The sequence below is a fragment of the Patiria miniata genome, unplaced genomic scaffold, assembly GCF_015706575.1.
Source record: "Patiria miniata isolate m_02_andy unplaced genomic scaffold, ASM1570657v1 HiC_scaffold_19, whole genome shotgun sequence".
Lineage (NCBI taxonomy): Eukaryota > Metazoa > Echinodermata > Asteroidea > Valvatida > Asterinidae > Patiria > Patiria miniata.
The window spans coordinates 13,998,620-14,062,202 of NW_024037057.1; the positions used below are offsets into that span (position 1 = coordinate 13,998,620).

Here is a 63,583-nt window from a genome sequence, read left to right on the forward strand (position 1 = left end):
TCCACTAGGCTACTGTGTGGTAGCTCGACGACAACCGTTCTTTAAAATGCTTTAATATATTGTAACTAGTTGAGTAACTAACAACAATGCTGTTGATGTCATTGTCCGTTCTCATGGATAAACATGAATTATTCATGACATTGCCCCTAACCCTCCTAGGAATAAAAATTACGCGCGCAGCCACTGCGTGTAAATAGTACACATCCCCTGGTGTACGTGCGTCACACACAAGGAACGGTGCCCGTCAACCAGCGAAATGTCCCGCCCATGAGACGTTGTTGTTAGGTGAAAGGGCGCCCTCTTTTGGTAGCGCACGGAGCTCATACTTGCTTGTCACATCTCACCTTTCTTTTAAATTACAGGTGAGAAACCGCTGGGCGGCCGGGGACGTGGCGGGCGCTGAGCAGGCTTCACAGAGCGCTAAGAGATGGTCGCTGGCCGGCCTGATCACTGGCATATTATTGGAGGTCTCCGGTGTCGTCATCATTATCATCTACTACGTGGTCATCGTAGCCTCCTTTAGCTCCTATACCTATTACGGCTAACCCAGCGTGCCAAAAACACTGATCTCTATAACTATACTGACTGGATGGCGTGTAGACAAAATAGGTTGAAGTCGTTTGGACGCCATCTTGAGAGGCCTAATTTTGTGCGTTACTCTGTAGACATGTGGAACCTTTAATAGTGACTATGGAAAGCCGTGATGACAATTAATAATGCTGAGCATTATTCGAATTTGTGTGGGCGTTATATCAAATTGATGTGTACATTAAATCGATCAAATGTTCCCATTTATCTGCTTCGACCAGTAACTGAGTACATTGAAATCATTCAAATTAATGTGGACATTAGTTTGCGTTATGCCCTTCATAAATAAAGTCTCCTCTGTCCAGCACGGCTTCTTATAACGGACAGCCATTGGCGGCTCCACAAGACAAGTGACTCACGCGTAAAATGTTCCTTTCATCACCCACAGTGATGAGTGAGACAGCTATCTAGTCAGTATAATTATAAAGATCAGTGGCGCCAATAATGGGTGCAAACCAGTAAATATATCAGAAACCAGTTGAAAACCACTTCTAAAGATCGGGAAAAATACTCGAAACTCTGCAAGGTTTTCGAGACACACATCAAATTTAAAGCTTGATTTACCCTGTTTCACCTTCTGTTAAGCATTTTCTGGGGTTCATGGATGATTTTCGGCTAACAAATTTATCCTGAAGCCCATCGCCATTTCGAATAACGATCCCTTCAATGCATTGCAACGCAGAGCAAGTGCAACGTTTTGGTCTAATTTCATCCCAAATTTGGAAATATAGTAAAAGTTCAAAGACTGAATCAGAGCTGGGATCCGTCCTGGATACAAACCCTCCAGTGCAAGGGCCACAAAATGTTGTATTTGTAAGAGCAAATTGCCAATTAATCAACAAATCATGAATGTTGGTCGTCGTAGGCAAATTGGAGCATATTTACTGGTCTGCAACCCAATCACTATAAGAGCAGCTATCCGATGTTTTGATAGCTGTACACTTTTTTCTCAGCTGGTTTTGATAAGCATAGTAATGCTCTCACGAAAAACATATTTCCACAATTTTTGCTGAACAGCGAAAATAATTACTAAGTAGGTTATCAAAATACAATTGTGAGTTTTATTCATTGCGCATACATGGTTCCCAGTTATTTTTGCTGTTGATAATGTTTTGCTGAGAACATAACTTTGCCGTGCATTTTACTTTACTTATGGCAGATAATAATTATGTCGTCTTTTCTACTATTATATAGTACATTTTTACGATTACCTTTTTTTTTATCGTAAACAGGGAATAACACATACTTAATGGCAGCATCACGTGCGTCCAACATCATGAAAAGTGAACTCGCTACCCGACTAAAAGGACAGATTATAATCATTTGCTGTCGAAAGAAATTTAAGCACGACAATGTGTAAACTTTATTACAAAAATTGTATATATAGTCTCCGTGCAGTCGCAAGTATACAAGCCGCTTTTAACGTTTGCAGTGTTTTTGGCGCTTGACGTTTTTAATGATTACTTCTTTTTCCTGCCAAGTGGCTCCGGCAAACTCCTACTCGATTGCTCAAGCTATTAGGACGTCCTGGTTTCGAGTCTAACCCAAACATGACGTAATGAAGGTTGTTTCGACTCACAAGTTACCAGTGGTATAGCGAGACAGTTTTTTGACGCGGGGAGTTGTAGCCGGAGCGGAGACGAAGCCGGGGTCTGAGAAACGGTGCGAGCGGGTCGTGTGCAAAGGGCGCGTTTATTAGCGCGTTGGGCGGCTACTCCTCCCCCGTTACTGTAAATGAGGTACAAAACTACAAACCTCATTTTGTTGGCACATTAATAGTTGTTTCTGGCAAGGGTTAAGAAAATACCTCACGTTACACAGTTTAATTTCAAGTCTGTGGTCATTGTAACGTGCAAATATAGATCGTTTCACTGGCAAGGGTTTGTATGAAACCAAAAAAGAACACTAGACTGCTGCGTATCGTCTGGAGTTATTGTACAAATTGCCAATGTAGCATGACCAAACGTCTTCAGTTGAGCAAAATCTTTCTCAAAGGCAATTGAAAATAATTTTAAATGTTAGCCTAATTTGCGCCGAAAAAAAGCCACAATCTTTAATTCAAGAGAGGCTGTTTTTGCAGTTAGTTAAAATACGAAGAGTTGTTTTTCCTTATAACAAAGAGGTGTAACTTACAATAATGACGTTGGACACTTGCCTTTTTTAATAGAAACAGGTTACTTGTTTTAAAGTAACAGGCTGAAGTAGATTGTAAGTATTGACCTTTTTAAACAAGTATAAATTGCTGTCTATAATCAATATACAAAATGTAAATACACGATCGGAACATAATCTGTCATTGCAGAAAGTGACGAGATTTGTTTTTTACATTGATATCAAATGGTCATACTCGCTGAATATTTAGAAATTTCATATTTTTAACATTATTTTTAACAGTTTTCATCCGCTTTAAAATAGACGGATGGGATTTTTGTGTGTGGTTTCCCGTTTTGAATCTGTCACTGTTGTTTCGGAAACCATGATTTGTTTTACTAATTCGCTATATGCAGAACATGTCTTTCTAATCTCGTGCATTAAAGGGGCACTAGGTCCTGAAATCCCCGGAAATTTTATGTTTTGGATTGTTTACGTAGCCTATTTCAAACATCTGGTTGAAAGGAAACCAACCTAATGTCTTACCGTTCCCGAGGAAAGACGAAAAAAACGCTTGTTTACATCGGACATGACGGATTACTAATACGTTTTTCGTGTCGTTCTCAGTGTACGATATACACGTTGTGTCTCGGGAACAGCGGTGACCAATCACCATCATTGCCACAAAAATGGTTTCTTCAACGTCTGCAAAAGGCGAACACTTACGAATGAAATCACAACTAGCATCCAAACAGCTCGAATTTATGGTGTCGCAAAAGTGCACCCCGAAATTCGTTCTCGCACCCATAATACAGGAATAACACAGAAACGCCCAGTTTTGAAAGGATAGTTGTGTGGATGTTTATATCCTACTTTTAAATGTTATTTCCGATTATCATCATCTCGTTCAAAGCGCGTTTTGTAGACCAATTGGGCTGTGTCAGGACCTAGTGCCCCTTTAATTCAATTATTATTATCTACGTAAAGAGGGATTGCATGATGGGTACTGCAGTTTACCACAAGTCCATCACAAGTCCAGTCACAGTAAAATCACAGGTCCAGTCACAGGTAACAGTGTATGAACGAACAGTAACAAAGCTATGCCATTGTCAAAGCTTATTCGAATAGCTGAAGTGCTTGAATTGGGACTGGAGGACTTGAGATGGACTTGCAGGGACTTGTAATTAACTCAACTACATCCCTGGTACATTGTAAAACAATCTTACTATATGATTATAGGCAAACCTATAGCTGGTCCCAGATTTGGCCCATTCATTTGCCCTGCAGGGTTTACCTATACGATAGCACTGCCCTGCTCACGTGACAGTGTGTCAGCCAGTGTTGCTGTCAGTGAGCAAGTCAAGACTGTTGGCTCGCCTCACGGGGGCTAGCACAAAAAGGACCGAACAAAGTTTGAGGGATCATTCTATTCTGCAAGTAGCTTGTACATAATTACAAATGACACGTTGACGTCATACACCCAGGTGTGTTGTACTTTGCATGGGCGTCGTGTACACGTTCTCATTCAGCGGCGAGAAAAGGACAACCTCGTTTCCATGGGTACGAGGTCTTGCTCCGCCATGTTGTTTCCCATCATGCCTTGCGCGATCTCATAGGAACGCGCACGCGCCCATGGAGTCGAGGCTGAGAAAAGGCAACCTCGTGCCCCGTGGGTACGATCTTGCAGCGCCATGTTGTTTCCCATCATGCCTTGCGCGATCGTAACCCCTGGAATTGTGTAATTTAAATGTGCCAAAATACGGCACATTATAATTAGGGCTGCAGTTTATCCGTTTTACGTGCCGACGCCATCTTTAAAATGTTAAAAGTTGTGACTTTGAAGAATCAATCCTTTCAAACACAACGTTTGGACGTTGTGTTAATTAGCAAAGATTTGTATTAAATGTACGTACCCCTTTCGTGCCTTTACAACCACAGATACAGGGGTATTTTTAGCGAAAAACGCGGCTGACAAAATCCATATCGTACAGGCATCGCGACTTTTGAATCATAATTTGTTTTTTCGTACGTGACGTTACGTGCAAAGCACGCGAGCGCATTGTGAGCGCGCCCGGCGTGCAATCTTCGAAATGCAAGCCCAAACCCGCGTGAATCATTGGAAATTAAAGAAGGACGTTTAATCAATCCCGATTGTATATAATTGGTAAATATGACTGGTTTATCTGGTTCTTGGCAACTGAATGTAAACCATTGCTTTTAGCTGTAGATTGTCAAATCAATACAATTTGGACTATTTTGACTTTGACTTTTTATTTTGAATATTTTTTTCCAGTAGCCTAACACTCGAGTGACTGAATTTTATTTTTAGTTTCATATTATATTTTTATTTACACAGAAATGCAATAAAGAGTTGATAGTTCATCTGAATTTGAAAAGAAAAGTGTCGCCAGTTTGTAAACTTCATTTTTGCAGTTCACGAGTAGAGCCATTTATTAAAGGTATAGTCCATCATTTGTAATTTGTGCATTTTGTTCGTTTGAAGCAACAAAAGTGCTCAAAATCCAAAGAAAGGTGCTGAACAACTAACCTGATGAAGTTTCAGCTAAGCTTCAGCTGTATATTCCGAGAAAAATAACATAGAATCTCAATTTCAAATCAAAAGTTGCCGAATCATGTTTTGAATTGTAGTACCGGCAATATAAGGTTTGACCTCAAACAATAGGCAACATATTTTTTTCCACCACATTGCATTTCTGTAAGGTCCCTAAAATGACATACTAAAAGTTTTCAGAAATCCAGGTGGTGGAATTATGCCTAATTTGCATAAATCCAAAATGGCCGCGTAATGTCAGGACTTTAGCATTGATTTGGTCATATTTCTCATACTAGGTAGACTTTGGAGGTACTTTAAACGACAGTTTTAGTCATTTTACATTGATTTACTCATTATTTGTGAAACGCAGTGCAAATTTTGCGCATGGACACCGATGATTGAACTCACGATTATCAAGAAACTCGGGCATTTCTAACCACAAAAAGTACACACCATCACCAGTTCCAGTACTATTTCTCTTTGCCAGCGACTCTTTTAAATTCAGCAAAAATTGAAGCTCATTGACTCCAAAATTACACATTCGCGGCCATGGCCTATTACCGTTTTGCAACAGGCTGGTTGCGTGCAAACATTACGGTTGTGGTCCATAATTCACGAGGAGAGGCGGGATTCAGATCTACACACGTCATAATTATTATTGACGTACATTACCCGAAATTCCGGGCAATGTATGCCAGATTCACCGCTAGTTATACCGGATCCCATTTTTTTTTCAGTCCACAGGACAATGGGGTCAGGGAACCAGACTACGCTTAACCCTGAAGGGGCCGGGGGGCGGAATCCGCCCCCCCCCCCCTCAACATTTTCCGCGATAGCCTCTAAAAAAAAAAAGTTCGCGACCCGAGCTGTTATGACTTTTTAGCCTCGAGCTTTGCGCATTTTTTGATACCAAAAACATAAAAATCGGACCACGGGTTGGCACGTAGCGAAAAGTTTTCCGGCGCTACGCGCCGTATAAACTGAATTTTCCCATATACGTCGTGTACAGCGAGCAGAATTGCCATTCATACATATGAATAATTCATTAGCCATAATTCCAAAACCCTTTGACCTATAGTCATGAAATTATATATATAGTCACTCGATGGCCGAGATCTTAGGGGGGGGGGGGGCGGAATCCCCCCCCCCCGGCTGAGAGATGGTCAAAATAACCCGGCCCCTTTAGGGTTAAGCAAGTCTAATGCACCTATTTATGTCTCCTCTCCCCCCCCCCCCTCCCCCCTCCCCCCTTCGCTGCCCCAGGTCTGATGTCGGGATTTGGTCACGTTTTTTTTTCATGTCCGATGGTGGGGATTTTGGTAGTGTACTTTTTATGTGTAGTTTTTAGGCTATTCGAACAAAGCCGCAGTCAGTAAGTGAATCAATTAATCTGCCACTAAAAGATGCGCATTAAAGCTATAGTCCATCATTTGTAATTTGTGCATTTTGTTCGTTTGAAGCAACAAAAGGGTTCAAAATCTAATGAACGATACTGAACAACTAACCTGATATAGTTTCACCTAAGCTTCAGCTGTACATTCCGAGAAAAACAGCATTCTAAGATCTCAATTTCAAATCAAAAGTTACCGAATCATGTTTTGAATTGTTTTGAATTGCAGCTTTACGCGACGTACGCGTAGCGCACTGATCCGACGAATTATAACAACCGCGCGCGCGTGTGAGTCGTTCCAATTCTTGTGCGCGCTGCGCTAAATAACAAAACTAACTACTAATCTAAATTTTCCTACGGTGCTTCTTAAGAATCACCGTTGGAAATGCCTTCTTTCGTTGATTACTTCAAAATGACAGCTTCCCAGAAGGAATAATTGCACAGGGAGTTTAGTTCCCTTACTATCTTTCAACCAAGTTTGTTTTTTTCAACAATAATTACGCCAGTTACTTTTGGGATGGCTGCAAATGATGGACTATAGCTTTAAAGGAAACATGCAGTGGAAATTCAGCTCATCTTATTTTCATGCACATTACTATGTGTTGCAACAATACATACATGATCTTAATACATGTTTTAATTGGAAGTGACAAGAAAGTCGTTTTGTTTCCCTTCAAATATTAACAAACCCTTTCATCAATACATGTAAGAGGGCGCTATTTTGCTTTTGTCACACAAGGTACTCCTCGTCAAAAGTACTTAATTATGAACAGTACAAAAATTAGTGCTTCAAAATTGCCCACAAAAAAACTTTTAAAGAAAATATTGGCCACTTACTATTGTCCAAACAAGCTGTTTAACATGATAAACAAGTAAAAAGTGGAACTTACTCCAAGAAAATGAAGAAAAGTTTGATATAATTATTTGTATCACAGCTATAGAGACACTACTGCTCTGCCTTGAATGACATCACGTTTTGGCTCATAAAATTAATATGGTAATTTTCATAAGCATGAAAAGTAAAATGTTGAAATTTCTCACTTTAAAGTTACATGGCAAGAAAGCTGCTTTACATGCATCCAACTCATCATATTACATCACATGTTACCTTTAAAGGTTTAAGGTTATTGTGACATTATGGGTCTGTTACGAAAGAGGAACGAATGACAATGATGTTGTAACATGAATACACCTCGAATGGAGGCTTCACCTTTTGTTACGCGATCAATGGTAGCTTTTCATGATCATACCTTGACGTCATTTCGCGGCGGAGTTTTTGCGTAGTTTGGTCCCTCGTTTTCTATCACTTTTTGTATCGGGTGCAAGTACGGGCAGGTGCAGTGGTTTTACCCGTCGTGTTCCAGTTCCGCTTACAACAAACATCGTGAAGTGTTTTTGCAGAATACAGCAATATGGCTACAGGTACGTATCCAGCAGTCATAACGGTATATATCGATACATTTCCAAAAGTGTAAAAATACATTACTTCATGAGTTTCTGGATTTATTTTAATCCAATTGTCAACTGTACATGTACACACGACAGAAATCAGAGAAAGTTGTGACGGTACACAATGAAGTCCCATAGCGTTAGGGACACTGCTGAGTTTGAGCTATTCATTATGTACATAATGAATAGCTCAAGCTCAGTTAGCACAGTGTCCCTAACGCTGTGGGCCTTGGCAATGTTATTGATAGTTGTCGCAACTCTCAATATACTGCCCAGTGTCAGGATGTAATATTGAAACTTTTCCTCACAAAGTCTTCGAATAATTATGATTAACTATTTACTCGACTCGAGTCATAACAATCAGTGACTCGTTACAACTATATACAGTATTGGCCAATTATTTCGTTGTCTTTAAGGTAACGGATACCATTAGCAAACATTTAAAATGAAACTGCCAAAACATTATGTTACTTGAGTGTAAGTAACTGTAATAGCATTAAAGGGGCACTATAGGTCCTGGAATCCCCGAAAATGTCATGTTTTGGATTGTTTACTTATCCTATTTCTAACATCTGGTTCAGAGGAAACTTACCTAATGTCTGACAGTTCCAGAAAAAAAGACAAAAAAAAAAACTCGGTTGTTTACATCGGACACGACGGAGTACGAATACGTTTTTCATGTCATTGGTCAATGTACGATATACACGTTGTGTGTCTATACAGCATGCAGCACCGTGCTGGCGAACAGCGTTGACTAATCACCAATGCACAAAATGTGGTTTCTTACACGTCCGCAAAAGGCGAACACTTTAAAGATGATATCACAATAAGTATCCAAACAGCTCGATTTTTTTTTTTTTTGGTCGCAAAAGTGGACCCAAAAAGTCGTTCTCGCTCGCATAATACAGGAATAACACAAAAACGCCCAGTTTTAAAGGAAAGTTGGGGATGTGTATATCCTACTTTCAAATGTTTTCCCGATTAACATCATTTAATTCATTCAAGGCGCGTTTTGTAGCCCAATTGAGTTGTTCTAGGACGCAGTCCCTTTAAGCTAAAGTAAAATCAGTGTGCCTAGTACATGGTGCCATTTTCAAGAAAAAAAAGGATTGGTCATCATTTCCGCGAGATGGCTATATAGACTCAACCATCGCTAGAGAAAAAATAAAGGTTTTTTTTTTTCAAAAATACTGGCTGATATCAAGCCCCATTTGACTGAATCTAATTTAGTTAGCAAACCGGTTACATATCCGTCAATGGGAATGATTTCTCCCAAGTAACAAACTGGGGATCATTCCACAAGAGGGTGCACGTCACTTAAATGTATTAATGAACATTTTTGAAAGGGATTAAGAAAAGAGGCTTTCAAAGGAAATTTATTGCCACAAGATTAATAAAATTGCATTTTCACAGATTCCTCCCGCCCAAAAAAAGTATATCGACTGAGCTGGAATAAAAAAAAAATTGTTGGTTAATAGACATATTCATATTAAGTGTACCAAGTTTCCTTGAATCGGCAAAAACCACCCATTTTTGTGTGTGCGAAGAGTGTTCATTAGCGTCGATCTGGTTATCATCATTTGTTCCAGGCGACACCGATAGAGAAAACATGTACCTTAATACAGTCTTGGATTCGCCCTAGATTTCATTTCGTGCTGGTCAACAGTGTATGTTGTTTCCTAGCTCCGAAAGTTTCAACTAATGTGATTGAAACATAAATTATACGTAAAGCCTTATCATTAATTATTTGACACCCAGAAATTTGCCACCCAAATAATCCATCATGAAACAGGGTGACCGTTTTAGCCGATTTTCTGCTCACTTTGACCGAATTTTTGTTTTAAAAAAACGAGTTTGACAGAAAATTTGAAAGAATGGATTTTTGGCAGATTTCTGACAGAATTCTGCAAAAATGGTTATTTGACAGAAAAACAGCAAATTTGAAGAAAAAAAATGTACGTTTGTTTAAAAAAGCTTCAATCATGCAATCTTTTCAAGCAAAAACCCCTGCATAATGGGACAGGTTGGCTGGTCTATGTGCTGAGGTTCACTGGGAAACGGACCTCGTCGTGGCTGGATCCGCGTTTTGCCCAAAATTTACCAATACTTTCACAACATCTTTATGTAACTAGATTGTTTATTATGTAATTTGAATCTTAATCAAGGCAATACTACCAATCTGCATGTGATTTTAAGTGTTTATAGTGTATTTTGAGTAATTCTATGGAATTTGGCTAATTTTTGTTAAATCTGACAGATTTTGGATGTGCGTTTAGCAGAATTTGGCTCTGACCTTACGGTCACCCTGCACAGGAACGTTTACAAACTATAACATTTCTGAACAAGGCACAGATCCAGATTAACCCGTTGAATTATTCCATTTGTATAACTATTCAAGTTGCCAATTCGCAGGAAATTCAAAGATAAAAAAGTGGACTTTTTTCTTTCCTCGGAGCAATTTGTTTATACAGACGGTTTTGTATAGACCATTATAGTTTAAATAGTATGACTTGCCACCTGATTAACAGTTTATTCAAAAATTGATAAACAATGGTTTCATTTCAATTACTGCAAATGTTATTAAAGGGAATATACAACATTTGCAAACATCGAAAAATAAAATTACCAAGTTTTTGCGAAATACCTTAATAGGATATTGGTAAATGACAGTCTAAAGCATCCTGTAAAATTATGGCACCTGGTATACTGTCATTTTCAAGAAAAGTGGTATTTTTGTATCAATTTCCAACGCTGATCGGCCAATCAGCGGTGGAAACAACTGGCTTTTTTTCAAATACTGGCCCCAATTGACCATTGCACTTGTTTGCAATCGATTACAAACCTATGAACGGGTACGAGCCAGCTAGACTGATTCCCTGACCTTACAATTCCCCAATGTATGTAAACTGCTCTGTTTCTTCTTACATGGAGTCAGGGAACCAGACTACAGGAAAATGATAGTTTTTCTTGGTTTTTATAGCATTTTCGAACCCAAAACCTCCAAAAAGTCAGTGTAACTATATTTGCTTTATATTTCCAACCCCCCAATTCCATCCATTTCTGAAAATTACAGCAAAAGCAAATGATGTATATTCCCTTTAATTGATTGCTCCAATTGCAAATCAAAGACATGTACAAATTCAACTTAAATATGATTAACATGCTACAGTAAAGCGGAAGTAGAAACAAAAATTGAATCATAAAAAAAAAATCAAACCATGTTTTTCTCAAGAACGATTTATTATAAATGCCATCATATTAATACTATGAAAAAAAGAACCGTGCATTGATCTGAATTCGTGAAAACTGCATACATTTGAAAGTTTAAGTAAACTAAATCTTGTTGCATTTGGCCGGGAAAAGTAGGTGCACATTATAGATAGGCCTACCGTAGGCCCCTGTGCGTCTTTATTGTTCATACAGGCCCATATCATACTTCCATAAACAGTTACATGCTACTTGCATTTAATATAATTTTGTATTATGTCGACAGCCATTTTGTGCAGTTATTACGGCTCGTTGTGTGTGTCTGTAGATGCTGTTTGTTGGTGTTTCAGTGACTGACTCTTCTGAACGCCTGGTCGTTGTATGGAAAGTCCCGACCAGACTGCATTGAAAAAGTCCCTGTTCCAGTCATTGACCAAAATGAATTGCCGTATAGGCTTATAGCTCAAGGCGTCGCGGTACAGGCTGCTACATAACTGCGTAAATCGGCCCATCGACAGAGGGCGCCAATTTTGTTTACAAGAATGCATCCTCTCAATGCAGTATATGGGATCAAAATAGAATTCGCTTGGAATCGACTCCAGGCGCGCCGGGTATAACTCGAAAAGGAATCGATTAAATGTGGGAGTTGGGAGCTGGATGGAAACAGAAAACAAGCGACAACATTCTTTTGTTTTGACCGAGAGTTTAAAGTTACATTATTTTCTGTCATATGGCGCCTACTTGTATTCCCAGAAAGACGTTTGGATATAATAGTTTTAAACAATTATACCAGAACAGAAACGTTGACGACTAGTGACGAACCTATTCAAAATCGGTTTTTCTAAACTATTGTGATTTTTTGACAGTTAATTTTTGTCCTCTACATGTACACAATCTACCCAATTTCAAGACACATCCTTGAACCGTTTGTGTTTGTTAAAAAAAACGCTAATTACGTCGTATGGTGAACGTGTGGTAACTCAGTTTTTCATTGCAACAACATAACACTGAGATCTCGATTCGCTACTGTCGTCTATATTGATTTTATATATTTCTGTGTTCAATTAAGTATATATTCAGTAATTATTATCTCCTTAATGAAAACGAAGTCACTGCAGTTAAGCTATTTTATCAGAATGGAATATGGCATCAGTAATGCAGTTATTTTCTTTGGAGGGAGGGAAGAAATGTATAGACCTACTAAACCGCGATTTGAAAAATCGACATTTCAAAGGCATATAATTATAGGATCATTGGAATAAACCACAAAACGTAACCAAGCGAATTATATAATAAACAGGATTACTATAGGATTAAAGATTGTAGCGGTACTAAACACCCTGTAATACTAATCGTCAGGCCTGCTGTTCTTTAAACGCAATCAAGAACTGCATGTGATTTCAAACGATCAGCCAGTTGACTGATTTTTGGAATAAAGAGTGCCGTTGACGAAATCACGAACTGCATGAGATTTCAAACTATCAGCCAGTTGACTGATTTTTGGATTAAAGTGTGTCGTTGACGAAATCACGAACTGTATGCGATTTCAAACGATCAGCCAGTTTATTGATTTTTGGATTAAAGTGTGTCGTTGACGAAATCACGAACTGTATGCGATTTCAAACGATCAGCCAGTTGACTGATTTTTGGATTAAAGAGTGTCGTTGACGAAATCACGAACTGTATGCGATTTCAAACGATCAGCCAGTTGACTGATTTTTGGATTAAAGAGTGTCGTTGACGAAATCACGAACTGTATGCGATTTCAAACATCAGCTAGTTGACTGATTTTTGGCCTTAATGAATGCCGTTGACAAAAACAGGAACTGTATATTTGATTTCAAACGATTAGCCAGTTGACTGATTTTTTTATTAAAGAGTGAAGTTGACGAAATGAGGAACTGTATGTGATTTCAGACGATCAGCCAGTTGACTGTTTTTTTGCTTAAAGAGTGAAGTTGACCAACTCGTGATTCGTGATCACCAGGTTGCGCAAGTCAGGTTGTTCACCTATTTCTCGAAAAGCGTAATATCCACTGAGATGCAATTTCATAAGACTGGTCAGGTTTGGAACATTTTCTTTGCATTTTGAGTGGCGTTATTATTGGAAACAAACTATGCTTCAGAAGCACATGCCTTTAAAAACGTGATTTCAATCGTTGTTTTTCTCGCAGGTAAAGAATGCCGGGAAAATCCCCCTGCGTCCCCTGCGGGTGATGGGGAAATGAAGGACGATCCTCCTGCGTATTCACCCCCAGCGCAGCAGCAGGGCGATCCGCTGCAGCGAGCTTATCCTCTTCAGCAAATCTACCCACCCCAACTGGTGTACCCTACCCAGCAAATCTACCCTGGGCAACAGGTATACAAGGGCGTGAAGTTCCGTGGTGTATTTATTTATTTATTTATTTATGTAGTACTCCTCGGGAACGTTTAGTAACGCGCCTATCAACTCCCCCCCCCCCCCACCCTTATCCCCAACTTTCTCAGGCTGCCCCACCCACGACGTGGGGATTGTCACTTTTGAAGTGACAAAATCCCCACCCCTCGGGCAAATGTAAGTAACAATCCCCGCTCATGCACCGACATACATACGTGGGGCACACTAGTGATTGCCTTCACATGTAGTACGCCTATGTTAAAGGGAATATACAACATTTGAAAACATCGAAAAACAAAACTACTAAATTTTTACGAAAAACCTTACTAGGATGTAGGTAAATGACAGTCTAAAGCATCCTGTAAAATTATGGCACCTGGTGTGAAGTCATTTTCAAGAAAAGTGGTATTTTTGTATAAATTTCCAACGGTGGTCGGCCGACCATTGTTGAAAAAAACCCCGACTATTTGTCAACTACAGCTCCAAATTTACCATTTTTTCAGTCCAAATTTTGTTGCTATTGGATTCATGTTCATGAACGGGTGCAGGCCAGCTAGACTGGTTCCCTTACCTTACAATTTTTCCGGCATCCATAAATTGATCAAGTTTATTCTTAGTGGAGTCTGGGAACCAGACTACTTAACCATTTTTGTTTTTCTTGGTTTTCCAGCATTTTCGAAAACAAAACTTTAAACATGTCAGTGTGAAAATATTTGATCTATTATACTAACCCTCAAATACTTTATTTCTGAAAATTACAGCAAAAGCCAATGATGTACATTCCCTTTAATAATGTAATTTGAGTGACCAAAAATCCTCACCCTGGGGCCTGAAAAACTTGACCAAATCCCGACATCGGACTGGGGGGGGGGGGGTGGGGGAAACATTTGATAGGCGCATTATAGCAAACATTTCGATTGCATTTTACAATCAAATAAAGAGAAATAACGGGAAAACAGACATCTCACTTTGTCGTTAAATGTTCATAAAGGTGCGCATGCGAGAGTGTCACAATACATTTTAGAATCACAAACAATGCAATACATAGGACTTTTTGTACATCGATTGTACCGTTTTATCAAATTTTACAACGATATGATAAAATAACCGTTTACCAATCGTCTTTGTGTTATAACTTTTGTAACGGCACATTTGAAGAATTTAGTTGAGGGCGCTACAGTTTTTTGGCTGGTTATTAAGTATTATGCTAAATAAAACTATCTGGGGTAATCAAAAGGCACATTCATATTTAAGGTCTACGTAAAAGCAGGGTGGACAATTTGTCATTTGTCATAAACAAAGGAAAAGGGAACAGGAACAAAAGAAAATCCTCGATTTACACCATAAACAAACGTGCCAGCGTATGTGTTCTACATGACCCCCGGGGACCGACACACAAAGTAAAAAGAACAGATCATTTTAGTCCTCGGGAGTTGGGTCTTTTGTTGGAATCGGTCCTCTGCAGTAAGTTTGTGTGCTTAGTCTATGGGAGAGAGATATATTCCACGTACAAAAAGGAAACACAAAGCATTGTCCTCGAGAGTAAAGTAAAACAAGAGTGTGTGTTTAGTAGCGCCCATTGGCTAAGCCCGTAAACTTGTACTACTTCCGGTTCCAATGGTGCCAGGCTACACCGTGCAGTAAGTGTGGTATAAGTTGAATTGACGTCACATCTACGAATCAGGTAGTCCTTTCTCAGGGTACGCCATCTTGAAAGTCAAAGCGAGGCATACATGTACATTATTTAAAAGCAAGTAAACATGGCGGCGTAAATGTGTACGATAAACGAGTGACCGTTCGCAAAGTTACATTCAATTGACACTCTTATAAATAGATGGAAAGCTCAATTTCCCCGAAACATTTCAGGTAGGTCACCTTTCATTGTGTGATAAAGCCCCGAACTAGTGGCGGAGCTGAATTTCCTGTGTGAGAAAGTTTAACATATACATTTTGAGTTGAAATTGGACCTGTTGATGGTACTGTGGCGGAACCTATTGTGCTCTTGTCCGCCAAGTCGAGCAAAACGCAAGAAAAGGGGACACACAGGCGGGATATAGCGGACTCTTCGGGCATGCAACCAGCCCCACCTCTTACCATACCTGCCACTGGTCGTCTCCCACCATAGACAAGCACAGCTTTACAAAATGTATAACAATTACCCAGCCCTGGCATCTAGCCAAGCCCTACCCGCGTAAGTGAACAACAGAACCCCACTTAAACAACCGATTTATAGAACTTATTTCCGGAGCGCGCGCCAGCGCAGCCATACCCCCAAACCAGGTCAGCGCACCTGTGGCCAATGCGCCAACAATGCGCCGTCGGACCCCTCCGGCGGCGGCTATGAACCAAAGCCACAGCAAAAGTGCTACATAAACAAAGTACTTACATTTTAAAACAGTTTAAGACTATCCGTGAATTGTCATTCTCACTTGACCTGTCATTTCCCAGAAGTAAAGAGGAACTGGAGCCCGTACAAACAAATCAGCGAAAATTCGCTCTAGCAAGTTTCATGAAAACAAAAAGTCGCGTACCCCGACTCGTTTATGTGCCCTACGTCGAGACAATCACCGGCACCCGTCTACTCATCAAATGGGCAGGTATCTCGATGGGCTCGTCCATTATGCAAGGGGGGGGAAATGACTGGTCCTGTGCGACTTACTTTTCGCGGGTAACCTCCAAATGTAAGTGGCTACTAAACAGGTGCAACAGACACTAGAAATTGGGACAAGAGAAATTAGACATTCTTGACCTTTCTTTGCCGGTGGCTCTACGCGTATTAAACTAGCGATGACAAGGACTTTTCGTGACCTATCTAGAATGTTGCTTGATGTTTTCACAAAATTTGAGCTATCCATCCATTTACAATCTGCTGTGTATACTTTGCAAGAGACACTCGGCCACTCTACGCATTATTTACGCCGCCATGTTCGTTTGCATTCTATGCCTCGCTTTTAGTTTCAAAACCACGAACTACTAACGAAACTTTGCTTAATTTCATCTGCAGGTCGGGTATCCATCGCCAGTAGCTTACAACCAAGTAGCCTACAACCGCCAGCGAGGCGCCATAATCTTGGTAATTTCACCCTTAATTAAATCGTGTAGCAAAGCAAGTAAAGCTGGCCCTTTAACCGGCAAAATTCTTTGTTCAATTGTTGCAAAAGGCTTTTCAGTTGTGGAGGCCTTAACACAATGGGCCGGATTCAGCCCATTCATTGGCGTGACGGGGTAATCCTGTTGCAAACGTGTCAGCCAAGGTTAGACTTTCTAAAAGCAAGTCTTGGTCACAAATGACATTCACTTGAATCACTACAAGCATTTAATTACATAAACATGTGGTTCTTGTCAGAGGGGGCTGGTGTTTGGCTATGATTTTCATCTTTATGGAGCATATTATTATACTCTTGTATAAAATTAAGCGGAAAATGCCATTGAAATCCGTTCATGTAAACCAGAGATCTAAACGATTATAAAAGGCTATGGGTTTTCCCATATTCCAATGGGATGTGATTTACACAGTTAACTTAATTTATTTACATCAGAGTGAAAAGGCCCATGACAGTCAGTTGCACTGATATCACTAACTATGCAAATCCCACTGGAATGGGTGAAAAACCATAGCCTTTTACTCTGGTTTGCATGAATGGATTTCCATGGCAGTTTCACTGCGTATACGCAAGAACATAATTGTTATGCTCAATCAAGATTAAATAATCATGCTATCTAGTCTTTGAAAAATTAAATAATATCTGCTTGCACAACTTTTTTTGAGACACCATGTAGTTCAAACAACGCTAAAGGGGCACTCACGATGTTTTTTTGGCTATATGTTTGATGAGAATATCTTCATTTTAGAGCACAATGGCACAGCGTAAAATACGCACGGGAGCAACTGTCTTCCACCTCTCCCTCTTTGATCGTTGATGGCGTTGGTATACGCGTCCTTAACTACCACGCGTATCATTTGTTTTTAATTATCTTTGACCAGACGGCCTCAAGCCCAAATGTAATTGTGCGTAGCCATGTTACCAAGATGCCTAACAACTACATGGGGTTGTCCATCTTCGTCACCCTCTGCTGTTGTCTTCCGTTTGGGGTAGTTGCGATGATGAAGGCGTCTAAGGTAAGAGCGCCATCTGTCGTTTGTTGCCATGATCCAGTTCGGTATTCGAACTGCGCGTTTGCACATCAACACCGTTTTTATATGATTATATTTAAAAGGCCAGCTTAAGATGAGGGCGACGATAACCAAATCTTCTATGGCATTTGAAAATGTGCTTGCATAATTCATGAACAAAGTCAAACCTGAAGAGAATAAAACTGGGGTGGGGAAATGTCAATAATAATCAAATGTCAAACATAAAAAACCACAAACATCCACCAACGTCAGCCTGAAATATCTGATGTTTAGTCACAAAATACCAAAAGCGACTTTCAACGATTACCTTGAACTGTTGACTTCTTTATGTATACATACCAAAAGAAGGCTTGTGTTTAATCTCAAAGTACTTTGATAATTAAGAAAGCATGACTTGTCTCAACAATAGCCCGCACAAATGGGCTTTTAATATAAGTTAAACGCCCTCTGTAGGTGGCGGCAGTGCAAACAACTGACAAAATGTTAAAGATCACTTGGCCTTTTTGGAGCTAATTGATTGCAAATACAGTAAACCCTGAGCGCTATTTAAGACGTGGCTGGCAGCAGATCTTTGCCAAACGTTGCATATTAACACCCTCGTTGTGTAAGAAAGAGGCCTTTTATTAAGTCTTTGGTAGCGGTGGTTGATTATTTTGTATTTGCAACAATCCAATGATATATTTGGAAATATTCATAATTTACAACCCCTCATTAATTCCGCTTTATCTGATGGTGGGTCGTTGATCACAGTGTCGATGAATCATTCGTCCCAACCCACGGCCCAGCCGCACGGGTAAACATAGAATTTCTATTCCACGTTAAATAGAAGTTTCATTGCACGGTCATACGATTGGTGGCTCTGACCAATCAGATGGCGAGGATTGATTCAGGTTTGCTGTATAAAACAAATACAGAATGCATAACATTCGTGCAATGGAAAGAATAATTTCATTCGGTGACTGATGGAGTGTTCCATTCCACACGGTTCGTGAAAAAGGAACATTCAATCTGTCACTACTCATTATTTTTTTGCAACGTCGGCCTTTCATGCTTATACCCCTTGTTTATATATGCTATGTGGTGCGATCTCAGGCAATAGCTGAGTCTTTCAATCAGCTATCCTGAGCTACAAAATCAAACTGTGGGCTACACTTTATATTCAGGAACGAAAAAAAAACTGGGGGACAAACGATGTGATACCCCCACTTTAAAAAGTACTCTCAATGTCGTCTCCCCCCCCCCCCACCCCACCGATTGAAGCCCATGCCGGAGACGTGCATTCCTGACGTGCCATAGAAGTCTGGTTGCATTTTCCTGTAATGTACAGTATATTTTACAGGATAGGCCTCCTGTCGCTCGTTGCTACCTTTTTTGTCTCGTCGCGCGCACCATCTCTGTCTCGTCGCGCGCCCGCTGTCTCGTCGCTTTTTAATTTTAGTAAAAGTATGGCAGAATCCTAATAATAATTGTTGTCTTATGTGCAAAAAATGCTCTCCCTCTTTTCCCCTTCTCTTTTCTTAAAGGGAATGTACAACATTTGCAAACATCGTAAAACAGAACTAACATTTTTTTAACGAAATACCTTACAAGGATGTTGGTAAATGACAGTTTAAAGCATCTTGTAAAATTATGCCACCTGGTATGAAGTCATTTTCAAGAAAATGGTATTTTTGCGCACATTTCAAACGAGGGTCGGCTGACCACCTTTGGAAAAGCCTAACTATTTTTCAAGTACTACTCCGAATTTACCATTTTTTCCCAGTCCAAATTGTGTTCGCTATAAATTGATTACATGTTCATGAACGGGTGCAGGCCAGCAAGACTGCTTGTAATTGTACATTTGTCCATTTCACCTTTAGTGGAGTCAGGGAACCAGACTACTTGAAATTTTAGTTTTTCTTGGTTTTTCCAGTATTTTCCAACACAACACCCTAAAACATGTCAGTGTAACAAAATTTGATATATAATACAAATCCCTAAAATAGTTTATTTCTGAAACTCACAGCAAAAGCCAAATATGTACATTCCCTTCAAGTCTCTTTCCCTCCATATGTCTGGGAAGGGGCGTGCGCCCCCATGCTCCCCCTGAATCCGTCCCTGATGGGTGCACTAAACCAATTCAAACCCCGTTGAAAAGAGTGTAAAATCAACAAAGTTCAGGGCCAAATAACATGCAAGCCGACATCACTGGGTTTCCCAAACAAAAATTAAGTTACTGTCTTGTACTTCATCTTTTCATTTCTTTTCAATTTTGGGCAGACTAGCAGATTCATTTTTAAATATTCACACCATAACAAAATCACTATCCGAAAAGTGATAGTTCCCAAGCCTGCATGTAGCCGTTTTACAAGTGGCATCCTTCCACTTTCTCAGGCAAATAGGACCCATTTTCAACCGTAATTTTATCAAGCCTGCCCTCAGATGGAAGCCCAAAAACTAGGGAGTTGATCCTTGGCTACATTTACACAATTCCACGGTTTTTAAAGCCAAACGGTCTCCGTTTTCAAAAGAAACAGTGGTGTCACTTTTTATGCTAATCAGCTCGCGTCGAAATTCTCACTTGAATTAGTTCACTGCACCCTGATGAGAAACTACAGCCATCTTGAAAAGACTCCAAAATAGGCCTTTCTTTTGTTTGTAAACATTGGCGCCATTTTGTATGGGCTGCTGTAAGCGCATAATTTGAAGCCGTGGTTGGCAACATATTTTTCCAAAAAAGTCCACATAACGCCATCAACACATAGTAAAAATGCATATGTAGGAATTATTTTGTAGCTTTGTTGAAAAATGTTGTATTTTCAAGTATCAAATAATATTTTGGTGATCTGTAATAACTCTTCTTCATATTTGCAGTGTACAGTTGGACCTTCTATAGTTTTTCAGGCCGTGGTTGGCAAAAAATGCAGTTTGCCAACCAAGCGCAGAAAGGTCTCTACCCTAGTCCTAAATTGTGCTGTGTCTTGTCTACGCAGGTCAAGGCTCGCTGGGCTGAGGGAGATATCAGAGGCGCGCATTTGTCATCCAAGGATGCCAAGATGTGGTCCACGTCCGGTCTGGTTATTGGGGTCATCTGGATCATCGTCTGTACCTTCGTTGGTTTTTACTTCTATACAGTCATACCCGCATTGTCCGACTGATACCAGACCACAGTAGTGCCGTTGCGCGTGAAGCGCCCTCACCGAGGACGATAACGATATACGTAACTTCAACATTTATTTCATGTTGGTAAAAAATATACATTTGCAGCAATAACATGTAATATTCATAATAGTGTGTATTCAATTACAATTATTTGCACAAGTACTTAATTGATTAATTAATCGGCTAATTACCAACATGTGGGGATAACAATGAAGCAAAAGCTTTTAAGCTTAGCCTATTCCTAAACATACAAAAATAACATAAAACTACCAAACACGAGTACATTACCTGCACGGGACATAATTTTACGAAAATAATATATACAGACCGAGAAACAAATATCATTTGTTTTTCGTTCTATTGTTTGGGTCTGCATATATTATTTTCGTATTAAATTCATAAACGGCGCCTCACATTGAAGCAGCCATTGACAAGTTCATCTCTTATACTTTAACTTTAATAAGACAATAATAACGGGCCTATTATATTAAAGGTAAATATGTGGTGTTAATTTTTGAAACCTCGATCACAGTTTACCAAAAATGCATTTAGGCTTAATAAAGATTTGTTTGTATATCAACTCTTAACGTAATTTTTGTTATTCTCATAATTGCGATCAATTTCCATACAGTTGTAAATAATATCGTCTGTTTTGTGGTAAACGCTTAAAAGCTGCTTAAGTTTGCACTGCTAACCAATTTATGGAACTCCCTCTTAAGCAGAAAAAAATGCCCATCAACAGTGAGTTGAGAACCGGTATATTTAAACAAATATTCATAAATTATTCATAAATACCTAAGACAGTTTACCCATTTTTGTTGGTCGAGAGCCCGTCACGTTGCCGGTTGTAAACGGTGGATAAAGACAATGGGTTGATCTTTAACACTCTTGCAGTGTCACATGCAATTTAGACTCCATAGAAATCCGGTGCCAGCATCGTTTCATTGGTTGAACGTTCACAATCCTCACGTAGGCGTGCGCTATATTACCACTGAGTAGGTATTTTCAAAGCCCTCAATTCACACTACACCGGCACATCTGCGTTGTGCACCACATCACGCAGTGCGCGCGACGCTCGCGTAAATCTCCATATAAGGAGTTGATCACCAGAGGGTCTTACCATTGTATAGCTAGAGGGGCGTTTTGTCAATCGAAATTGTTGAACATTGATAATTTTTGATTTGTTTTGACCTTTGGACAGAAAAGTTGAGATTTTGTTTTGGACTCAAAGGTATTATGAATGGTATTTGTGAATGAGCCTTCAACTTGGGTAATTATCAGCATCCAGACATCAGCCGGTCACAAACAGAGTGTTTAACACATCCCAAGCAAACCTGTATTCCTTTATTCATTTTGGCATGACATTTTAGCTAGTAATCTATTATTGCCGTAATTTGTTTTTTTTTATAGCTATTCTGTTGTACGTGAGTTTGCACACTTAATGACATAAAAAAACTGGGTGGTGATAAAAATCTCCATGTGGGTCCACCGCGTAAATTTTTACTAGATCCCAAGTATTGACCCAAGAATAATAGATAACCGGATATAAACGGACATACAAATTCTAAGATAACATAAAATGACCATCTAAGTCTTGTCTGGAACTCAAATACACCATTTATGGGGATTAAAATTGCTTTGGGCTTGCAGGAGGGGGTTATTGACATAAAAAAAAACTGGGTGGTGGTGTAAATCTCCGTGTGGGTCCACCGCGAAACTTTTTTGGTCTCCCGGCTCTAAGGGTTAAACAAACCTACGAACACTTGTGTGGATCTTTGATTATTTGTTGTTTAACTTTTGTACACAGAGTTTGTATTATTGGTGAGTGTCATTTTAAGGGATGCAATATTATATTTTATATTTTGTGAATACAGAGTCTGCCAAGAAAGGGCAACATTCAGAAAACAAATAATTAAAACTATGTAATGTTTTTGTCTTCAATGAAATTATATATAATATTAAAACCTGACTATTTCTCTATCCACCCCTTTATACTCCATTCCATTTTGGTCCCTAAAATCCAGATTAAGTGAAATGGTGTAAATTTTACTTGGGCCACTCTCACCTGTGATGTCACCATGTTCAATGCCTATTCAATGCCTATATTTAATGCTTTATCCGAATTTAGCACGTCCAGGTGCATAAGTTAAACGCGGTAGTGGAAAAATGATGTGATACATATGTCAAAGGGATTAAATAAAAATAAAATATTTTTCTACTGAGCAAATGCCGTCTGTGTTTTTCTATTTTCCAGTTTTTCCATGAAAAGTATATTTCATTTTATTTGCTGTTTTTTTTTCTTCAGAACATTCAGTTTTTTTACTTATGAAAGAGATATCGAACTCAAAAATCGATCTATTTTTTAGTAACTGAAACATTACTTCATGCCCCCATTAGCCTTTTACCAAGGCCATCGTGACTTAATTTGCCCGCATTTGACAAAGCGGCGAAAAGAGCGAACCGACTGAAGATGGAGACCACACATGCGAGTGGCGAAGCCACAAGGGCCTTTTCTAACTTGTCGAAAAAATTCTTATGTTTTTCTGTATAATCTTGATTTTTGCTACCCAAAATGGGAAGCAAAATTCCAACCAATCATCAGCCTTTTAGTGCGTGCGTGGCTACTACCCGGACGCGTCGACGCGCCCGGATGCTTGCACAAAATTTAAAAACAAAAAAGGCAAGCTTTCCACGAGATCGTGACCGCGTAATTGTTCTTACATGATATTATTTTAATTTTACTTATAAAAGTATTTCAAGAAATTATTTGAGTGTATGAACTTATTTTCATTTAAACTTACAGTTATTTGCTCTTACGTTTTCCTTACTCACCCTTCTTTTAAAAATGGAAGCGACCAGGCAAAATCCGCGTTGTGATTGGTTAACCTTCAGCACTCTTCTTATTTGCATAAAAACTATGACTAATTCAACAAAATCAAGTTGGGAAAGGCCTCGTGGCTTTGCCACTCGTGCGTGCTGACTTAATATTTGCTCCTAAGTCGCTTCGGGTCTTCGCAACTCCGCCGTACCTAAGCCACGATGGGCTTGGCGAAAGGCTATGCCCCATCAGCAGCGATAATGTAGGGACGGGGAACAAGCCCACTTGCAACCCTGATCTGTTCGTGCGCAAAACTAAACTGAAATACTTTATTGTTTGTTTTTCTTTCAAGGGAATACAGACGCCCGAAAAGGAACAGAGTTGGGTTATTTGGTCAAAATAAACATGACGCTGAGTACCTCGCCAATCCAAAGAAGAAGAGGTCATGCAATTCAGGAAGTTATTGAATTTACAAACAGATTGTAATCTCTGATTGTGGAGTCTAAGTATTTGCTCTCAATATACACAGATTCACAAAAGAGCGCCCTGACGTGTTCGCCTCGTAGGTACTTCTTTGTAACTACTTTAGTTTTTTTAATGGGGAGGGGGCACAAGTGGAGGGTGGGGAATCAAAGGCCTCGTTCGGGGTGGGGCATAGCCCCCTCCCCCTTTAACGCAGCTGGAACTAACGATTTAAACGGTAGCGGACAATATATGTATTAAAGGACAGGCCCTATCAAAGTTCTGATGGACGGTTCTGAAGCATGGTTCGGTTACATAATGGAACTAAAAGATCTGTAATGACTTTAATGACTTTAATGACAATTATATTGCCATAGGTTTAAAGGTAGAGTGCATCATTTGCAGCTATCCAATGGAGTAACTGACCAAATTATTGGTAAATTATTGTTATTGTGAAATTATTCCTTCTGGCATGCTGTCCTTTTGAAGGAAACACTAAAAGAAGGTCGTTTTCAAAGATGTGTCAAGTGACAATTATTTGGAAAGAAACGTTTGCTTGTAACTGGGCGATGCCGTGAATGGGTGCGCGCAAACAAACGTTGACCCGACGCACACGCGCGCGCGGTTGCTATTATTCTCCGGTTCAGTGCGTGACAGCGTGTAGTTGCAATCGGCTGAATGAGGACGTGTCCCAGATGCTGATTTCGGACGGGTTTTTAAATATGACTCGGCAACTTTTGAATTGAAATCGAGATCCGAGAATATTGTTTTCTCGGAATACGCATCATTCACATAGCTAACACTTTATTAGATTTTGAGGAATTTTGTAGATTAAAAAAAAATAACAATGCAATATGATCTACGCTATCTTTAAGCACATTCGTGTCTGCAAATTTGCCGAATGGATGTGTAAGCTCAGTGTTTCATCCGTTTGCTAAAACCTATACAAATCACGGGGGAAACGAAGAAATATACATGTCAATTACATGTCTATTTCTGAATGAGGTAAATTCGGGGTTTGAAAAAAAATACTGACATCGAATCTTCGGAGTGAAGTCGAACAGCAAACGGGGAGGTTGCGCCGTTTGTCAAGATTGATTTTACGGTGTGTGAATTCGAGGCGCACGGCCAAGTTCCCGCAGCACGTAGCACAGACAACCGAATGCGTATATTTTACGTAAAATGGGATGAATAGGGGTACTATGGCATTATCCTATCTTTAGTTCTGACGATACCAGCTATACTTGAACCCATTTCCAAATAGTTAGGGCATAACACGAGGATTTCCCTCCGATGGTATAGAGCTCAAATCTGTTATCGATCTACAGTGTACACTGTTCAAAGTCCATACAATTTATTTCTTCAATAATGCAGTAATTTGCAACCAATAACCTCTGACCTCAGACAACAGACAATGCAGGTATTTCTACTGAAGTTATCGAATGCGCTGACGTCAATGCCCAGTATCGGTCTCATTATCAATGTTAAGTGTTTCTTTTTTGTGGCATTTTCATCACATGATTCTGACCAAGTCCTCCATGTAGGCCTGCAGTTCCTTAACAGACTTACAAAGGGATTCCTGTTCATTGAAAGAGATTGCTGGCAGACGGGTGTTATTGTCAAAAGGTGGGTTTTATGATGTATGGTTTTACATAATTTTGGTTTAGGTGTCGCCATTAAGGTTGGGGTTGGGACAACGGACAATTCACTGCAATGATCGCCCGGTATTACAGGCTTGTATCAGTTTTCGTCGCCGCACTGGCCGCTTCATGACAGTTGTCGTTGGTTGCAATGGTTTCAACATGAACACTGTGTGGAAGCAATGATGATTGCTTAACGTTAGTTTCCACGAGGTTTATGTGTTTTCAAATCCCAGCAGAGTTCATTGATACATTATGCCAGGGTAACTTTGTATTCAAGTGTTTTTGTTGTTGCTAAGTCCTGACGATGTTTTTGTTTTAAGGACTGTTTATATCATAAATTTCAGATAATTGTATTGGCTCTACTCTGTTCGTCAGGTTTTCGGTGAATTGCATCAATAACACAAAAGAAGTCTTGCTAAAAAAAAAAACAGTTCTGAAGACAATCCATATAAGGGCTCGAACCCCTTCCGCACAAGCATTCAAACACTTTTCTTCTTGATTCCGATGTCGAAGGTGCCAACGCTCACCGGTATGGACGGCCAAGGTATAGCTCCCCCACCGTACGACGATGTTGTAAGCACACCCACAGCGGCCGATCCCTCGGCTGGATTCGAGTCGAAGGGTGACTCCCCATCACAAGGAGGCGCCTACGTCCCACAAGGAGGCGCCTACTCGCCCCAAGGTGGCACAAACGTTCCTCAAGGCGGCTATGCACAGCAAGTGGGCACCTACGCACCGCAGGGTGGGGGCTATGCACCTCAAGGCGGCGCCTACGCACCACAAGGAGTCTACACAGTTCAAGCAGGTGGATACCAGCAAAGCGGTCTCACTCAGATGGGATGTCCACAACAGGTTTGGATTTTGTATTTCTGGATTGTCGGGGTGAGACTTTGTGTTGTATCTTATTCTTTATTTATTTTTTAAAGGGGATAAAGCCAGCTGTGTGTAAAACCCTATATAATTGATACACGTGTATTTCTGTCTTCTTTGTTAACTGCATGCCACACAGATCATACGAACTGCGGGTAATGTCCCACCTCCGGATTACATGATGTTTGCACTGATGGTCACACTCTTCTGTTTCCTCCCCTTGGGACTTATCGGCATGATGAAAGCTATGGAGGTGAGTGTAGAGGCGCGTCTGCAATACCAGTCCGATGATAGACAATTTTGTCAATAGCGCCCCCGCTCAAGCTGAGGACAGTTGTTTTTGTTGTCCTCAGTGAAGGCACTCATAAGGAGTCAATCCACGAGGTTAACCCCCCGTTCAACATAGGCACTGTATCTGCAGTCCGTTTTTTGTATTTTTTTTCACAGCGGTGTGAAACACGGCTTGAGCTGCTTATGGTGGGTGGGGTGGTTGGGTGGTTGGTGGGTGGGGGGTTGGGTGGGTGGGTTGGGTGGGTGGGTTGGGTGGGTGGGTTGGTTGGTTGGTTTGTGGGCACTTTACTCGGCCATATATTGTATTCATACAACTCAAGTATTACAGCTTTGCAAGTATTACAGCTTTGCATTTGAAGACCGGTTTTGCAAACACTGTTGCGCATGCGTCTAATTTGAATACTGTTTGCATATAAGATCCCCCCGTTCCTTTCCCAGTATGATATTTAATCCAAGTAGGTTTTATACGGTAGCATAGTTTTGGACAAATGAAAATGATCAAAATATTATTCCTTTAAAGCAGGCGGTTGTGGGTTTGAGTCCCACCAGTTACTTTTTCCTCACATTCACTCGGGCCAACAATGAGACTGTATATTTCAAAATACGTCGGTGAAGGGTGAAGACCAGTTTTGAATTTAAATCAGGTTATTATGCATGTAACTGTTGTTCCTTTCACCTGTTTATAGGCCAGGAATCGTTGGCAGGTGGGGGACGGCGTCGGGGCTCATCAGTCGGCCCAGGAGGCTCGACGTTGGTCCATCGCAGGGCTGGCCATCGGTATCCCCATTATAATAGCGCTGGTCGTCATACTCATAATCCTTGTAATCTAAACAGAGATATTTCAGTGGGCTTTGCTTTGTTTTCCAGTTGGCACCGTACGGTGATTAGTCATGTCCGTTAACAGAACGGTTTTTGACCCCCCCCCCCCTCCAAAAAAAAAAATCGAAGTGGAGTCTGGCCGACTTATCTGGACACTTCATTCTCAATCAATACACCGAAACTCCAGCTGTGTTTGCGCACGTGCAAACAAGCATTACGAATCAAAGAACAGAATGCTATGAGAATGGTACCGCCCTCATTGTCCAGAGTGTTGTGGAAGGCACTGTTCATTCGAGAACAATCAATATTGATCATATCCAGATATGCCTATAGTCAGTGACGATGTCCTCCTTGATGCTCTTAATAAGTGGCTACTACGGTGTCATCGGTTTTATTCTCGAAATACTCATTTTGACGTCGAAATCCCATAATCCATTTATTCGCATACCAATGGGCGTCATGCACGCACAAAGTTACCCCGTTATTTTGCAGTGATGTGCCTCTTTTAAATCCTAAGACGATGACACAGTGGTTTCTTGATGACAAATAATTTATCACAGAATATTTTGATACTTGTTATTTCTGAAAATAATTACACAAATAACCCCTGTATTGCAATCAGTGGTGAATAAGGCCGATATAACAGTGACTCGTTTTTAGTATAATAATATAGGTATTTTGGCTGAGAGGGTTGTGGATATTTTGCAATCGTCATCAATGTTCAATCATCGCGATTCAATTAATATGCAAACTCATTATTATTGTTCCACTCATCATTACTGGTGAGAGTTTGATTTGTTGAAATCTACGTCAGTGATGCTCATACTTCTTAAGATTTAAAGAATATTGTAAATATCGATTGTTGTACCCACACTAAACTGGAATGGGCTGTCTCACATAAGATGGCATTTCAACTTTTGGCTTTATTTTGCAACCAGCGGTTGAAGCATATGTTTGGTCGGAGCTGTACAGGGCGAGTCCAACAGAAAGTGATCGAGTTAGAAAACGAATTCTTAAAAATATGTGGCTTGCTCCATTTAATACAAAATAACATATGAATAAGGAATATGTTATTGACTAGTTACTGTCAAAATGTCAGTTAATTTGCGTCTTTTATTCACAATTTATATCTATTTGAATACCAGTGTAACAAAACTCAGCCGTCCACCACTGATCATTTACCGATACGCACTTGGTGAATAACTTTTAAAAACAATGAACCAGGAAGACATACTTACCTCTATGAATGAACGAAAAATTGCAAAGTAAAATAAAAACCAAAAATCACCATCATCGTTTCAGAGAAAAACAAATATTTGTTCCTCATATACAAAACACAAAATCTGACGGTGAAAATCATGTTTCACTCTTGACTCAAATTTAGTAAAATCCCATTTGTATTTGAATGCCTGTGTGTGATCTCTGGTTTTCACTCAGCTGAAAAGCTTCATAATGGCATTCCATGTACAGCTGTAAAAATGGGTTTTTTGTTTTTTTTAAATGCAGATTCTGATAGCATTAATTAGTTTCAGTAATTCGTTTTCCCACTGAGTGGAAGAACATACTCGTTTACGCTTCCTTGGTGTGTCAACTTTAAACGCTTTGTAAGGGGATAGGCATTAATCCATGTTATTTTCATTTTGATTCACCTGTATAGGAGTTACAATTGTTTGACAAAAAGATAATAATGTGAGACCCTTTTTTTTTTTTTTACATTTATAGAGACAAATGTTTGTTATTGAAATTTTGACTTATGTGTTCAACATGAATCGATTCTGCGTATGACCGGTATTGTGAGGGAGTTGATAATTATGACTTCATTGTATTTAATTTGACCATTAACCAAACTGTACATTTTTATCTACAATTATTTTAACTAATGTTGCGAGTCAGAGTTTGTATTTATAATGGCATAACAACATTTACATAAAATCTACAAAATACCGATGACTGAATTAAAGCTGCACTGACAAAAAAATCGTACTTGTACGACAGACAATATGTATAAAGTATAATAAACATGTACCATACTAATAATAAACATTTACTCTTTGTTTTTTCTCTTCATAGCAATTGCTATAAAAGCTGCTCTCGGCAAAGGCTTCGAAAGAAGAAAAAAATGATGAAAAGAAAAACATTAAAGCTGTAGGTAGGAATTGATATTCCTCTTACAAGAGGCTATATCATAGAATGGAGGGACAACTCACCTCAGTCTTGTTTTGTTTTTTTAAATATGCAATAAATAGTATTAATTTAGAGTGATCTGATTTCCTGGGAGAATTGGTTAATCGATTATCATGTGTCTGTGTATTCAGTGATCATTATACTGTTACAAGTAGTTCTTTGTTCCGTAACCGCGTCACTGATTTGTAGGCAACCTTTCGGCTTGACATTTTAAGATAAGAAGAAAAAAAAAAGAATGCTGACGGTCATCACGAAGTAAGAAAAGTCGTCGATTCCATCACAAGGACGCCCCCTACACAATTGTAATAAGGTCACAATTATATATGTCAATAAATATATCAGTTTTTGCCTGAAGTAACCCAACAATGAGATAACTTCCTACCAATGTTGGGCCAAATAGCATTGCCCAACAATCCACCCCCCCCCCCCCCCCCTCGGCAAGGCAAGGCAAGGCAAAGGCCGGTTCAACTTTTGCGAATTAACAGTGCGATAGCTTGTGATGACGTCATACATTCGTGTTCGCGTTTGCGTTTGCGCCGAGCATGAACCGGCCGTTGGAGGACGAACAATAATAATTGTTTGTCCTTTTCAAAGTAAGTTCATCTTGAATAGCTTGTGACTTGGCTTGAGACGGAAGGACTTGTGACTGAACTTTGCGACGAACTTGTAATGGACTTGCGAGGACCTAACTACAACTCCAGCCAATGACTACACTCTAAAACGTCCCTGGTAGATTTGACCAGGAGTCCGTGTCCTACGGGGCCTGACACTTTTCCGGGTAAAAGTGACAATTTTCCAGGTCAGGTGGATACTTTTTCGGGTCAACGTGACCCGGAAAATGACTCAAAGAGGTGTCATTTTGGCTCGGAAAAGTGTCAGGCCCCACAGGACCCGGATGACGACCAATGACGTTTCAAAGTGTGGACGTCGGACGGAAGGACTTGTGATTCACCTGCGTCTGACACGTGATTGACTTGCGAGGACTTAAAAATTCAGTTCTGTCCACTATGCAGAACAAACATGATAGACTTTTGGATACGCTGCGATAAATGAACTACAGGCGCATATACGTGACCAATATTATAGCATGTGTAGACCATGTAAAAGCTTTTGGTTAATAATTCCGTAACTTGTCAGCGCACAACTACCAGCGATTAAATTCGTACTTTGAACTTGATTCTGTCAGATGGGAAATGAGTATCCCTCATTCAAACAGGTGGCATCGCGTAAATGATGGATTTGGGTTGGATGACGGAAGTGTGGACTTTGGCCAGAGAAACAAAAAAAACAGTTTTGGTTCCGGAAAGAAAACATGAAAGCGTCTATGATGCTGTAGCAGTTGGCTTCTCCTACCGAGAGGGAACGGACGAGTTGCTGAACATACCAAGAAAATAGATCGCATCTGTTACCAAGTCACATCGCCTTGCAGAGTGAGAACCTTTTTATACTACTTTTCTTATTTGACATAATGTGTTTATGTACGATGACAGTCTTCTTGTTTTATTTTAGTAGATTTTGTTAAGTTCTTGGAATTGTCATTGTGTTCGTTTATTTCAAATATGTCTGGCTGATAACGGTTGTTATGAATTGCGGTGGGGATCAGAAAGTTTTGAACACACATAAGAGAAGGCGATGACAAAAGAGTCAAGTGTCTAATGAATGGTTAAGTTTGAGATGAAAAAAAAAATCAGTGTAGATAAAGACAATTCCACTTTTTTTTTAAACTAGTGGCTTGGGTGCAGAATGAGATCTTAATAGAACAGAAACTGTTGGTACCCGCTTGGTCATCTGTAGAGTCGCCTGCATTCCGACATCGCTATTATGCACGCTTGTTTGCACTTGTTGCTACTCGTGTGCGTCACAATACAAATGGTGGGTTGGGGTCACATTATTATGTGGTGACACAAGTTGAACTTGAACCGTCTGTTACTTTAAACAGCAGGCCGTTTAAAGGAAGCCAGTTGGTTCTGAGAATGCAAATTCGGAGATTTTACATTGAAACGAAAGTGTAATTTAATATAGCTTTTGGTGGACGCGAAACTTGGTTGTTACTGTCATTGCTATTAGGATATTGATAGGATTTTGTTTTTTAAGCTATTTTCTCTCTTACAAAGAAACGCGTAAAATTCCACTTTTGCAGTGCAACATCTCAAAATCGGGAGGAATACTCTATAAGAATTTTGGATTTTCAAATTTTAAAAGATTTATGAATAGTTCGACGGCAATGTATTATATCATGTGTTCTGTTCCCTGAAAATTAATGATTATTATTATTTTGTAGGCGTGGGTTAGGGAGAGGCAGGTACAGGTCGTGATAAACTCATCATGCAGGCTTGTTTCTCTTATACATACAAAATGCAAAAAGTTAATAACGTAAAAAACTCAACTAAAAACTGGAAACTAATTCCATTCCATTCGTTAATTTGTTTTAAAGTTTAAAACAGATAAAACGAATGTAATGTCTCATCAGCAGCCCCTCAGCTCCTGAATTAAAAATGGCCGCGATGTTGACTGATACAGGTCCACTATCCTATTTTATTTTATGTTTAAAATAAAACAGTATTCAAACGCTAAAGTCGCAAAATGTAATTCTGTAACAGTACACGTTTGTACTTGTGTCCGTATTTTTTTCAAAGACCCGACCTCGTGATGGCTAGCGAAAAAGCGGATGTACCCCCGACAGAGCCCACATGCCCCCCACTGGATGACCTTCCTCCGCAGTACACCCCCGCAGTGCCCCAACAACCCGGCACCGATTTCAACAAAGATCCTAGCGGTGAGATCCCGACCCAGAGTGTCAATTACGTACCCTAGCAGGGAGTCAACCCCACCCCTGAACAGGGGTTCAACCCCCTACCTCAACAGGGGGTGGCTTTCGCACCCCAGGGGGTCACTTACGTACCCCAGGCGGGACCCTACTCTGCCATGGAAGGGGCATATGCTCCGCAGGGTGGCGTCTACCCATATGGTGGTCCTCAGGTAATATAAACTAATGTAGCCTATGTTTAAAATAAGTTATACAATTAATAGTGTGCATTCAAAACGTGCCTGGTCATGCAGGTTCACCCAGAATACGGGTTCTGTTTCTCCTGACGCGTTTCAGAGTGAACGTTTTCCGGGTCAAAATAACACTTGTTTGACTCATTTCCCGGGTTATTTTGCCTATGCGGAAACTTTGGCAAAAGTGTCATTTTGACCCAGAAACGCATCACTTTCGACCCTGACAAGTGTCAGGCCAAATAGCCTGACACGGACTCTGGGTCAAATCTGAACCAATACTTTTATTATAGTGTGGTTGCGTCTGAGAGGATGGTTAATTATCAGCTGCCCATGTATACTTCAATCACAAGCTAAAACTTTATTTTTTTTCCCGGCCAGATGAGGTTGAATTCAGGGGTGAGATAAGACGCAATAAATGTTGCCAAAATTGCCGGGAAAAGGTCGAATATCTCCACACTGCCCAAAGCGACAGTGCATTCTCTGGACGGCCCATGCAAGCAGGCCAACCACTGATCTATACATACAAATCTGGATAGTCCTATTATCATTGGCCGTTAAAAGCAAAGTTACAATCCACCATATTAAGACTCCAAGAACAACGCATTTGTAAAGAAAGATGTATCTAATCAAATTGACATGCACACTTTGTTACCCAAGGAATTATTCATTTTTAAAAATCAAAATGGAAATGGAATTATGATTCTTATAAAGTATCTGTTTTGACAAAAACAAAGTTTCGTATATTTTCATACGACTCTTTTAAATATTTTGAACAATGGGAGTGGTTGAGACTGGTTCTCTCCCAAAATCGAATGGGGGGATTGGGAACCAGCGCGTATTTTGCAGTGCAACTCGGAACGGCCAAAGAGCTATCCACAAAGGGGTCAGCGGAAATCACCCACAAAACCGTGTCCAATTTCAAAACCCTCCAACATGCAGGTAGTAACCCCAGCCACGCAGATGATACCAGGACCGACGGTGCCCCTCCCCCAGACAACATGGTCTTTGCCATCATTGTTGCCGCCTTCTGCTGCTTCATCCTCGGTATCCTAGCCATCGTAAAATCCATGGACGTAAGTGTCCCGCCAGCCGTGTTTTCTTGTCCTCTGAGGACCGAAGCAGTTTTGGCGGTTCTCCCAAAAATTTCCATGAAAAAAAATTAGTATTAGTTGACTGTGTAAAGTTGGCTTTTCATTCAATGTCTTTCTTGGGGGCACTTTATTTCTGTTTGGGAGACTCCTCAATTTGTGAGTTCACCAAATTGAATCATGTTGCTTAAACCTGCAAAGTTTTACTTAAATCGGTAAAAAAAAAAAACCGGTTCGATAGAAAGTTTTAGTTTCAATCTTCCCTCCTAATTTGGTCGGTGGTAATCCCGTATCATCAAACTTTCTGACAATTTAGTTCCATTCTCGCTCATCATATAGTTACTCGCGGCTTCCATTTCTCTCTCAACCAAAAATTCCGTACCGCCTTTTCCTCTTTCCATTTGCCTCATTCTGATCTGCCGTCCGTAACCCTACCCCTGAAAACCACGCCCCTACTAATTGTTTCGCCTCCCCTTCTTTGGCTTAATGCAGTCTAGAAAGCTCTGGCAGCTCGGAGACGCGGCGGGAGCCAGACAAGCCGCAGAGCAATCCAGGAGGCTGTCTATCATTGGTCTGGTCGTCGGTCTCATCTTAGAAGTGACTCTCGTCGTCCTCATCATCATCCTGGTTGTGGTCGGGATTTAAAATGGACACAGGCAGGGGACGCATGATACAGTGCGCCCTCCAGCGTTTGCCTCTCAGTGGCTGCATTTCAAATTCATGGTTGACATTATGTGTATATAGCATATACATTTTCCTGCTGTCCATAGTCTGCCCTTTGTTAATGTGCCGTACCACACACCACTAAATAACGAGGTTCCAATAACGAAGAAAAACAAACGAATTTTCGTCACCTGCTGCTAAATGGGCATGACCGGACGTAAATTTAACTCACTCCATACACTGCAAACAAAATGTGGCGTCCCTTACATAAATGTCCCATGGCGATTTCCCATGGGATCGCCATGGCGATTTTCCATGGTGCTTTCATGGTGGTTTATGAGACTTCATGGTGTCCCCATGGGACACCATGGCGTTTCTTTAGCTGACATGTGCATGGTGTTTCCATGGGAACCCATGGTGTTTTAAGATACCGCCATGGTGTTTTAAGAGACCACCATGAGAATCCTTATAATTCCCATGTGCTTCCCATGGGAATCCCATGGCATCGTCATGGGACATTGTTGTAAGGGGTCACCTTCAAGGCTTCTTGGTGGCGCTCTGTACTGTAAATAAGTGTACACAGCAAACAAAAGTGCCACTTTTTACGGAATACTTATTTTATAATTGGGGCGATTCACAATGCAGTGCGCCACCAAGAGTTTGCCACAGAGAGTTTATTTTTACCAGTGAATTGTGGGATCATAGTCGACAAAATTGCAGCGCGGGACGTTTGGAATTGTTCGTTTTTCCGGTCAGAAGTTTTGTAAGCGTGAAATACAAGTATATGTTTGCCCTTTTCTGTTCTTTTTATCAATAAGGTGATTTTTGGTAAGGCGGCAGAACGCTATGCCTCAATCTATAACAAATTAGTCCAATTAAGTTGTCTACTGACACTCATTCAAATGGGCCATGTTTTGTCGACCGTAAACTTGAAAAGTGAGCTCTCCATGGCAAACTCTTGGTGGCGCACTGCATTGTGAATCGCCCGAATTGGAAATGAACTGCCAGGCCCACCCACAGGTGGATAGGTTTTCAATATTGTTGGTCTTCATATCAAGTACATTTTCAACATTATTTTGCTTTTGCTCCTTGATTGTTCTGGTATTTGTATAACATGCAATCCATGGTTAGATCAGCCCAGTGTAGCCCAGCGAAGCCCACGAACCAAGTTAAAAGAAAAAGGCAAAACTAACTTGCCGAATTATTATCAACAAGCGTACTTTGATTGAAGATCGTACTGGTTGTTAACATCCTGTGAAATTATATTGTCTGGCTTGCTGCCATTTAGAAGAAATCAAGACATTTCAAACATCGGTCAATATTTTACTGACTTTTAGAAATAAAGAGTGCTATAGACGGATTCGTGTTTCGTGATCACAAGTTTTTATGAATGGTATCTGTAGTACTGTTTTCTCAAACGTGCACCATCCATACTCGCACCTTTGTACTCGGACTCGTCCCCCGAGTTCGGAATGTTGTACTCGGTACTCGACTCCCGTAGGCCTACTCGTTAAAAAATATCGATTATTTTCTGTTTTCGATAACATCGGCACTGAAGGTTGTTTGTGCACGCTATTATCCATTTACATATCATTTGTATCGATTCTCTGACAATCAAGTCTTCGCGATCGTGAATGGACCGCTCAAGATATGACATCGCTGGTGTACATATTCGACTACCAAAGGTAGCAGACCAGTAAATAAACTTCCATAGACCCCAATGGTAAATGCTTCCACTTCAGAAATTCGGAAAAATACTCACAACTCTCCAAGGTGTTCGAGACACACATCAAATTAAAGCTTATTTCATCATCTTTCATTTTCTCTTCAATTTTTGGGGGTCAACTGATGCTTTTTGGAGAAATTTCCATCTGAAGATGATCACCCCTGAAAATAGTCCTGAAGCCCATCGCCATTTTGAAAAACGATGCATACACTCCATTGCAAAATAGAGCGCTTTTAGGGTCCAAATTACATCCAAATTACACAGAACTGCAAGCTCCCAGTCCTGTGCACGGCTTCCACCCATATTTTTTACAAACCCTCAAGTTCATGGCCCACAGCATGCTCAAATACTGAAGATTTTGAGGACATGCAAATCGTGATTTGGCCGGCGTAGGCAATTTCGGACCGATTTACTGGTCTGCACCACCAAGTTCTAATGCATGGACACCAGCGAAGCAAGTTGTACGTGCGCGCACAGACATACTGCGGCGTGTTGTTGATCTGCTAGAGTCCGGCCGGCCGTCATCAACGTGTACAACTAAAATCCAAAATGTTTGCTTCATCGGAACTCATAAAGTGGGATTTTCGGGATCACAAAGGGATACACAAGGAATGTATTAAAATAATAGTGGTAACATCATTTCTATAAATGTTTCATTGTGTATACAATGTACTTGTACTTGGCCCGTACTCAGACCCTGACAAACTTGGACTCGGATGTTTGGCCCGGACAGGAATCGATGACAAAGTTCTCGGACTCGGCTCGTACTTGGCACTAAACGAACTGGGAAAACGTGGTACTTTTGGTACTAGGATTTTGGTACTCGACTCCAACTTTTCTACAGTTATGTGCCGAACATGGACGTCATAGTGACGTCATCAAGATTCACGTCACTTTAAAGGTGCATATGTTGAAGGCCTATCTACAGAACTACAGGTTCGATTGGGTTGAAAGGTGGTGTGTATACCTAGACCAGGATGTGTTATAGATGAATATTGAACTGATGCCGTATTGGTGTCACTTTGTGTGTGATCCTCGGTCGTAAAGCCATGTAAGAGCACAGAGTAAAGCCGACGTTGTCGGTGTTTGCAACTGCCACACTGCCTTCAATTCATCATCTAGCATGAACTACTATGCAGCCTGGCAAAAGGCAAAAAAAGGACGGTAACCGTCGTCATTCATGCTGTCTTACAGTTTTAATAACCATATAATCCATCAACCAATAAAAGGAATACATATTATAAGCTAGAACAGAAACGTCCATAAGCTCTGAATTTCTAAATGCCAATTGAAATAAATACACCCACACCGAGTTTACCCAAAATTGTATTTAAAGGGAAGATACAACATTTGCAAACATCAAAAAACGAAATGATCAAATTATCACGAAATAGGTTACTGAATTGTTAGGGACAGACAGTCTAAAGCATCCTTTAAAATCGTGGCTCCTGGTGTGCTGACATTTTAAAGAAAAACTGTATTTTTTCCAACGCTGGTCGGCCGACCAGCGTTGGAGAAAACTGGCTGTTTTCCAACAACTGTTCCTAATTTTTCAATTTTAGTTATTCTGACTTTTCTTTGCAATTAATTACAGGCCTATGAAGGGGTACAAGCCTGCTAGACTGATTCTCTGACCTTACAATTCCCCAAAGTGAAGTAATTGCTCCGTTTCATCTTAAGTGGGGTCAGGGAACCAGACTACAAGAACATGACAGGTTTTCTTGGTTTTTCCAGCATTTACAAGCCCAAAACGTGAAACAAGTCAGTTTAACAATATTTTCTCTAACATACTAATCCTCCAAATCTATTTGTTTCTGAAAATTCCAGCAAAAGCAAATGTTGCACATTCCCTTTAAACAAATAATTATGTTAACCATAACCATGTATACTATAGTGAATATGTTAACGCTCATTTCTAGTTAACCAACAAGCGCATGTCACAATAACAATTTCACAAAACACACTTACGGACACTCCATTTTCAGTTTTCTGCGAGCACACATCGCAATTCTTCAAATTGTTAATTTTGAAAGGCTATTCATAAATACCTAAGACAGTTTACGCATTCCTATTGGTCGAGAGCCCGTCACGTGGCCGGTCTTAAACGGACGATACAGACATGGCTAGCTGGTCTTAAACACTTTTCCAGTGTCACATGAAATTTGGACTCCCATGAAATCCGGTGCATTTTAACGCTTCATTGGTTGAACGTTCACATTCCTCACGTATGCACGCGCAATACTACCAGTGAATCAGTATTTCATGGTCCGAAATTCACACTACACCAGCCCAGCTGCGTTTTGCACGACATCGCGCAGTATGTGCGACGCGCACGCCAATGTCCTTATAAGGTAATGAGTTGTGGAGGGACATTCTATATTATGGTCAGAGGGGTGTTTCGTAAAACATGAAGTAAAATTGTTGAAAAAAAATGGTTGGCAACGTCTAGTTTTTGACTTGTTTTGATTTCGGACCGAAAAGATTTGGGTTTTTTTTACCGAAAAGGTATTTGTGAATGGAATAAATATGTGTTCGGTCGGTATTAAACACTTTGTTCAAAACCGGTTGGAGTCTGGATGGGTGATAACTACCCTCGGCTTCGCCTCGGGTAATTATCACCCATCCAGACTCCCACCGGTCTTAACATTTATTCCCTTATTATTTGCCGTGGAGCTAACGTTCTTATATTTTCAACCAAACATTTGCGAAATAACAAGGAAACATAATTTAATGAAAGGTACAATAATGATATAGAAATTGTGATTGCTAGCTGGATGTAGTTATTTTGATTCCGAAAGAACATTAGGTTTTTACTGATATAAACTCACACCTAAATGACTATTTCAACATTTACGTACGGACAGTAATTTTTATGCAATCTGAGAACTACACTGGGATTAAGTTACATGTGCTAATAACATTAACTTTCCATTCCCCAAATAAACACACGCATATAATGTGTGTTTGGGAGGTATTAAAAACTCTGTTGAAGACTGGTTGGAGTCTGGATGGGTGATAAGGTTATTATCAGCACTCCAGACTCCAACTGATCCTAAACAGAGTGTTTAATATCAACCAAGCACATATTTATTCCATTTCATGAACATTGTTCGGTAAAAAAAATATATATTTTCAGTCCAAAAATCAAAACAAGTTAAAAACAAGACGTTACCAACCATTTTGTTCAACAATTTTACTTCATGATTAATGAAACACCCTTCTGACTATAGTTTGGAATGTCCCTCTACATTTCTTTACCTTATAAGGAGATTTGCGTGCTCATCGCGCGTACTGCACGATGTCCCGCAAAACGCAGCTGGGCCAGTGTAGTGTGAATTTCGGACTAAATACGGATTCACTGGTAGTATTGCGATCCCCTGTCTTTTATACTTTCAAACTGGCCCTCAGGCTGGAGCCATGTTCATAAAACCTTACTAAGCCTAGTTGGTTATTAAGAAGGCAAGTAAGCCTAATTGGTAACTTATCGGTATTCAATTGGTAACTAATCGGTATTCATGAAACATTTAGCGTTAGTTATATTCCAAGTTTCTTACTAAAGTTAGTGTTGATCCAGGGTAACTCTAAGTTACTCTAAGTTACTAGTTAGTTTTGCTGTGCCAGACTAACAGTTGGCTCTTTAGGTGGTTCCCCGTTGCCTTCTTGGACTTTCCATGCTTGACAGCCATTCTTTTGACTCAGATTTAAATTGGGATGATCTAATTTTGAAATCAACAAATGATTTTTCAACCTGAGCTGTGGAAATCTTGATGGTGTTGGCTGAGAATAGCTGCCCGTGCCGCTAAGTAAGTACGGATTCATGAATATGGCCGCAGAAAACCACCAAAACATTTCTGACAAAGACAAGCCCATAAAAGTAAAAATGTTCAAATGTAGTGGTAATGCTAGAGCTCAAAACCCTTCACCTGTTCATTAATGTGTCAAAACCGGAGTCAGAATGCGGTCAAATGTGTGCCAATTGACGTTCGTTTTTAACTCCGCCTCACAGGGTTGATGAAATCACTCGGTTGCTTTTGCGTAGGGAGTGTTGTCGATGCCGATGCCCCACACAGACAGTGCCATGGTATCGAGCTGAACCAACTTCCCAGGAATTGTCTTCCAGGCGGTGCCAAATGGTCTCTGCGGGGTCACTCCAAAACGGTACACGACATCGTTGTTAGCTTTGATGGCGTAGACAGTATTACCAGAACTGATGTCCTTCATGGGAAAACGTCCAATGCTTCTATAGGCGATCTTGGCTGGCAGGTCTTCAGGGTCGCCGTAGGTATGGCCTCGGAAGAACACCCGACCGTTCTTGGTGATAAGCCAAACGCCGCTCTTACCAGCCGAGATTTTCACAAATGGGGATTTGTAGTTTATCGACTCCGCAATAAACTTAAACCTCTTGACACAGCTGTTTGCCCCTCCCATGCGAACGACCTTGTTATTGGCACTAATCAACCAGACGTGTCCCTTCGGGCTTACGCTGAGGTATCTAAACCTCGCTGTTTTGGAGACAAGCACCCACTTGTCTCCTGTATGATTAGTCTCGGATATGCCCTGCCGAAAAATCAACCTACCCCCTTTACCCAAGGCAAAGACCTGGTTATAGCCGCCCACTTCCACTTGCTTGAACCCATTACCAACTGGCCTCCAAGAATCCCCTTTATTTTGGTCGTTACCGTAGGTATTTTCTCTGTACAGTACTTGGTAGGCGTTTTTTTTAATACCCCACACACCAGCTGGGCCTACCGAGATTTGGGCCATTTTCTTCCCTCCGATGTTTCTCCAAGACTTTGGTCCATCAATCCAATCGCAGCTATTGCCCAGCACCACCGGTACGACGCACAGAACCAAAATAGACCTACAGAACAAAACGAAGAATTCACATTTTGTGGGAATATGCTTTCGGAATACGTCAGATGTGATGCTTTTTCCTCGAGTTCAAGGCAGGTTTATACTTCAACCAAGTTTGACTGGCTGCTGAGAGAATTCCGTGAACGTACATTAGCGAGTCATAAGTGCATTTCGCAGTGTTGACGTGATTAAATTTGCTTCGTGTTTGATTAATCTACGTGAAAGTTTACGCGAAAGTGAACACAACAGCAATTTTGTGTTGTGCATAAAAGTGGTACTGCTAGCCTTGGTCAAGGCGCTAGTTGCTATTCATCCGGCCGTTACGCGAAACGATATTTTCGCTAGCGCTATGCATGCAGTCATATGTCTATGCATGCAGTGCATTCAAAAAAAAGCGCGAACAGCGACCTCACGCGGCCACTATTTGTATGCAAATCAGTTGGACCCAATCTAGCGCCTTGGTTCAATCGTCCATGTGAGGTTTTGGGGGTGGGGCTCATTACGTTAATAGCCTTAGCTGACATTAAATGTCGTTTTCTTATTGGTCGATCGTTGCATGGAAACTTGCATAGTGAAACGTGGCACCGTACACAATCCATACCGTACACGTTGTGTGTCTCTGCACACGGCACCAATGTACTGTCACGTCCGCAAAAGGCGAATAGCTGCAAATAATTTGATGACGTCCGGATTTACCAAGGTGTGATTGGACACTCCACATATTAGCCCCGCCTACACTTATGTATTCGCATATGAGGTCGTGCGCTAGAAATCCAGCGCAAAATAAAGAAAAACATAAGCTTTTGCCGACGATTGAACCAAGGCGCTAGATTGGGTCGAACTGATTTGCATAGAAATGGTGGCCGCGTGAGGTCGCTGTTCGCGCTGTACTTAGCACCGCATGCATAGCGCTAGCGAGGATATCGTTTACCGCGCTACGGCCGGGATGAATATGTGCAAATGGCCATTGCTGTCACTGCCGGGTCTTCCTTTAGCCCCCTTTTTAATGCGAGCACGTGGCTAAACTTGAACCAAGACATTGTTTACTTTTTTGCCTGGATTATTCTCAGTATGTCTCTGCTCAGTCCGCTGTACTCATGGGCGTCGCCAGGATTTTTTTCTAGAGGGGGGCAAAACATATTTTTCCCAAAAAATCTTGTATTTCTCTCGATTTATCAGTTGTAGAGGGGGGCAGGGACATTTTGCCCCCCCCCCCCCCTCATTAAATTTACACCACTATGACTTCGCATCCCTTTTTCTTTTCTTTTCTTTTTCTTTTTTCCCTTCCTTTTTTTTGGCTTTTCCGGGGGGGGGCAAGCGCTCCCCCTTGACCCCCCCTCTCGCGACGCCCATTGCTGTACTATTTGTGTATTCATTTTGCTCCTTCTCCCTATTTGATCGAAAGTACAACATTAAACCTTATCAACGAGGAGACCCCTGCATGTTTGCAATCAATTGCAAACTATTAAATAGGATGGTACTATACTAGTTATATTGCGTTCCGAGCCGCACTGTCGTATTTTCTTTTTAAATGGGTCTTCGAACTTTAGGGTTTGTTTATTAGTGTTCATTCGTTTTGAACGTACGCAGAACGGGCATTTAAGTCTAGCTCAGCCAATGAAAAGCTTTGCTTGCCACGCTCCACCCACAGTTACCGCCCACCATGACCGTCTACTGCCTTACTTTTATTATTCAAATTGTTCGCTGCTTGTATTAATCATGATAACGATGCAAGACGATTCCAACTCGTTGAGCGATACAAATATCAAAATAACAAAAGAACATTCTAAGTGGCAGGATTGGGAACAATAAAGTGGAGTTGTATAGTGTTGTACCTATAGGCGACATATGACGTGATGAAGAAATGCACTGACAATGTTGAACATGTACGTGTATCATACATGTATAGAACACTGTAGTGCACAACTCAAACTCATGTTGAAATCTTTCGACAACATTTGTCAACCAATTATCCAATCAATTATCACATGTTTTATAAATAAATAATTATAAATAAAAATTATAAAGACTTGCCGAAACTTGGGTCAGCTAAGTTTGTTGATCAGTAGTTTCATGTCAATGTACTCCTTAAACAGTTTGCAGCAGTTTTATTCGTTTTTAGTTATAAAAAGAATATGATAAAAATACGGTACATACAAATATCTCTTTTTATTGGAGATTAAGTTAAGGTTAATTTTAAACGTTATGAGCCAAACTTTTTTCTCAGCGTCCTTAAACATTGGTAATTTACTCTATAAACGTATAATTTACTCCATAAACCTCTTCTCTGTTTATAAACTTATGGCGATATGCATACAAGTGCCCTCTCCTCATCATTGATATATTCACACGGGCACATATTTTGTCGAACGTTCCCCAGGCCATTTCGTGCATCACTTTCGTCTTGCGAGTAACAGTACCCGACGGTGTCTTTTAGCTTTTATAGGCATACAATGTATATGTCTTGTTAATCTGAATACTGACTGTACCCCGTTTCTATCAAGTTGTTCTTCTAAGTAGCACTCATACCCTGCCTTAGCCTTATTATTTCCTTGCGTTCCGAGTGTATTGTTAATCTGAATACTGACTGTTCCCTAGGTAAGCCTTTTTAATCCTACATACAGTGGCGTAGCCACCGGGGGGCGTGGCCCCCCCCCATGAAACCTTGTCGCCCCCCCCCCCCCCCCCAGTCGCCCCCCCCCCACCCACTGAGATTTTGAGTTTCTAAAAAAATTATCATTGATCTACATGACGCCCCCCCCCCATGAAATGTTCCAGCCCCCCCCCCCAGCGCCCCCCCCCCCCCCCCCCCCCCACTGAAAAATTCCTGGCTACGCCACTGCCTACATAGTTTCTATTGTAGAGCTCGTACCCTGCCTTAGTCATATTCTCTCCTTACGTTCCAAGTGTATTGTTAATCTGAATACCGACTGTACCCTACGTAAGCCTTTATAATAGTGTCTATAGCCTTATTCTTTCCTTACGTTCCAAGTGTATTGTTAATCTGAATACCGACTGTATGCTGTACCCTACGTAAGCCTTCAGAATAGTTTCTATTGTAGCGCAATCTTGGCAAAGGTGTAGGCAAACAAAACATGCCCGCGCTGAGAAAACCCATAAACAGAGTGTTGAAATAATTCAAAAGAAACGCCAGCTCTTCGTCGAGAAAAAAATCAACAGGGGTACACTTATCAATAACATTAATTAATAACATACAGAAAGGAATATGGTTGTAGCCACGGGATCCATGACTAAAGGCAGTATGTACAGGGCGTAAATGCTGAGAGGACTCTCTGCAGTTTGAATTCATATACCTGCACTGAACTAATTACGTGCGTATTCTGTTTGCTTTACCGACTAGATTTTTTTTCTTCTAAAACACATCATGTACAATGTACATGTACTTGCAAAATTGATTCGATAGAGAGAGTCAGCAGGCATTGTGCCAGACAGCTTTAATTGTAAGAGATCCTCTTTTGTTGTTTAGATTGTTTTACCGCTCAACGAGTTGGAATCCACTTGCATTGTTATCATAATTAATACAAGCAGCGAACAATTTGAATAATAAAGGTAAGGCAGTAGACGGTCACGGCGGGCGGTAACTGTGGGTGGAGCGTGGCAAGCAAGGCTTTTCATTGGCTGAGTCGTAAATGCCCGTTCTGCGTACGTTCAAAACGAATGAACACTACTACAACTAATTCATTTCTCAAGAGCAGACGGATATGAATTTGTAATTAACTTTATTTCAATGCTTTAATTTAGTTTCGCTAGTTTCAATAATAAAGAGTGTTGTACATGTACCTTGCTTTCAATTTCATGTGGCCGACTCGTGAGTAAGACATATCAACTTACCAATGCAAGGAAAACATGATTGGATGACGAATCCACAGTTCGTTTCACTTCAACAATACGGTAACACCCAAAAGCGTAGGAATAGTAATACGTTCCTGTGAGAGGGCAGAAAACAACAAAAAAACGTGTCCGTAAGTTCACAAGGAAGACTTGTTAGTGTGACCAATATATGATTAAGTTATGCACTGTTAAAAATTATTATATCAAGAGAAAGGGCAACCCCGTGACCATTGATCTATATAAATGGCCGCTATTCCTTAACTTCCGCTTCATTTTAACGCCGATTCTACTAATTACCACAAAGATCTTGTAGACTATCGATAGGAATATACAATCAAATATTTTCAACATGCTCCCCAATTTTGAGGAATCTGCCTCTGAAAAAGTGGTTAAGTTTTGGACCACTCTGAAGTATTCCTTTAATCCTTTAATCCACTTCCTTTAATCCTTTAATCTACTTCCTTTAATGCACTTACTTTCTACAGTAATGTTTTGTTTTCTTTTGTTGATGTGCGATTGACTGATATTCATTTTACGGGAAATCATCGGGATTTGCACTCTATTATTCTCAATCGCACTCTTTCTAGACTTCCAGCGGTTGAACTTGGCACATTGATTTGTATACCGTCCATAAATAATATGCTGTCGATTTATGCATATTTTGTAATAAAATATGAAGACAATAGTTTCAATGCTGCCATATGGCGCAACAAAACCATAATTCGATCACTATCCATTAACCCTGGGCGGAGTGACCTGATGTGCCTGGGGCATCAACAAACCCAATTTTTTGAATACATTTTTTTTTAGGGCCAATAACGTTCACCTCCTATCTAATCCTCATTCAACCCTTGCCAAATCAGCTGGTTCAATGAACTTTGCAGCCAGGGCTACACCTAGGCCGTGTCAACAAACTTTCGACCAGGCCTCCTGCCAAGTCTCATTGAAACATCAACAAGGCCTGTAACTTGACACAGTCATCTCCCTTCATAACTGCATACCACAGCCGCCAGTCAATTATCTTTCCAGCGCACTGTCCGGCAACTGTCTGGACACTGTCTGACACGTGGCTTTTTGTTGTATTGCTATGAATAGGGTCTTGCGTTGTGCGGGAAAGTACCTCTGGGCAGCAGTTGACGAGTTGTTGTAAAGTTTTTTTTGTAAACGCTGCGCAGGTTGATAGCCCTATCCAAAGTCCTGAAAGTGTTAGCGCATGGTTGGTCTCACTTATAATCTCCCCTCACATTAGGCAGTACAAGTTCCAAAACATGTCACAACTTACCTAGAACGTTTTGCTATACAACTGGTAGTCCGATAACCAACTCCGCAATGTCTCTCTTCATCGATGAAATCGCTCAAATGGTGACTTGGTAGATCTGATTAGGATCCCGTCACTTACACCAGCTTTTATAGAATAAAAGGGTAAAGGCCTTGTACAGATGGCGTACGCTGGCCAACAGTGTGTGGGAGGACAGAACCGGACCAGCCGCATTGGTGCGAAAACCGCCCTATACGAGCCAATCAGGTTTTGAATAGGTCGTTTTGTGTGGGTTGTCATGAATATGCATAGTAGCCAGGGCAAAAATCTGAAAGAGAAGCCAAAAAATGTTTGGATGGGATTCACTTGAGGGGCATATTAGTATGGCCCGATCGTTTCTGTCGACCAGATCACCGATTGTGAAGAAAATACCCCGTTTCGCGTTCAACGGCGCGGTGGGGCACTATCATTCACCGTGGTTGTACTTCGCACATCCGTTGTACAAATCAACATATTTAGACCGGAAGCTAGAAAGAACACCGAGTCCTGCAGATACAGTTTTTGTCTGGATTTTGTGTGCACCCTTTAAATAAAGCTCTGCCCCACAGAGGGCAAATTGCAAAGTAGATCCCTCTTTGTAAAACTTTGTTCAACCCATTTAAATTCAACCAGACCAGCCAATTTCCAAGGTTTTGCCACGAAAATGCACGATATTTGTCACAGTTGGATCAAACCACTCGTATTCGCCAGCCCTTTACATATTTGGCCACGCCCACAAAGTATGACGTTAGTAATATGCTAGAATGTTTATATGTCATGTCCAAGTTTTAGTTTACGGCATGGAAAAAGAAGGAAAATGAAAGTCTAATACGGTTCTTCTGAGTTTTTTATTTCTTTCATCCCCTTCCTATAAATCAAGCTCAGCCCCCAAATAGGCAAGATTGAATGTGGGTCCACCTCTTAGAATGATTTTCAGACCACTTTTGCTCTGCGTTCCCAATATCATGCTCTTGTCACACATTAAGGGCACTGTTTGGGTAAAAAATAAGGGGCCTAAGCAGCTTCACTTTTGACCAGGATACATACGTGTACATTGGTATAGGCCTACATTATATATCTGAAATATATCTAAATACAATCTTTAAATCATTGTAATGTAACTTTATCCGACTTGTTTTGTTCTTAAGCAGCATTTTTGGTATGACCGGGTCAATCTCAACACTTTAATCCAAAAGCGGCACTTGGGCGCAACATGTTAATTAAACTCAAAATTTTGGACGGTTGACCTTGGTCCCGTGACCCCATCCAACCTAGAGCAACTTAAACATGGCCATTTCAGAACTACCCCCCCCCCCCGACGGCCAATGGCTTGAAACCATCAAACCCTTTGTGTTCAATTGTTAATTAATCTCCACCTAGCTCCCAGTCTAATTGAACTTCGAGTAAAAAAAGGCAGAGTTACTCTGAAACCATACTTCATATAAAAGTGTGTTGTTTGAGGAGAAAACAATTACCTTTATCTGAACTTCCAGATCGTGGCAAACAAAGACGACACAACCCCTCCCCCCCCCCCCCCCCTCCGGCGCAGTCGATCGTCGGTATTGACGGACGGATACCAGGCAGTCAGTCAGTCAGTCAGTAGTCCCCAGGAAAAGAGGCTGAAAACGCTTTAGTTTTCGAGATAGGCGATATGGTTCACCAAACTTTCCAGAGTTATAAATTATGGTGTACTCTATCGAACAAAAAAAATGTCCCTGCTTCCACAGTTTGATTGGCAATGAGAAAATCTGGAATAAAAACGCCGACAATTCTTCATGAAAAAAATAAATATAGGAAACAGCGCACTCTATTGACATAGCTAGAAACCTTTCACACGCAATTAGTGCAGGCTAGATGATACTTCTTTCGTGTTATATTCTAGCTTTTTTGTCTTTATTTCGCATCAGGATACCAACATTCTTTATTACAGGTTTGTCAAATTTGAAATGATCACGTTTAAGATCTCAGATTAGTTATTAGCTACAGAAAACTCGATCGGAATGTAAAACACTAGAGCAGAAAAATTTGTGAACTCTCTTATCTCAGGGTTACACAGTCAGTTCTGTCCCCCCTATTTTGTTTAGAAAAGAAAATGTTGAAAAAACCTTGCCGTCTAATAAGGTTATTTACAGTACCCATTTCCAACATAGGCGAGGAGGAATTTAACAAAGGAATATGGCTATTACGTTGAAACGTCTGATTACTTAAAAGGGACAGTTCTCAAGTTCTCATACGTGTATTGATTCTTAATTCTTTAAAAAAATCTGCAAAAAGAAAACTGAGCCATTCAACTTGATGAGAATGTCGACATGTACAATATAAATGAAATCAGCCTTGATGTACAGGCGCTCAGAAAAGTTGTTTCTTGTTAGTTGAAATATAGAGAGTAAAGATTTCATAGATCATTTCACAGATTGACCATATCAATTCATCTATCAATACCATTCTTGGTGTGTGGGTAAAAACCGTGTTTTTAATGTATTTTGCTAGCTTACATGTCCCTCGTCGGTTAATATCATGTAGTGTAAATTGCCCAAGTTGGCTTCGTGCGAGTTGTAATTTGACATGACGACTTTGAACTATTCGACATGCTGGACAGCAGCGGATGCGACAAAAAGGTGATTCAACCCTTGTTTATCAACTTGTGTGATGATCATCATAGTCCCAAAAACACAAGCAACTATGCAACTATGCGGAAAAGCCAAACATCCTTACGAAAAGGAGAGCTGCCTCGTTTGTGTATCCGAAACAGCTAACTACAATAAGTGTACTCATACAACCTCGTCCAATTTGTTTTGTAACATACGTACTTTGCGTGAATGTGAGGCGATGTGAATTAATGTGTTATATCACCATGATAAAATATCATGTTTTATAATTACTGTTTAAGTTGTATACGTTGACCTTCAAGGAACAGGACCACTTCCTGGTAATGAGACACATTCTAGGGAATGGCCAGTTTAGCCACAAGGTCCGCGTGGGTGGTGGATGCTGGGCTGCACCGGAAGGCCACAGTGATTCAGCCCACAGACTTATAAGGAAATCCGATTGTTCTATTAATTTGCCTAGCCCTGCCCCCCAGATACAAGTTGACCAAACACCTTCAATTCTGTATTATTAATATTCCATAGTTAGTGAACGATTCCTAATAAGGCAAGAAACCTGTAAGATAGCTGTAAGATTGGAATGTTCATTTACTGTATAAAAACCCAGTAGAATCTAGAAATCAGACAGAGAGCGTCACAGCCAACCGAATAAACCACATCATCCCAAGTACCACTTCGTCTCTTACTGTCTTACTTTGTCTATATAACCTCACGGGTTATATTTAACACAGCCAAGAGTAAAATATGGATGTCACTTGATCGTGAAGACGTGCCCCGATTTGCTTGTTGAAAACAAATATGATTACATACACAGACGGATTATCTTACATAATTGCCATGGGTAACTATATTGGTTTTACCGGCTTTTTGAAACCTTTTTCCCCCTTTCCTTTTCACCATTTTTAAAATTAAAATTCATCCAAAAAATTTCAGGTGCTGTTGTCTGAATAAATTTTGTCATTTTACATTGGGTTTCAAAGTTTGGTCAACCTTTTGAAGCACTATGGTCAAGAATACTCTTGGTATTTTTTAGATTCGGACAAAATAAGTGTATTGCTCTTCTATTACGTTACTAACACAGCAATTAATTGATGGGAATTGGTATGCATACACGCCTAGTCAAGGTGCCGTGGACACGAGGATCGGAAGGGTATTTGCACACGTATATTGCTTACGATATGCAAATCTAAGCGATTTCTTTTTTAACAAGATCACACAAAGTATTCAATACTAATACTCTATTTTTTTTCTGATTTCTTTCGCCGATACTGATTGCAATCGCATATCAACAGTAATCCTTTAATTCGTACCTTCATCCAGAAAATAAATATTTCGACAGTGTAACCACAAACGTTTTTTTCCCGTCATCTCAGTGCCGGATTTTTTATTATGTCCATGCAAAAGCCAAAAGCCATAAAAACGTTTATTTTAAGATAAGCATCTGTTGCATAAACGTCAAGGGCGTTAGAGGCTCCGTCCAGTTCACCGATAGGCCCTGATGGTTCTATGCTTGAGTAGCCAGCCATGCAGCACCCGATGTGTGTTTTCTGATAGGCATTTACACTTGCCGAGGCAGCAACAAAGTTCAACCACAGGTTGGGTGATCAAGTTGGGTGAGCAGGTGGTCCAAACCCGTTTTCGGACGTAGCATTATTAGTAACAGTATCTACCTACCCACCAAGTTACAAGACGATCGCACCTACCCTCGTATGTGTTTTAAAAATCGCATTTTTGTTGACGTCTTTTTGTAACGACGTCTCCATGACGTCACACACTTGTTATTTTCCTTTGTTTATACATCTCTGACCTAACAATTGCACGAACAAATAACAGTTATGCATTTCACGTTCGTGAGAGATGGCACTAAGCTTCAAACTCTCAAATATAAATATGAATGTATAATCACTTGATGACGTTATGATGACGTCACCTCAATTTTCATCTACAGCACATCCCGGTCTACCTTCATATCAAGTTCCAACCCAATCGGACTTATAGTTATGTAGATAAAGGGTCTTCAAATATGCACCCTTCAGATGATTTCACGTGACCCATGATGACGTCCTCATGACGTCATTCTTCGGCACGCAACTATGATATACGAACTATGCTTAAGCTAACTTGGCATGATGTTTGCCAACAAATGAATCCCAAAAAGTGAAGGCGGAAAAACGTTTACAAAGTATCGGATTTTGCATGGATCATAACCGACTGCATTTGCACCTCACCAGTTTTCTTCTATCTCAATGCTAAAAATTAATATTTGTGCAGCGTAAGGCCACCAACTTTTCTGTCATAACCTCAGTGACACTTTTATTATACCCTTGCAAAAGACAAAAAAGCCATAAAAACGTTATTTTAAGAATTTCGACAGTGTAACCACAAACGTTTTTTCCCCCGTCATCTCAGTGCAGGATTTTTATTATATCCATGCAAAAGCCGAAAGCCATAAAAACGTTTATTTTATTTTAAGATACGCATCTGTTGCTTAAACCCAAGGACGTTAAAGGCTCCGTCCAATTCACCGATAGGCCCTGATGGTTCTATGCTTGGGTAGCCATCCATGCAGCACCAGATGTGTGCTTCCTGATAGGCCTATACACTGCTAGAGGGCGCTATCTCCTGAATTAGGTTTTGCCCTTCACTGACGTATATAAACACTGTATACTCAGTGTGTTACCTCCCGAGTGAAAGTTGGAAAAAAATCACTCGGGTGGCACTCGAACCCACGCCCTCCTGTTTTCTAGTTCTTTGGACATTAAAGAGTGCTATAGACGTGTTCGTGAACAAATGTTTGTGAATGATATTTGCACTGTTTTTTCTCGAAACGAGTGCTATCCACTATACTCGCACCTTCGTACTCGGACTCGTCCGCGAAATTCGGCATTTTGTACTCGGTACTCGATTCCCATGCTCGTAAAAAAACCGTTTATTTTCTGTTTTCGATAACATCGGAACTAAAAGTTGTCGTGTACGCTATTATACATGTACGTATCATTTTATCGATTCCCTAATAATCGAGTCCTCGCGATCGTGAATGGAGCACTCAAGATATATCGCCGGTGTACATATTCGACTTCCAAATTATAATGCTTGGACACCAGCGAAGCATGTTGCATGTGCGCCAGGGACATCATACCGCGGCGTGTTGTTGATCTGTTGGAGTCCGGCCGGCCGCCATCACCTTATAAAATTAAAATCCAAAATGTCTGCCTCATCGGAAGTCATAAGCTGGGATTTTCGGGATCACAAAGAATATTTTGTCAATGGGCACAAGCATCACAGTTTCTTGATACACAGGGTCTGCATTGAAATAGACTTGCCAGTTTGTTGGCCTATTCAGCAGCTTTTGAACAACGTATAGTTTGTCCAAAACTACCTACGTTAAGGTACCTTTAGACTGCGATGTAGAGAGCCAGTATGCCTCGCCGCTGACAGGCCTTCCTATTTACTGCACAAAGTGGAAGCTAGGTGCATCATGTACTACATCTGGCATTTTCTCCTCAACCCTTCGGTCTCAAGACTTGCCTCTTTGCCTCTTTGCCAGCTTGTTAGTGATACATTTCAGTTGGTGATACGTTATCCGTTATCACATTATCAGTTGTAACACAGGTCAATCTATACTGCCATGGCACGAGGACGAACTGATGTCTTTGAAAATAAGCTCTCATGCAGTTGTGTGATTCACTGATTGTTTATTTCACGGTTTTTTTGTCAATTTAATTACCAATTAGCTCATATGCGATCAATGTGGTATAAATAACGGCCCAAAAATTCATTTCACTATACAAGTTTTATTTTGTTCTGTTCCCTGGTTTTGCACGCAATATGATGTAGACTTTTTTGTTGGAGAAACAAAATAAAGTTTCACGGAATTTCCTGACGTCACAGTTGGAATGGCTCTCTGCCCATGTCAAATACGCGCACACTAAAACTGGTTACAAGACAAAAATCGGTTACCAGCTGAACTTGCATCACATATAATATTAAATTGCTGGTAACTGGTGCTCAGCTCATATTTATATTTAGCACAACAAAATATTCAAGATTATCTGCCAAAAAAAGTTCCATGACACCTGACATCTGACATCTGACACAAGTTTATGTGTTCGTGACTGGCCGTCCAATGCGTACATGTCTTCCGGAAATGTGCTGAACGTACTCCATCAGCAGTTGCAATTCCAACGGATCATCCGGATGCAGTTTGACATCGACCGCGCCATCTAGCGGTGACCCCAGACCATCCGCTGAGAGCCGTTTCAGAAGCGACAGCCTGAATCCGTCTAGAATCCCTTTCTTTATGTCCTTTTCGGTTTGAATGCCTCGACCAAGGCTGGTGGATTGGAAACTCTTTCTGGGCGTTTTGCTTGCTCCAGATGACGTGTGTTTAACTGTTTTATGAATCGGTTGTTTCTCTGAACCGGCTGAGGGAAATGCTTTACCGGCTGGGTATGACTGTGTTGACATTAGGTTCATATCTGGTGGAGTTGTACTCGGTACAGGTGTCGCCTCCTTCGTTGTTCCAGTATCGACGTATTCGGTTTCTGTCGAGTACTCGGAATATTTTGCCTGAGTTGTCTCAGGTACGGTCGTGATGCTGCTAGAATCTTGTGGCGTTTTACTTGTCGACGGTGACTTCGTCGTAATCGACTCTTGCGTGGACCGTGCATCCGTCGTCGTTCGAGTGGCAGCTGTCAACGGGGGCGTCGAAGTGCTGTGCTCATTTGCCGTTGAATGTACATTGTTGTGTTAGTTTGAGCGGTAGTTGTCTTAGGCTTCAAAGTGTTTTGCTCCTCCAATTTTGGCTCCTCTTTGGGAGGGCTTTCCCCTGTCTTATGTTTTGGTCCCCATTGAAACGGACGCACTGTCCCTGCTGCGTGGCGGCTGTCTGGCAGCTTTGACCCTCCAGCTACCACGAATTTGCCGGTGTTCCTCCCCTGCAAAATGTTCTTCAGTTGTCGTGGTTTCTTTTCCGTCGGGTCCTCTTTTATATGAACCTCGTTTGCTTTTACATAGTCCTTGTTTGCCTTTACATGGACCTCGTTTGATTTTACATGGTCCTCGTGTGCTTTTACATGGTCCTCGTTTGCTTTTACACGCACTTCATTTGCTTTTACATGGTCCTCCTTTGCTTCTGCATGACCCTTGTTTGCCTTTACAAGGACCTCGTTTGCTTTTACATAATCCTCGCTTGCTACATCCTCCTCCTCAACGTCCTCTTCATCTTCCTCCTCCTGAAAGTCATTGTCTTCTTCTTTGTCTTCATGTTTGTCCTCGATTCCCACATTAAATATGGCATTCTTCCTCAGTAAAAGATCTTCCAATCGTCTAAGTCTGTCCTCCATCGTTTCTTCTTTTTCTAAGTCCTCTTTGGCAACAATCTCTTCAACTTTCCCGAAGTCTTTTCCTTCGTGTTTATAAACTTTTGCTTCGTCTTTCTTCTCCTTTACTGCATTCTCTTTCGTTCGGTCCGCGGCTGTGGTCTCGTTTAGATGACCTGCATACGCAAATAACAAATTCCAATATCACAACAAGACCCTTGCATGAAGCCAGATTTCACAGTGACCCCAAAATGTACGCTTGTGTTAGGCCAAATAACAAAAACATGTCTAGCGTCCTGCGTTTTTGGAAAAAAAAGGGGGAGGCCTGTTTTTCTTCCAAAATGGCCGCCCGAGCCGGCCATTTTTCAAGATGGCCGCCAGCTTTTTCTCTTAAATGTCCGCAACTTTGACTCAGGAAATGACATACCAGCCTTATGTTGGCTAAATGCAACAAAGAAAGAGGCCAAAATGGTGTCACTGTTTAAAATGTATCATTTGGTGTTTTTTGTTCAATTAAAGAAAAGGAGGGGCCTCCAAAAAGGAAGCGGGTGGGGACGCTAAACATGTTTATTTTTGTATTTGGCCTTAATTATCTTGATATCATTAATGTTTGTGAATTCTTATATCACTTCAGGAAGCTCTTTCAAAGAGCTGCTTGCTAGAAACGATTGATAATCAATAAGATGTTTGGCAGGGTAACATCAGCAACAATCAGACATATCAACTTGACCGATTCCAAGTTGCATGTTGCATTATTCTTGGAGCTGACTATGAGACATACTCAAAGGCTTGTGACCGGTTAGACCTCCAAACTTTGGAAGACAGAAGGCTCCATTCTGCTCCCAATTTACTCATAAATGTACAAAATTAAACAGATCCGCAGAATGGCCTCTAGCCAATAATAGTACCCACAATATGACTCTGAGGCAATCCAACATTTACCACATTCCAGATCACAATCACAATAGGTATGGTAATAGTGCGATTCCCTCTCTGACAAAACTTCTGAACCAGATTTCTTAACCAGTGGAGTAATAATAATTTGTTGGACCCTTTTGCGTGTTTTAGATAGTTATTCCGATTTGATAATTGTGTTTTCTTTTTTTCTATCATTTTGAAGTTTCTATTTATCTCTAATTCCAATTATTACTTGTATTTAATTTTCTATTTCAGTTCATATTGCAATGCACTTCAGCTTTCAGCTGCGAATTGGTCTAATGAATGAATTAATTAATTCATATTTTTGTCCCACGAAGTAGATATTGGGGTGGAACTCGTCCACATTCTGGCTGTTTCTCCCAAGCGAGTTTTCGCGCTCAGCCAAAATTGTCTTTCTTTAGCAGCCTTCTACTAGGCCGATCCACTTAGCCCATAAATTTGGAAGGAAAAGACTAGATCAGCAGCTAGCGCGTGCATGCGCGCCCATTCATGTTGCGATGAATGTGCGCCATTTCGTGGTCTCTCATGCACGCGCAAAACAACTAACGTAAAGTAATAATACAGTGAGATGTATCTTTCCTCAAACACGTGACGTAGCTCAACGCGCATTGTGCGCGTAAACGGCGTTGCGTTCGTCACGCCACGTTTGGCGCGGTTTTTTCTTTATTATTATTTGTTTTTATCTTTTCTCCAGCATGTGACCCTCCAGCAAAGACCGCGCACGGGCTGTCGATCTAGTCTTTTTATTCAATCCGGTTCGTTAGTGTGACGTCACTAACAGTTCAAACAACGCCCACTGCACAGAAAGTAGCATTGGAACCATTGCAACCGGAGTAATCAATGGTGCGCGCGTGTGTATCACCAAGTCACTAACGAACCGGATATCTATGACTAAGCCCCACCCCATGATGTTTTGACCAATCACAGCTGTGGTTTGTAATCCAACACTCGTGCACTAACATTGATCTCCAGTAGTAAGTCTTACTAATGGAGATCAATGTGCACTAATGCTCGATACGCGTGCACTCGCATAATGACGTACGCGTCTGGAACATTGCAGTGAGGCATCGGAGAGGCGCACGTGTTGTGACCCACGTGCGCAGTGGGCGGGGTCTAAAATGAATCGGTATATTGTCCCCTATTCTTACGGCACACATCCAGTAGCTCATCCGCTTCGTAAACGTCTTCAGTGAATCCCGCCTCCTTGCACTTTGTCGAAGCTGACAGACTGTGGAGGCCCAGGAGTATCACGCGGTGCTGGCTCATCCAATGGGCAAGCTCACAGCTGCATTCCAGCTGGTTGCGACCTAAGTCTCTTTGGTGTAATAACACAATGCAGAACAATATAAGTTGTAATTATTTTACGACAGGAATATCGTACAGGTGCTCTACTAACTCATTACGGAACAGTACTGGTACACATGGGCAAGACTTACAAAAATCGCAGCTCGTTTAGGCCATGTAAGGAAGCAGCCAGTCCTTTGGGCACTACTCCGTGCTTCAGTGTATGGAACGTTCTGAAATTAATACAAGATGGTAAACACAATTTCCAATATGTTTTTTTATCCAAAGATTTGACGTTAATTATCACTCTAAAATATAATCCACTCACAGGCCTGGCTAAGAAAAACTCAACGAGCCTATTAGCAAGCTAGGAAAAAGTAATAATATGGGTTTATGGGCATTATTTTGAGATGCTGGAAGTACATGAGTCTGTATGGTTAACTGGCTCATAGCACTGCTTAACAGTAAGTAGAAAAGTTGTGCTTACTATAGCAGAAAACCATGCAGCTGCTTAAGCACTATTTCATGCTTACGGTTGCGCGCGCATGTCGATTTCTATTGTTACGTCACTGATTTAAGCAAAGTTTTCTTCTTGGGTTAAGCGTGCTTTTGCTGTGCTTATTGCCTAACGGTCCCTATGAAAAAGATGGAGGCTCGGTAGGCACAAAGTCGGCTGTTAAGCAGCGCTATGAAATTGGGCCCTGCCTTTTAGACATGATGCGTTGCGACAGAGTCAGAGGGCAATGGTTTTGTATCGCTTAGATAGGCATGAGTAAACCTTTTGGGTATACACTGTTACTTAAAAATAACAAAGACGCCCTCTGAGATACCTGCAACGCATAAGCTCTATCGTGTACTGACCTATGAGCCTACAGCTGTTTGGTGCTGACAGTGAACCTTGGCAGCTACCGCGACAATTCGGGCGATTCACAATGCAGTGCGCCACCAAGACTTTACCACGGATAGTTCATTTTTCCCAGTGCATTGTGGGAGATGGTCGACAGATTCGCAGAGCGGGACATTTGAAATTGTTGGTTTTTCCGGCCAGTAGTTTCGTCAGTGAATGATACATATTTGAAGAGTTTAGTTCATTAGCTGTTTAGCAACTAATATATGTTTCCCATCGGGTAATATTTATTAAGTTATGGCCACTTCAAAATAAGCGCCGATTGTTCAAGCTGTCCACTGTCCTAATTGTCATTCAGTAATGTAATGGATTGGGTCGAAGGTAGTTTTGCTTTCTTGGAGGTTTTAATCTTTCTTTCTTTATTTGGTTCTTCTTCTTTTTTGGCAACAACGGTCATTTATCCTTTTGGAAGTAATGGTAGTCTAGAAAAAAAACGAAGTTTGGTTAACTTCTTAGATGTTTAGCTGTGCTGCTCTGTCGCTGCCCTCTATACTTGATGACCCTTTTCACGGATGCAAGTTTCGGCCCGTGCTCTTTTTTGCGGCAGTCAAAATATCAGTCGCCGTGGACAAAATGAAAAAGCGGCGCTTCTTTTCAATTGGCCATACTTCAATAACTCAAGTTTTCCGTTGTTGAAAAACTAATGGATGTTCTCTAAATATGTATAGATATTTGCGATGTATTTCTCAAAGCTGTGAAAAAGAGGGCGCTTTAAGGGTTCATGTTTTTTTAAGACACCCTGTATGCACTATATATGCTAGCATATGTGCTCTATTAGAACTGAAAACTGAGAAGTGAAAACGCGTGAATGAATAATTGACATGAAATGGAAGAGGTATATCCCAAATACTCACAATGCCTTGAGGTGTTTCATGCCGCTGAAAAGGTTGGACGGAATGGGCTTCTCTTCGTCGCCATTTATGTCATGGATTCTGTCAGTGGGAGAAATTAAACAGAAATGTTTGACGTTCTCAATAGTCACACCAGGGTAAATTTTATAGAAAGGCTTTGCTGAGAATACATTTTATGTTCGAGAGCAAACGATTTAAACATGCCTATAAAAGAGCTCTCATCTCCCAATATCTGACATAGCTTGCTTTTCATTTGGTTTTTCAGGGTTTTTTAATCTTTGGTTCTCTTCGGCCTATGATACGTACGGTTCTGGTTTATCTGCAAGTTTTAAAGGTTATCGTTTTGTCTTGGTCCAGCGGCGGCTGTTCGTCTGTACTCTTTCTTGTTTCTGTCCTGTGTCAGTCCGTCCAAGGCATCTCTCCACAAGCCAAGGCTTCTAATGGAAGACTCCATACCTATATATATTGTCACCTATTACACCTTCTTGACAATTCTATTATACTCGTGTATTCCCTGCTTTTATTTCTCATTTTGGTATGGAAATAAACGTGAGTTTTGAATTGGAATTAGAAGGGAAACCGGGCACAGGCAAAATCCACCAAATGAATCTTCATTAGCTGCAGGGTAACATGTGCCAATTACCCCCCCCCCCCAATCTGTAACAAAGGCGGATCCAGGGGGCCACCCCCCCCCCCCAATAATAATGATAATAGTATTTCGTCGCAATAAAGGCAGGCACTGCGTACACTACCATCTTTTCCTCAAAAACATTTTGAAAAAGTGGTCAGAAACTGCCTCAGATTGCACCACAGAGCATCTAGAATTCCCAAAAAATAGGGGCCCTTAAGCGGGCCCCGAACCCCTCGCTGTAATTTTTTGGACCCACTTTTGGGGGACCATATTTTATTAAAGAAGGCGTCTTTCTTCGGTTAACCATCAAGAATCCATCGAGTTTTAAATTCGGTCTTAAGCAAGACCCTTCTCAAGGGCGAGTTGTACCGCAGTTGAGTAACTGTTGTTGGAACATCTAGACTTATCTGTCTTGAAATCAGTGCATTTAGCTCCACAGTTTATTTGTTTTTGTTGTCGTTGTTGTCGTCGTTGCCGTCGCTGTTGTCGTAGTTGTTGTTGAGATACACATATGCAGAAAATCAACAGGAAAAAAACAGAAGTAGGACTGGCTCACTTACATAAGATCGGTGACTTCAGGCGCGTGCTTCAGAAATCGCCGCATGGAGACAAAGGGCAAGTAACGGAGTTCTCTGTATTAAAATCAGAAATTGAAGCATCAAGGTGATTTGTAGCACTGTGTTTGTCAGAGCTGAACCACGTGTTAAACAAGTCATCCAACGACAGAGGTGAGCAGCATTTCATTGTCAACACCAGAATCGTTTAATCACGCATGAGGAAGAATGAGGAAAGAGAGAGGAGGCGGAAGGGAAAATGAATCCATGCACTGCAGTTCCAATAGTTAACCAAACATTTACGTTTGTTTAAAAACAAAACAAATACGAGTTAATTAAAAGATGAGGTTTCAAGGATCAGTGGTTTCTAAGAGATTGATGAAGTAGGCCTACTTTTGATGAAGTACAGCAAGTAAAAGTGAGAGCGTTCTTAGTGCATGCCAATCGTTTAGAGCATAATGTATCCCAAGTAAGGAACAGACAAGCAGGCCTAACATGTTGACTTACCAGTATTCCACTTGTATGTAATCAGTAATCTCAAACCTGTTGAATTTATGGTTTTACGCAGGCTAACTGCGGTCTAGTCTTCAGGAGGTGGGCGTTTATTTGGGGTCATTTCTTTTGTAGGAGGCACTTAATCGTTTACAAACGATAAAAAGCTTCTCAACTATATGTCCTTAAGTCCATAATCCTTTTGAATCTTCGTATTTTGTCCACCCCACCACAATAACTCTAAGCTACTAACTTACACCGTTTTTATTGCGGCCGGGAGGTCTTTGGTCGGCTCCTTAACATCGTTGTAACAGATAGCCGTATGGAACTCGGCTTCGGAAGGCCCCCTGCAGCTGCAACCGATGGGGCACTCGCTGGAAACAGCCGTCGTCACGAGAAAACACAACACGAAAACGACGCTTGCTTGATACAAGCACATCATGCAGCTGCTAGTATATAGAAAAAAAATAATCATAGACAATGATGTGTGAAACATAGAAACCTTGTGGACACATTGTAATAATCATCCTCATTCACAATGAGTATTTGCTGTAGTACATGGAAATAAATGTCTCGATTTGAATGGAATATTTAGTTAAAAATTGCGTACATATTCGATTGGTATACAATGATTTGCATTGCACAAAGTCAAACTGTCTCCAAAACAGCCGCAGTTTGTACCATATTAGGGCCTATAGTCTTTAGTTTGCCAATCTATCACATTCATGTTTGTGACCATCTGGGATTCCGCAGGATTCCCTGATATCACAGAAGTCCAACTGAGTCGATACAACATCTTCCAAGAGAGGTTGTCACAGAAAGAGGGTTTTTCCGAGATTCCACAAAAGACGTGTTGTTGTGGATGACAACAGAGAAAGACGGACGTCGTAATTAAGTACATGTATTCCGTCTTTCTGCGAATAAACGTACGGCAGCCTAGGCCTACTTGAACAAGTTTCATATAGGCCTAGGCCTAATTTATAAAGTCGCAATGACCCCGCTAGTCCAATCCACATCACTTGGGGAGTACACAGACTCACCTCCAATGGTCCGCTTCCCAGGTAGAGTGCCTGCTTCCTAGTTACCTTGTCTGTAAGGTCATCATTTTTGTCGATCGATGAATTCTTTCATGGTGATCCTTGAATTTACTTGGTGATTTGTGGTTAAGTCTGCGATATGCTTGATGGCATCGTATACGTAGTACGGTGTTCTATTGAAATCACTGGGCGCGTACTCGACGCACGCACCTGGGCACGCGCGCCGTGCGTGCGCTGTGCACAAAAATTGTTCTTTCATGGGCGGCGCGACGTCTGAACGCGCTGCCGATCTAGTCTTTTTAAAGGTATAGTCCATCATTTGTAATTTGTGCGTTTTGTTTAGTTGAAGCAGCAAAAGTGCTCAAGATCTAAAGAAGGGTGCTGAACAACTGACCTGGGCCCAATTTCACGGCGCTGCTTAACAGTTAGCAGAAAAGTTGTGTTTAGCATAGCAGAGAAATTTGCTAACCTTAAGCACTATTTCACGGTGTGGACATGCTAACGGTCACGCGTGCATGAAGATTTATATTGTTACGTCACTACATTAAGCAAATTTTTCCCCCAAAGTTAGCGTGCCTTTTGCTGTGCTTATGCTTACGGTCTCCGTGAAATAGACGAAGACTCTGTTAGCATAAAATCGTGTGCTTAGCAGCGCCGTGAAATTGGGCCCTGATGAAGTTTCAGCTCAGCTTTAGCAGTATATTTCGAGCAAAACAACATTCTAAGATCTCCATTCAAATCAAAAGTTGCTGAATCATGTTTTGAATTGGACCTGAATTCATCGTCCGAGACACGTTCTCACTGAGCCGATTGCAGCTGCGCGATGTCGCGCACTGATCCGACGAATTATAGCAATGCGCGCGCGTGTGCGTCGTGCCCATGGTCGTGCCAATGCTTGCGTGCGCTTCGCCGAATAACAAGATGAACTACTAATTTGAATTTCCTACGGTGCTTCTTAAGAAGCACCGTCGAAAAGGCCTTCTTTTGTTGATTTCTTCAAAATGACAGTTTGTCAGAAAGAATAACTTCACAGGGAGTTTAGTCCCCTTACTATCTTTCAACCAAGTATGTTTTTCAACAATAATTACCCCAGTTACTTTTTGGATAGCTCTGGCTTTAAAGCTATAGTCCATCATTTGCAGCCATCCGAAAAAGTAACTGGCGTATTATTGTTGAAAAACATACTTGGTTGAAAGATAGTAAGTGGACTAAACTCCCTGTGAAATTAATCTTTCTGGCAAGCTATCATTTTGAAGTAATCAACGAAAGAAGGCCTTTCCAACGGTGCGTCTTAAGACGCACCGTGGGAAAATTTTAATTAGTAGTTCGCTTTGTTATTTGGCGCAGCGCGCACAAGCATTGGCACGACGCACAGACGCGCGAGGTTGCTATAATTCGTCGGATCAGTGCGCGACATCGCGTATAGCTGCAATTCAAAACAATTCAAAACATGATTCAGCAACTTTGGATTTGAAATTGAGATCCTAGAATGCTGTTTTTCTCGGAATATACAGCTGAAGCTGAGCTGAAACTTCATCAGGTTAGTTGTTCAGCATATCCTTCATTAGATTTTAAACACTTTTGTTGCTTCAAACGAACAAAATGCACAAATAACAAATGATGGACTTTATCTTTAAAGAGCTATCGTGTACTGTCGTAATGAACACAAGTAGTAATATTCAAATGCAATTCAGCGTAACCGGACAATAAAGAGCTACCATGCACTTATCATTCAGTACACGTATATTGTTGGGATTTGTTCATAGGCGTATATGCAGATGAGAGTATAAAGCTAATGAATTCATAAATATTTGCTCGTAAAAGAAGCAACCTTCGCTTTGAAAATCCGAGGACCCGTTGCACATGACACGTCATCGAACGTTACGGTAGTTATTAAAACAAAAGGGATGAATCTTCAATTCAAATTAGTTTATAATGCTAATTTTTTTACTTTTATGGACAAATTCAGACGCATAAAAAATGCCAACTGAATACTTATTATAAAACTGCAGACTGTGCGTACGAATAGTTTAGATCTATACACGCCCCGTATATTGCCTGAACTAGACCTGACTGCTTGTTGCTGGTAAGTGCACAACATTGCAATGTACATAATAATGTTATTATTTTCACCTTTCGGAATTCCTTTTGTTGAGGTGTAATCAAATTTAGTTTACATGGTCCTATTTAAAGCTATAGTCCATCATTTGCAGCCATCCGAAAAGTAACTGGCGTATTATTGTTGAAAAACATACTTGGTTGAAAGATAGTAGGTGGACTAAACTCCCTGTGAAATTAGTCTTTCTGGCAAGCTATCATTTTGAAGTAATCAACGAAAGAAGGCCTTTCCAACGTTGCGTCTTTAGACGCACCGTGGGAAAATGTTAATTAGTAGTTCGGTTTGTTATTCGGCGCAGCGCGCACAAGCATTGGCACGACGCACAGGCGCGCGCGGTTGCTAT

The 63,583-nt window shown here is 40.8% G+C and overlaps 5 protein-coding genes across 6 annotated transcripts in view; 3 read left to right on the plus strand and 2 right to left on the minus strand.

Annotated features, from left to right (window-relative positions):
- Window positions 1–2,813, plus strand: part of LOC119725868 (cysteine-rich and transmembrane domain-containing protein 1-like) — a 20,105-nt gene extending 17,292 nt beyond the window's left edge. For both annotated transcript variants that reach the window (XM_038197460.1, XM_038197459.1), the window contains exon 5: window positions 363–2,813. In XM_038197460.1, the coding sequence (XP_038053388.1) occupies window positions 363–545 (183 nt within the window). In that variant the 3' untranslated portion in view covers window positions 546–2,813. The remainder of the gene's footprint in view (window positions 1–362) is intronic.
- A 10,494-nt stretch (window positions 2,814–13,307) lies between these two features.
- LOC119725870 (proline-rich transmembrane protein 1-like) lies at window positions 13,308–21,519 on the plus strand. The gene is made up of 4 exons (XM_038197462.1): window positions 13,308–13,638; window positions 16,661–16,729; window positions 17,642–17,776; window positions 20,764–21,519. Exons 1-4 carry the CDS (start codon window positions 13,504–13,506, stop codon window positions 20,926–20,928), a joined length of 504 nt encoding a protein of 167 aa, XP_038053390.1. The 5' UTR covers window positions 13,308–13,503; the 3' UTR covers window positions 20,929–21,519.
- Window positions 21,520–25,614: 4,095 nt separating this feature from the next.
- LOC119725869 (proline-rich transmembrane protein 1-like) lies at window positions 25,615–29,849 on the plus strand. Its single transcript, XM_038197461.1, has 4 exons — window positions 25,615–25,838; window positions 26,369–26,707; window positions 26,865–26,978; window positions 27,703–29,849. The coding sequence occupies exons 2-4, from the start codon at window positions 26,387–26,389 to the stop codon at window positions 27,844–27,846; spliced, it is 579 nt and encodes a 192-aa protein (XP_038053389.1). The 5' UTR covers window positions 25,615–25,838; window positions 26,369–26,386; the 3' UTR covers window positions 27,847–29,849.
- Window positions 29,850–40,374: 10,525 nt separating this feature from the next.
- On the minus strand, window positions 40,375–46,572 carry LOC119725242 (tectonin beta-propeller repeat-containing protein 1-like). The gene is made up of 3 exons (XM_038196587.1): window positions 46,485–46,572; window positions 45,203–45,297; window positions 40,375–41,357 (listed from the first exon to the last, which is right to left on the minus strand). Exons 2-3 carry the CDS (start codon window positions 45,217–45,219, stop codon window positions 40,514–40,516), a joined length of 861 nt encoding a protein of 286 aa, XP_038052515.1. The 5' UTR covers window positions 45,220–45,297; window positions 46,485–46,572; the 3' UTR covers window positions 40,375–40,513.
- Window positions 46,573–53,188: 6,616 nt separating this feature from the next.
- On the minus strand, window positions 53,189–60,529 carry LOC119725457. Its single transcript, XM_038196865.1, has 7 exons — window positions 60,342–60,529; window positions 59,599–59,670; window positions 58,411–58,488; window positions 56,802–56,882; window positions 56,514–56,680; window positions 53,844–54,602; window positions 53,189–53,811 (listed from the first exon to the last, which is right to left on the minus strand). Exons 1-7 carry the CDS (start codon window positions 60,524–60,526, stop codon window positions 53,207–53,209), a joined length of 1,947 nt encoding a protein of 648 aa, XP_038052793.1. The 5' UTR covers window positions 60,527–60,529; the 3' UTR covers window positions 53,189–53,206.
- Window positions 60,530–63,583: the final 3,054 nt, after the last annotated feature.

Coding starts and splice junctions, on each gene's coding strand:
- LOC119725870 (XM_038197462.1), top strand. CDS start 13,504: ATGAAGGACGATCCTCCTGCGTATTCACCCCCAGCGCAGCAGCAGGGC. Junction 13,639..16,660: donor AAATCTACCCTGGGCAACAG/GTATACAAGGGC, acceptor TTTCATCTGCAG/GTCGGGTATCCATCGCCAGT. Junction 16,730..17,641: donor AGCGAGGCGCCATAATCTTG/GTAATTTCACCC, acceptor ATCTTTGACCAG/ACGGCCTCAAGCCCAAATGT.
- LOC119725457 (XM_038196865.1), bottom strand. CDS start 60,526: ATGATGTGCTTGTATCAAGCAAGCGTCGTTTTCGTGTTGTGTTTTCTC. Junction 58,489..59,598: donor CCTGAAGTCACCGATCTTAT/GTAAGTGAGCCA, acceptor TCCCACTGACAG/AATCCATGACATAAATGGCG. Junction 53,812..53,843: donor TCAAACTAACACAACAATGT/ACATTCAACGGC, acceptor ACAGCACTTCGA/CGCCCCCGTTGACAGCTGCC.
- LOC119725869 (XM_038197461.1), top strand. CDS start 26,387: ATGGACGGCCAAGGTATAGCTCCCCCACCGTACGACGATGTTGTAAGC. Junction 26,708..26,864: donor AGATGGGATGTCCACAACAG/GTTTGGATTTTG, acceptor CATGCCACACAG/ATCATACGAACTGCGGGTAA. Junction 26,979..27,702: donor GCATGATGAAAGCTATGGAG/GTGAGTGTAGAG, acceptor ACCTGTTTATAG/GCCAGGAATCGTTGGCAGGT.